The 72,089-nt window shown below is 47.7% G+C and overlaps 3 protein-coding genes and 2 long non-coding RNA genes across 5 annotated transcripts; 3 read left to right on the forward strand and 2 right to left on the reverse strand.

Annotated features, from left to right (window-relative positions):
* Positions 1-4,688: 4,688 nt before the first annotated feature.
* LOC136523663 (zinc finger BED domain-containing protein RICESLEEPER 2-like) lies at positions 4,689-6,221 on the reverse strand. The gene has a single exon (XM_066517271.1). The coding sequence runs from the start codon at positions 5,958-5,960 to the stop codon at positions 4,689-4,691; it is 1,272 nt and encodes a 423-aa protein (XP_066373368.1). The 5' UTR covers positions 5,961-6,221.
* Positions 6,222-18,427: 12,206 nt separating this feature from the next.
* Positions 18,428-26,298, forward strand: LOC136519998 (uncharacterized). The gene is made up of 3 exons (XR_010775098.1): positions 18,428-18,539; positions 19,169-19,273; positions 26,159-26,298. It is a non-coding gene; the product is annotated as an uncharacterized lncRNA (long non-coding RNA).
* Positions 26,299-34,837: 8,539 nt separating this feature from the next.
* LOC136519838 (uncharacterized) lies at positions 34,838-35,778 on the forward strand. Its single transcript, XR_010775058.1, has 3 exons — positions 34,838-35,020; positions 35,223-35,306; positions 35,383-35,778. It is a non-coding gene; the product is annotated as an uncharacterized lncRNA (long non-coding RNA).
* Positions 35,779-41,660: 5,882 nt separating this feature from the next.
* On the forward strand, positions 41,661-42,917 carry LOC136523664 (uncharacterized). Its single transcript, XM_066517272.1, has one exon. It carries the CDS (start codon positions 41,661-41,663, stop codon positions 42,915-42,917), a length of 1,257 nt encoding a protein of 418 aa, XP_066373369.1.
* A 20,789-nt stretch (positions 42,918-63,706) lies between these two features.
* LOC136520532 (probable auxin efflux carrier component 1c) lies at positions 63,707-66,896 on the reverse strand. Its single transcript, XM_066514084.1, has 6 exons — positions 65,611-66,896; positions 65,251-65,527; positions 65,055-65,140; positions 64,761-64,918; positions 64,345-64,421; positions 63,707-64,181 (listed from the first exon to the last, which is right to left on the reverse strand). Exons 1-6 carry the CDS (start codon positions 66,755-66,757, stop codon positions 64,115-64,117), a joined length of 1,812 nt encoding a protein of 603 aa, XP_066370181.1. The 5' UTR covers positions 66,758-66,896; the 3' UTR covers positions 63,707-64,114.
* Between the last annotated feature and the right edge of the window lie 5,193 nt (positions 66,897-72,089).

The following is a 72,089-nucleotide window of genomic DNA, read 5'->3' on the forward strand; positions in this document are numbered from 1 at the left end:
CAAAGGTTCAAGAAATGGGTTTTATTGATAAATCCAACAAGTGGTTCCATACTAGAAAATTCTTTCAAGTGGTATCACATCTACACGTGGTATCAATCATGCAAAACGATGGTTCCACAAGTGATTTTGAACTTTAAGTGATCATCAAATGAAGAGTGCATCCCTCACCTACAAGAGCTCAAGATTATCAAATGGATGACCCATGATATCACATAAGGGAAGGTGTCCCACAAATTGGTATCAAGGTCAAAGATCCTATGTGTGGTATCTCAAGAAGCTATACAAGTGGTGTCATTCCAACAATCAAGTGATGTCCATAAAAATGCAAGATTCAAGCCTCAACCATCTACCCCAAATACAAATCTTTGCATCAATAAGAAGCACACCTTTTATGGAAATTGATGACAAAGGGGGAGAGATTCTACAAAGATATGAAAGCTTTGCTTTGGGAGAGATTGTGAAAGTTTTAGGGGATAGATTGAGAAGATATGAAAGCTTTGGGAGAAATTGAGACAAAGAAGTAGAGGTTGGACATGGACATGGACAAAGAGGGAGCAACATTGAAGGATATGAAAGGATCAAAATTCTTGGACAAGAGAAGCACACAAGTAGGGGGAGCAAGCTCATAAACTTTGATTGATTGCATTTGATATGTGCATATTCATGTGCTTGCTTGCATTGCATAAGCTTTTAAATTCAATATGCATGCTTGTGTGGTGTATGCTAGTTGTAGAATTTGAATGGTGATTTGATAACTAGCATACATAGGATGGTAGCTAGACTCATATTTTTACACGTGGTACTAGAACCTTGCTTATAATGTTGATCTCATGGGATTTCTAGTGTTTTTGTTGTCTAGCTACTTATGATGCTAAGGATGGTGTTAAAAGTGCAACTCCGATTGGTATCACACTTCAAAGGTTATTCTATACACCTTAGCATCACTTGGTAGTGATAGCAGTCCCACAAACTTCATATTTATGCATGTGTGCAAACTTGAAACCAAATCATTTGAGCACGCATGTAGGGGGAGCTATCACTACCCAGTCAGGTTTTATGATGCTTATCCAAATCTTAACATAGAGCTTAAATGTTGGATAAGTAGCATAAAATCCAAATCAAGTTGGCAATTTACACTTGTGTGAAGTGCTAGCTTGAAATGAGCTTAATTTCCATATCTTTGTAGAGTTGTCATCAATTACCAAAAAGGGGGAGATTGAAAGGTCCTTGTTTAGTTTTGGTAATTGAGTGATAACCCTAGGTGGACTAATTGTGTTTATGTGAGATACACAAGTGATTAGTCCACTGGTACATGTGTGTGAGCAACATATACCATGACGGTGATGATGGCTCAAAGATGATGCAAAGCTCACACATGTGATGATGAAGGAGCTTATTGCACATGAGACATGATATGGAGTCATGTGATCAAGGTGGAGAAGATCAAGGCATGACTTGGCTTGATAGATCAGTTGTAAGCGTGAAGGGCAAGTCGGAGGCTTTGGAGTGACGGACCACGTGGTGGTGAAGCTTGAGCAAGACTTGGCACCGATGGACGAAGGCAACGATAAAAAGCAAGTGAAGTCAAGATCGATGAACCAATATAGTCACGTGATGATATGAAGTGGATCATATCATTTGGTGATTGGTTGGTGCATGTGTTGCATCAACAATGGAGAAGATGGAATGGAATGCGCAAGGCAAAGGTATAACCTAGGGCATTTCATTTCACGAGTCATAGGTGTGTAGAGAAGTTTATGACCAGGTTTACGATAGATGGTCGTACTATCAAGAGGGGCAAACTTGTTTGCATATCGGTCATCTAGTGCCACTCGAGTGATCCAACTTTGCATCGTTGCTAGGATAGAGTGGCACAGCAAGTTGAGTGGTTAACTCCTTGAAAAATATTTGTGAAAAGCTAACACACATGCACAAGATGTTGTACACTTGGGGGGTGTTGGCGCATTTGCAAAGGAGAAGATGTTGGTGAAGAAAAGGAGTTGAATGTGCTGGTCACGGGGTGACCAGACGCCTCTGATATGAGTATTGGACGCATCCGATATTCTGGCCAGATGGGAGCAAAGTTATCGAGGTGACCGAACTCTGGCTCAATGGAGTGACCGAATGCTGATGAGTTACTATTCAGCATTAGGTCAAAGTTATATAGCCCAAAACAGGATTACAGATAACGACTGGATGCATCCAGTGTGAACTAGCAAGTCTCGGGTTTTCAGCGCTATAATTGATTGGATGCTCAGAGCATCTGGTCTAGTGTGTGACCGGACACGTCCGATCAGCCCATAGCGGCTCTAGGAGCTCTCTAGCCTCGATCGGACACTATGTCTCCCATGTCTGGTCGTTTTCTAATGGCGCGTCTGATCACGTGGTATTACTATGTGCAGTGATAGCCGTTGGGTGCGAATGGCTAAACAATTTGAAAAGGACACGTGGCGGTTAGGTTGCGACCAGATGCAGCGACCGGACATGTCCGGTGCACACGACCTACGTGTCTGGTCGTCCCAAAAAACGCCCAGTGAACGGGTAACAGCTATTTTAGCCCATGGGGCTATAAATAGAAGTGTTGGTCGACCTTTGGCTATAAGCTTAGTAGAGCTAAGCACACTAGAGCCTTGGTGGCTTATGTGGTAGTGCTTGGGAGCCCTCTAACTCACTTGAGCTTGATAGTGTTCATCCGATCGAGTGAGTGAGTGATTCTAGTACGATTGCATCATGAGGTTACATCGAGTGGCACTAGGTGATCAAGTTGGAAGCCGGTGTTGCTTGTTACTCTTAGAGGTTGCCACCTCCTAGACGGCTTGGTGGTGGTCTCCGTCGAAGCCCGCAAGAAGCTTGTGCGGTGCTCTAGAGAAGAGCTTTGTGAGGGGCATTGTGCTCACCCCACGGGAGCCGCAAAGAGCAACTCTAGTAGAGCGAGACGCGAAGGGCAACAAGTGGTCTGACCGGGTCAAGTGCTAGAGGTTGTGGTAAGCACTCCATGTGGGAGAGTGTGACTTGTGGGTCACCACTAGCAAGAGGACCGACGACAACCTTGGAGCTTGTCTCAATGGGGACGTAGCGTGTTGGCAAGCACGTGAACCTCGATAGAAAATCACTATGTCAACATTGTTCTTCCTGTTGGTTTGCAATTCCCTTACACAAGCTTGTAATTACTTTCATATACATTGTGCTTGTGTAGTTGCTCTTGCAATTAGTTAGCTTGTGTAGCTCACTACTTACCTTCTTGCTTATGTAGCATAGAAGTAGCTCCCTTGCGTGACTAATTTGGTTTGTGTAACCTTGTTAGTCACATTGCTTAGTTTGTGTAGCTAAGTATTTGCGCTCTCTAATTTGGCATTGGTTGTCTTATTATTGAGCATTGCTAGTGAGCTTAGGAGCTGTGTGCTTTTGCTTACTAGAATTGTGTAGGAGCTCCCGATGTGCAAAATACTAGTGGCATAGGTTTGTGTGACCTTGCCCCTAGAATTCGATAGGTGAGCTCTAGCTAGCTTGACACCTTAGTTGCTTAATTAGGATCTTTGCAAGGTGCTAGAGAACATAGATAGAGGGGTGTAGTCTTGGCTAGACCGATAGTTTTAATTCTATACTTATTTCGGTCAGCCGGTGCAATTAAGTTTTAGAAAGGACTATTCACCCTCCCTGTAGTCCACCATCTAGACCCTTCACCAGCGGCGGGGGAATCCCGCGCGTGCTGGCGCTTTTGCAAAATAGACCTCACACTTCTCCCGAATTACAACTAAGTCCTAACGCTATTTCTCCTTCTCACAAGACTTTTCACTTAACCACCTGGCTTTCCTAGAATTCCCCCCAAGCGCACCCCCGGCTAACCCATGCCCGACGGTGCGGCGAGCGGTGGCATGGGGTGGCCACGTCAGCCACCAGAGACCCGCACTGGCTCATCGGTCAGGTCGACACTCAACTATGGTCCAACCGCCTACACCGAGCAACAACATGGGGCGGCGGGACATAGTAGAGCGACCTGCGGCGGTGTGTGACCATTCGCGATGGTGACGCAACTGCTCCGGTGAACCAGGGCACCTAAGGACATAATCAGCTAGCGAGTGAGCATCAGTAGACTACCATGGAACTAGCCGATGTGATGGTTGGAGAAGATGGTGACAGAGAAGGGCTGGCCATGTGCGGCCAAGCCATGCGGCGGCTAGTCCTGGGCATCAGGCCGGCCCGGCCCGGCACGGCACGGTCACGGGCCGGCACGGCACGATGGCTATCGGGCCAAGGAGGCACGCCGTGCCCTGCGGGCCGTGCCTCATCGGCCTGCGGGCCTGGCCTTCGGCCCAGGCACGGGCCTATGGGCCATTTTTCGTGCCGTGTTGGCCCGTGAGGCACGGCAAAAATAACAGGCCGTGCCAGCCCACAGCCCGTTAAATCTAAAACACCTCCAAATAAACATCTCAATCCATTCAAATATCAAAAAGAGCTGTTTTGTGCAATGCTGCCTCATTAAAAACCTACCTAGGTAAAACTCACCCTTGTGAGAAACCCTAGGCAGGAAAAAAGAGTATAGCCAGCTCCAAATGTCTTAATCTTACATAGTTATTACAGACCATTGTTCAAAGGTTCAAATGAAAACTAAGCAAGTGAGTGAGGGACACATCCACTCTCAACTCACACAAAAGTACTCCAACACTCCCAGCCAACCAATGCCACTGTCAGCCACCAGATCCATCATCTTCACCTTCTAGTTCATCCAGGAACAGATTCTCGAATGCATCTTCAATTTCCTTGGTATCAGCAGCTTCATGTTGTTCCCTCTTCTCTCCTAGCTCCCAGTCCTTCAACAAGGTCAGCATCTCAACATGTTCTGGTTTCAAGCTCCGGCGCCGTTCTTCTAGGATCCTCCCTGCTAAGCTGAAACAAGACTCTGAAGAACAAGTGGAAACAGGAACTGACATGATATCTCTGGCCATAATAGCCAGGATAGGATAGGTTAGTTTGTGGTCCTTCCACCACAGAAGAATGTCAAAACCATCCTCATAAGCAGTTATGCAGTCGCTGTCCAAATAGCTTGAAAGTTCAGAAGCAGTAGAGTGAGAAGAAGAATAGACAGTGCCACTGGAAGGACCAGGCAGACCTGATCCTCCAAAAATTACCCCCCAAGCCTGTTTTCTCTTACCAGTGGGTGGGGTAGGACCAGCAACCCTTTGTGACCTGGTTGCACCAAACTTTCTCAAATATTTCTCAAACATTTTATGCAACTCAGTTTTCAAATCAGCATAGTAAGTAGTGTAATCAGTACCAGTATATTCAGTAAGTAAATGGAGGACCCTTTGCATACCTCTCAGCTTAGCTCTAGGGTCAAGAATGAATGCAAATGAGTATAAGAGAGGAATGTCCTTCCAATACTTGAGAAATTTATGCTGCATAGGGTACACAAAGGGTCTAAGATTAACATCTCTTTCACATGCATGCAAATGAGTTGCAATCTCCAGAACATGGTGCAGCACAAGAGGACTGGTAGGATAATAAACACCAGACAGTGTAACAGTAGAGTCATAAAATACTTCCAGGAACTCCAATATTTTCCCAGCCACGTGCCAATGGGCTGGAGACAACAGTGCAGAACCATAATTTGAATTTATGAACACAGAAAATACTTCACTGTAAGGAACCAAGTGTTTTAGCATGAGATAAGTAGCATTCCATCTAACATCCATGTCTAAGCCAAATTTTCTAGGTCTCATACCTTTAGCTTCACAGTAGTTTCTAAACATAGCAATTCTTTGATTAGAGGAGTTCAAGAAATTAATTGCAGTTCTAAAATCCTCTATATAAGGTTTGATTCTTTTTAGTCCAGATTTGACTATCAGATTAATAATGTGACAAGCACAGCGTTGATGCACAAGACTATAACCAGGTGCAGGATCATCAGGTGCAGGATCACAACCAAGATAACCAGCAAACATGGGTGTCAAAGTTTCCATAGCCTTAGCATTAGAAGATGCATTATCTAAAGTGATAGAAAAGATTTTATCAACCAAGCCATACTCCTCAACAACAGATGCAATGGAAGCAGAAATGTTTTCACCAGAATGCTTAACTTGAATCAACCTAAGACCAACAATCTTCTTTTGCAATTCCCAATCAGCATTCACATAGTGAGCAACAACAGATATGTAATCCTCTTTAGCATTACCAGACCATATGTCAGAAGTCAAAGCAACAGATGCAGAAGCATGCACACAGTTCCTAATCATAGCATGACGTTTAGCAAATAACTTATCCAGATCTCTAGTGGTGGTTCTTCTAGATGATCTAACAAATCTTGGGTTATGAGAATTTTTAATATATTCCTCAAATGCATCAGTGTCACCAAAACCAAGAGGAAGATCAAGCCTAGCAATCAATCTACACAGTTCAGTTCTAGCAATAGCAGGATCATAGTTCCAATTATGCAAAGACCCATCAGCATTAAAAGCTAGTCGAGACTGAACCCTAGAAGCATTATCAAGTTTCTGTTTGCAAGATTTTTGGTGCCTAAGAATGTGACCAGTACCAGCAGTAGATCTAGCACTCAACACAGTTCTACACATCTTACATATAGCTCTAACACGCACATCGACACCATTAATCTTCTCATAAACCTCCTCAAAGTCACCCCAGCACTGAGACTTGCGCTTACCAAGTCCAGAAACAGCACCAGAGGAAGGAGTATGAGTACCATTACCATCAGCATTACCATTAACACCAGTGTAGTTGAAGTGGGTGTTGGAGTCCACCATCCCTGTCCCCGTTGCCCCAGCATCGACGGCATCGACGTCGATCGCCGGCTGTGTCCCGTAGGTGGCGTCATCAAACACCACAAAGGGGTCACGGCCGTCGTCGTCGTGCTCCGGGGACAGCCCAGCCACGACCAAGTCATCGTCGCCAGTCACAGGGAACATGGCACCGTCGCCCTACGAGTCACACACCATGGGGCCCTCGGCCGCGGATGGCTGAACTCCAGCACCATTCCTCAACGGTGCGCGGCTACGGCTTGGCCGCGGTGCCATTGCCCGTCGTCCGTCTACGCCAAGGCTAGTTGACGACGAGGCATCGGCAGCAGACCTGCAAAGAAAAAGAACACGCAAAGAAGAAAAGGATGAGAAAATCATCCCAAAAACAGAATCAAAACACTGAGAAATGTATAGATCTAGGGGCTAGGGTTAGGGTTACGAATGGGGATGGACTTGCCTGTGCAACCGGAGCCGGATGAGAAAATGATCCCAAAAACAGAATCAAAACACTGAGAAACGTATAGATCTAGGGGCTAGGGTTAGGGTTACGAATGGGGATGGACTTGCCTGAGCAACCGGAGCCCGGCGCCAGAGAAGACGAGGGCCACACAAGGGCAAGACGGGATTAAGAAGGACGGTGAGCGACGGTGGAAGAGAGACGGGGAGGCGGACTCACATGTTCATCGACAAACAAAGGAGAAGGAGTAAAAAGAAAGACGGAGAGGTGATGGAGCAGCGGCGATATCACCAGATCCAAGGACGACGGTCGCACCGGCGACGAAGATGGATCGACGAGAGGAGGCGAAGATGGACTGAGCGGGTGTCGAGTGCGGCTGCGGTTGGGAGGCGAATGGGATTAGGGTTAGGGTGTCGAGTGCGGCTGCGGCTTGCGGTTGGGAGGCGAGGCGAATGGGGTTAGGGTTAGGGTGATGGAGCGGCGGCGATATCACCGGATCCAAGGACGACGGTCGCACCGGCGACGAAGATGGGTCGACGAGAGGAGGCGAAGATGGACCGAGCGGGTGTCGAGTGCGGCTGCGGTTGGGAGGCGAATGGGATTAGGGTTAGGGTGTCGAGTGCGGCTGCGGCCTGCGGTTGGGAGGCGAGGCGAATGGGGTTAGGGTTAGGGGCCGGCCAGGGGAGGGGGGGGTCTCGGTTATATGGGGAGCCGGGGAGGAGCCGAGGAGGCCAGGAGGGGAGGGGGCCGTTCTTGGGCCGCCGGCCTGCTTGCCTGCTTGCGGGCCGTGCCGTGCCGGCCTGTGGGCCTAGGGTTCGGCCCAAGCATGGCCTGCACCCCGTGCCATGCCAGCCAGGGCCCATTGACCTTCGGGCCGAGCCAGGCTAGGGCCGGGCCTAAATAGCGGGCTCCGTGCTGGGCTCACGGGCTCGGGCTTTGTGCCCAGATATAGCGGCGGCGCACCATGGCGGCACTGTCGCGTCAGCGATGATGGGGAGGCGGTAGCAGTTCAGCTAAGGCACATAGGGTGAAGAGGAAGTCAAGGCGATGCTAGTGGTGTAGGTGAATTAGTTCAGGATGGGCGGGTAGGAGGGCTACCCTCAACCATGGCCGAGCGCGGCCTTAATGGCACAGCAGCGGGAAAACTCCAAATTGGAGCTTGGCCTTGCACGGTTCAAGGCTCAGTGGGGTCGGGCAGCGAGAGGATGTGATGTTGAAACCATGGATGCACTGAATTGAATGGAGGTGATCGTTCACTGGATAATTTGATGGCACGGCTCAACAGCGGCAATAGAGGGAGAAATAGAGAAACAGAGACAAGGCACGGCAGGTGGGCTTGGCTCACCCTTGCCTTGGCCCACGCGCAGGCGCTAAGGACAAGCGCACACGTCCACAACCGGCATGGCCCGCACGATCATAGTGCCATAAATGGTAAGGCAACGGTGAGCTCTACCACGTGCATGTGGCTATGACGACCACCAAACTAGGCCAGCAGCGGGGTAGGGCTGCAGAGGAAGGCACGGACATGATGGTGAGGCAACAGCACCTGCAGCGGTAGTGTCGCAGCACCGGGCAGGTCGGTGGTGCGACAAGATAGCCCACGTGCCCACGGTGGCAGAGCGAGTGGCAGCAGCGCAGCACGGCATCACGGTGGTGTTGGTAGCGGCAACGCGAGATAGGGTAGCAGTGCGCAGACACGACAACAAGGTGATAGCCCTGATAGTGGCTTCATCACGGCGTGAGGCAAGACAGGCGGCAGCAGCAGCTCCATGCGGCGGGCCAGTGATAGTTGGGCCACAACCAGGCCAGAGGCAGCCATGGCTAGCCACACGCGGCAGCACACGCATGCACGCATGACTAGCGCGGCGATGCTAAGCGCCCGAGCTAGGTGACCACGTCCACCCAACGAGTTAGGCCGAGAACGTGTCGTGCACGTATTTTAAAGCACCTATAACAACTAAACGGTTGCTTCTGGACCTAAACCTTCTTCACCATGCTTAAGATGGCATATGAGGCTACCAACCCGAGCTAAAACATGACACCGCCTCGTAACTTGATTTCACAAAATAAATCACCAAACAATGCACTGTCTTGCTGCTTATATATACTTAAATTCTTCTAAGTCCTTGAGCTGAATTTGAATTCAAGTTCCATTTTTAGGCTATTAGAAATATTGGCTAGCAATGTTATTTTTCCACAATAAGTATTTCATTGTCATCTACAAAGTTCATATTCCAAATTCTATCTAAGCGCCACATATATGTTCTATAGTATTTTTGTTCAATAAAAAATACTTTTAAACCCCACTTGATATACATGAGTTGTGTAATAGCTTCTCATTTAACATTTTTATTGATCATTTTAGGTTGCAATACTTCATCTATTCATTCCATCACATGCATTATCATATAAACATGGTGCTCATGACATAGTTTAGTAATTTGTTTAGAGCATAACACCGAGGGTGTTATAGCTCTTCCCCTATTAAACAAAATCTTGTCCCAAGATTTCATGTGTGCCTAGTGTGGAAAAGAGATAAGAAATAAATTTCAATTTACATAATTACCTTGGTGAACTAGAAAGGAGATGGGGATAATGCTCTAGAATATAACTCTCCTGTTCCCAAGTTGCTTCGTCCTCCAAATGATTTTACCATTGGACCTTATAGAATTTTACCACTTTGGCTCCGTTCGTTGGTCTGAAACTTGACTGAAACTGGCTGAAAAACATTGTTCTGGCTGAATTGTTGTGAGAGAAAAACACTGTTTCGACTGAAAAAATAAGCCGAATATGGGGTAAGCTGAACAGGGCCTTTGTTCCTAGTGACTCTCTCTTTTTCATCCAAGATTTTAATGGGATGCTCAATATAAGAAAGATCAGGTTGTAGAGGGAGTCCTTCAATTTCCACCACTTTATCGAGAACTCGCAAACACTTTTTTAGCTAGGAGACATGGAAAACATTATGGACTGCTGATAAAATATCTGGGAGTTGGAGACGATAAGCAACAGAACCACACTGCTCCAAAATTTTATAAGGTCTAACATAACGAGGAGCTAACTTTCCATGGACTCTAAACCGATGCACACCTCTCATCGAGGATGCCTTTAGGTATACATGGTCACCAACTTCAAACTGCAAGGACCTTCTCCCCTTGTCTGCATAAGCTTTCTGATGGTTCTGAGCCGCTTTCAAATGACTCTAAATAACATTGACATGTTCTCTTGCCTCTTTAATAAAATTAGGTTCAAAGTACCCATGGTCACCCACTTCCACCCAGTTAAGGGGTGTTCAACATTTCTTACCATATAGGGCCTCGAACGGTGCCATTCGAATGCTCTCTTGATAGCTATTGTTATAGGAAAACTCAGCTAAAGTCAAGCATTCGTCCTATTTTTCTGGATAAAAAATGGCACAAGCTCTCAACATGTCTTCAAGTACTTGATTGACCCTTGCTATCTGATCGTTAGTTTGTGGATGATAAGCTAAACTTCTGAGGAGACGAGTACCATGATATTTCTGGAGCTGCTCCCAGAAACGAGAGACAAAGACTAACCCTCTATTGGAAACAGTGGTAAGAGGAACTCCATGTAGGGTCACAACCCGATCAAAATACAACTTGGCATACTTCTTGGCTGAATACCTTAAATCCACAGGAGGAAATGAGCGGACTTGGTAAGGCGATCCACAATGACCCAAATAGAGTCATACCCCTTTGTCGTGTGAGGCAAACCCACAACAAAGTCCATGGAAATATCCTCACATTTCCAAACAGGGATAGACAAGGGCTATAGAAATCCAGGCATATGCATATGGTCCACCTTAACCGTTCCACAAATGTCACATTCTGAGATGTATTTGGTAATATCATGTTTCATATTTGGCCACCAATACAAGTGATGTAAATCATGATACATCTTGTTACTTTCCGGATGAATGGATAATTTGGAGTTGTGAGCTTCATCCAAAAATTTTCTCCTAAGCTCATCATTTGAGGGAACCACCAACCGGTTCTTGAACTACACCACACCTTAATCATCAATACTGAAATGAGGACCACATCCTTCGGCAATTAACTTCTTGATATGCAAAATTTTTGAAGCATCTTGCCTTTGCTCTATAATAATTTGCTCAAGTAAATCCAAGACTAGAGCAATATAGGCTAACACCTCAGAATGGTTGAGAGACAAAGATTCTTCTTTAACTTGATGCGACTTCTGACTTAAGGCATCAGCCACCACATTAGCTTTTTTAGGGTGATAATGAACTTCTAAGTTATAATCTTTGATTAACTCAAGCCACTTCCATTGCCTCATATTCAACTCGGATTGAGTGAAAATATATTTGAGGCTCTTATGATCTATAAAAATGTGTACTTTATTTCCCAACAGGTAATGTCTCCAAATTTCTAGAGCATGCACAACGGTGGCCAGCTCTAAATCATGGGTGGGATAATTCAACTCGTGCTTTTTTAGCTGACGTGAAGCATAAGCAATCACACATCCACCTTGCATAAGCACACATCCCAGTCCTATCCTAGAGGCATCACAATACACATCAAATGACCTATCAATACCTAGTCGGGCAAGAATAGGAGCAGAGGTAAGAAACTTCTTCAGGGCTTCGAAAGCTTCTTCACAAGCTGGACTCCATACAAACTTGACATTCTTTTGGAGCAACTTGGTCATTGGTTAGGCTACTTTAGAAAACTCAAAGATGAAGCACCGATAATAACTAGCAAGACCAAGGAACTAACGAATCTGATACACCAACTTTGGAGATTTCCAATTTAACACATCCTACACCTTGCCAGGATTCACAGAGATGCCTTCAGGTGTTAGGACATGTCCCAAAAACTACACTCAATCCATCAAAACTCACACTTGCTGAATTTGGCATACAACTTGTGTTTCCGTAATCGAGTCAGGACTATACGAAGATGTTGTGCATGCTCTTCATTATTCTTAGAATATATCAATGTCATCAATGAACACTACCACAAACTTGTCTAACTCCAATATGAAGACTGAATTCATGAGATACATGAAGAATGCAGGAGCATTGATGAGACCAAAAGGCATGACTAGGTACTCAAAGAGCCCATACCTAGTAAAGAAAGTTGTCTTTGGTATATCTTGTGGTCGGATCTTAATTTGGTGATACCCAGAACAAAGATCAATCTTTGAAAACACCTTGGTACCAGCCAACTGATCGAACAAAATATCAATATGAGGTAAAGGATACTTATTCTTAATGGTTACCGCATTGAGAGGGCGATAATCAACACACATCCAAAGAGTGTCGTCCTTCTTCTTTACAAAAATAGTTTGACAACCCCATGGTGAAGAACTTGGATGGATGAATCCCTTCTCCAACAATTCCTCTAACTATTTCTTCATCTCAGCCAATTCCATTAGAGTCATGCGGTAAGGATGCCGTGAAATAGGAGCAGTACCAGGTTCTAACTCAATGGCAAACTCCACATCCTGGTCCAGTGGTAACCCAGGTAGATCTTTGGAAAAGACATCCAGAAACTCACAAACCATAGGAATAGAGGCAAGGTTAGGAGAGGCTTTAGTATGAGCAATAATTGGTAGGGTGGAAACTAAAGACATAAGGAGAGACATTCTATCCTCAGAAGAATGAAGCTTCAACTCAACAATTCTTTGCCTAAGGTTCAAGATTACCCCATAGTTTCTCAACCCGTTCATTCCCAGAATTGCATCTATGTCTTGTCCAGGCAGCACCATGAACTGGAGATGATAAGAATGAGTTGCTAGTACTAGTCTCACTATGTCCATCCGAGTTTTAACACACAACTACGCACCCAGGGTTCTGATTCTATAGGCAATAGGAATAGCCATAGTAGATATATTGTACCTTTGTGCAAACCCCATACTCATGAATGAGTGTGATGCACCAGAATCAAATAATACATATGTTGGGTGGGAATCAATGGTGAACATACCAGCCATCATAGGCTCTCCTTACGGAATCTCCTCAGCCTTAGTGAAGTTAACCTGTCCCGAGTAGCTCACGGGCACCTTCTTCCTAATGATAGTCCTCTTGACCAAACGAGAGTTGGCTGAAGGCTAAGAAGACTAAGTAAGCTGGTTCTAGGGGCACTCACAAGCATAGTGGCCTTCCTTGCCATACTTGAAACAAGCACCTGGCTTGTTCCCCTATCCCTGATGAAATAGAACTTGTTGTCCCTGAGGCTGTTGCACCTGCTGAGTAGGTGCATGGTACTGAGTGGGAGGTGCCTGGTGAGTCTGCTGAGTCTAGCAAGACGACTATCCACCCGAAGAGTGATAGGACACCCTCCTCACAACCTGTACCTTCTAAGACTGTGGGTGACTAGAAGACCCAGTGATCACCCTCTTGTGCTTCCACTCAGCCTAAGAGTCACGCTGAAGTCCCTCCATAGCAATGGCAGCATTCATCAAAGCATTAAAGGTCTGATAGCCCCCTATATACAGCTTCTCTTGCAAGATGCAAGAGAGACCATGATTGAAACAGTCCATCTTCTTCTCATCAGTATCCACATGAGTCCCAGCATACTATGCAAGATGGTTGAACTTGTTCACATACTCCATCATAGTCATGTTTCCTTGCTTTAGCTCCAGAAACTCGGATAGCTTCCTGTTCAGCAAACCAGCAGGAATATATTACTAACGGAAAGTAGTGGTAAACTCCCACCAAGTCATATGGTAGTCCATAGGCTGCATGGCGTTGAAAGTGTCCCACCAAGCACTAGCAGATCCTAGAAGCTGTTGTGCGGCAAAGCGCACCTTCTACTCGTCAATCACATTGAGCAGCTAAAACTTCTGCTCTAGAATATGAAGCCAATGCTCCACGTTCAGAGGCTTAGCAGTCGGCGTGAACGTGAGCGGGTGTGTCCCCAAGAAGTCCTGATAGGAATAGGGCCTCTCAGGACCACGAGCACCACCCCCATTTCTACCATTGCCACCGAGGCCTCCACGGGTGAAGCCACCAATAGATTATGCCAGCATCTCCAGGGCATGGGCTGACTCGCGACGAGCAGCCAACATCTCAGCCATCATCTTAGCATAGGTCATCGGATGCAGTGGTGGTGGCGGAGGAAGAGGACCAAGGAGTGGGGCCTCATGGCTCTCCCCATTGGTATTGTCGTTATCATCGCCATGGCCGTTTTTGCCTTGGTCTTCACCAAGTCCACGGCCTGTCCCAGCACTGGTGCTCCCACGACCAGACCTCAGATTCATCTGTAAATAGATAGGAACCCACTGTTAGGGACAAAGCCTCCATATTTAGAAATAAAAGGCTAGAGAGATGATAAGGCCCAATAAATGGTTACAAGCGAGAACTTTTCCTTAAGAGTTAAAACATTTCTCTTTATTTATTATTCTATCAATTTACTATCCAAAAATTATATGTGTGGGGGAGTTTAGTTTAAGCAAGATTCTCTTTTCATGATGTATGGATCGACCTATTCGTTCACTCAGGCCAGAATATAGCGGCATTCGTATATAATTTCTGGCATAGCGTACACTCACTTCCTGTACACTAAACAATTCTTACGCAGCGTAAGTTAGTGTACCTATAAAAAATTGATTAGATAAAAACCAGTGCCACTATCCTAGATAGACCATATTACTAGGGCTTATACTTATTTACGTAATTTATTGCATCCTACTATTCGCAAAGCTTTTGTTGGTCAAATTTTAGGTTTTAAAAAGAGTTTTTAAACTCATAGACACAACCTGGCTCTGATACCACCTATGGCAGAACCGTCTGAAATAACACGCTTTCGGATGCGCTCGCCTTCCACTAGACACTAAGCACCTCGAAAGTAAGCTACATCAGACAGTTCCGTCGAGCACACCCTAAGGGAGAACTCGAAACAATCCTCCAATAATGAGTACGAGCTTATAATACTTAGTCTATTTCATACAACAAGAGTTTTTAAAAATTATTTATTACAATACCAGAGTTTAGAGTGCAATAATTAAACAGCGGAATGAAAATAAACATCTAGCTGAAACGATACAAGGATCCATCTGTGCCCACCAAAAGAATCCTCCACACAAGAGCTACTCCTCAAGTTGCACCTGCAATATGGGTAAAATAAATCCTGAGTACACAATGTACTCACAAGACTTACTCGACTAGTGAAAATAGTTTTCTGACTCTCAAGGATATAATAGGCAATATGGGTTTGTTGTTTTCTTTTTATTTACGGAAAGCATTACTAACAGTTCATCCTTATAGTCAAGTTTTATTAGCAGTCATGATTACTTCATTAGCTAACCATTCTAGGTAAGCACATGTTCTACTTTCAAGCAAGGGTTAAGCAATCAGAACCATTTCACCATCTTTCATCTTCCAGTTCTTACTATGGTGCTAGACCATAGCCAAGTCGTACCGTCTCACGGAAACGGTGATTCACGAACCAATGTATCCCAGCTAGGTACCCCAAAACACACGCCCCATTTGTACCCCAGACACAAACAAGACCAACCCATTCCACTCCTATCACGGGGTCCATCTCCCCTTCCAAATTTGGACTCCAAGCCCCCACACTTGAGACCCAATCTCAGTATGGTGCTTAGACATTCACCTTTCCCCGCCTCCAATCAGTCGGCTAAGAAAGAGTCAGAACCCACGACAAGAGCATAATGAGCCTTCCCACTCCTATAAGCAAGTATGTGCTCAGGATAATAAGTCTGTGACCTGACTACCATCCATAGCAACGGACTAGTGAATTTGTTCTGCGTGCTCCCAATTCCGGATGGTGATGCAAAGAGACACAAGATTTATACTGGTTCAGGCAATCGGTGCCCTACGTCTAGTCTAAGAGATCGAACTCGTATTCCTTGCACCGAAGTGCTCGTAGTAGGGGGTTACAAGCTAAGGGAGAGAAGGAACTAGTCCCAGGTCTCGGCAGGGTGCCGTGTGGGCCGTCTGAGACGTTGCTCTCAAGCGGCTGGAATGTGTGTGTGTGTGTGTTACCAAGTGTTCTTTTTTGTTTTCCCCCTAAGTGGCCCAAGTCCTCTCCTTTTATAGTTGAAGGGAGGACAAGGACAGTACATGTATTACTATACGGCATCGTGCCAATAGGGGTGGCACGTCCGAGCCCTGTGGCCTATTCCTATGGCGGCGTGGTCGTAGGAGTGGTCCGTCCTTGGAGTACTGGGGCGGCGTGGTTGTCCCATCAGATCCTGTGCGTCGTGGGAGCCCCGAGAATGCCTCGGAGTGGACGCGGCGGCGAACGTGCAAGCCACTGTGGACGGACTGTGCGCGAGGCTGGGACTTGGTCGGTGCCGAGGCTTGCACTGCGGTGGGGGGGTCTCGGCAGGCACGAACCCCAAGATCGCCGAGGCCCTGGTGTACAGTGCCGAGGCCTTGAGCGGGCGGCTGATCGTGGGTACAGCGTTAGGACACAGTGGCCGGTAATCCCCGTCGTACCCTGTCCCAGCTGGTATGGCGCTGATCGTGGACACAGTGTTAGGACACAGTGGCCGGTAATCCCCGCCGTGCCCTGTCCCGGCCGGTATGGTGCTGATGCGACCTCGGGTCGCGTCGGCCATTCTGTGGCGTTGAGCCACCGTCCGGCTGAGATTGCAGGAGTGGTTGAAGTATTAATGAGACGTGACGCGCTGTCGGGAGGGTCGACCGAGGCGGGGGGCGACGGGCTGCGGACGAGCCAGCCTCGAGCGACACGGAGAATGAGGCCTCACGCGAGACGGAGATCAGGCTCCTTGCCGAGGCCTCGCGCGAGAGGCCTCGCGCGATACGGAGAATGCACCTCCTGCCGAGGCCTTCTGTGGAGAGCCTCGGGCGAGGCGGAGACGGCGTTCCCTGCCGAGGCCTTCCCTAGAGAGCCTCGGGCGAGGCGGAGTTTGCGTCAGGATGTCGAGACCTCCTGCTCGAGGCTCGAGGCGAGGAGGAGGAGGACCCAGTGGGCTCGGTCGTGGCGGGTGAGGGGCCCACGACTTACCTTCTAATTTTTATTTTTTAGATGGGACTTTAGCGACCCTTTCGATGTTTGCTTGGGGTACCCCGTTCTAAGGTACCCGACAACGACCATCTTATTATCTATTAGCAACCTCTAGGTGAGCGAGGCTTCTAGCGCCTGCAAGGCCCCATAGGTGTGCCTCTTCAACGATTTCTTCTTAATATAATGATATGCAGTTCTGTTGCGATGGATTTGTGGTCGCACAAGAATGGACCGAGTTAGGAACGATGATATACGTGACCGCCTAGGGGTAGCACCAATTGAAGAAAAGCTTGTCCAACATCGGTTGAGGTGGTTTGGCCATGTCAACCAGTGCATTGTGGAGTCCTAAGTCAAGCTAATAATGTGAGGAGAGGTAGAGGTAGACCGAAATTGACATGGGGGGAGGCAATAAAAAGAGATTTGAAAGCTTGGGATATACCTAGAGATCTATGTTTGAATAGGAGTGCTTGGAAAGCAGCTATTGATGTGCCTAAACCGTGACTAGGGGCTCTTGGTGGGTTTCAACTCTAGCCTACCCCAACTTGCTTGGGACTAACAGGCTTTGTTGTTGTTGTTGTTGTTGTTGTTGTATAATGATATGCAGTTCTCCTACGCGTTCGAGAAAAAAGTGCTTTTACAGTGGTTTTTACGTGATGTATATGTGAAAATGGAGAAATTAAGCTACATGACACTGCCACATGTTTGCGTCATTGCATGTCAGAATTCAGAACAAACTTACATGGTCCTGATTTACCTCTACATGGTTTAGAATAATTGGTCATCTAAAATGTAGTTTTACCCTACAATGATTCCAAAAGTTGCCTTTTGCTCATATCAAACTGCTTAGTTTTAATAAACCAAATGCCCATATGGAAAATTTAAACTTTCAAGATCCTTGGTTTGTTTAATATAACATCAGCACTTCTCAAATACAGAATATGGCGATTTATCATTTGCCTTCCATCAGCAATCAGAAATGGAAACCTTGAGTTATGTTCAAAGTTATACAAACTTGATTCAAGTTATATATCAGCTAAGATGAATTAGTTATATGATATCTTAAATCACATTCAGTCCATATGAAAGATGATGTTAACTTCACATGAACCTTTGCAGTTATATGATATCTTAAATTATATTTGGTTACTTAGTATTCGTATCTGCGTGGCTTATCTGAAATTTGCTGTGCAATTCTGGGACACTGTATGGTGCAGGGTCCATTTATTAATGGCGGAACAATTTCTGCCGCTGATCTCTCTGGGCCCTAAACTATATCACATGGAGATAGCTCTGGGCCACTATAAGAATTGGTCTGTTCCAGATTCACTTTCTCATGTAAAAACATACATGAAGGTACGTATCCATGTACTGCACAATGATTTTTGTGCTTATCTTTTTGGTAATTAGTATTCAATTTGTCTTTAGGTCTGACATGTAACTGAACCAGAGTACGATGTTATTTCTTTCGCCTAGCAGGCATCCACATCTGGCCATAAAAAAAAATGAACATGGAACTACGGTAGCTATTAATAGTGCCATGAATTTCTTTCTCACTTTCTTTCCACCTGAACAGCAGATACCAATGCTTGACCAGTTGCACAGCATATGCATGCTGTGTACTGCTCATGTTTTATGAACTACACATTTAAGCAAAATTATTATTAAAGAACATAGTGGAGCCACAAAAGAAATAGTGCTTTGGGGGAGATTAGGGAATATATCAGAAAGGATCACTCATGAACCCAAATCCATGTTGACTCAATACTTGGTTATCCCAATTCTTTACTAGCAGTGAATTGGCTATTCTTACATTGTATGCGTAATGCAAAACACGCCATTGAGAAATCACCATGCATTCTTTCCAAAGTATTAGCTAGGCATGAGAGGATTGTACCTTTTGATGCCAGCTTTTGTTTCTTTGACATCTTTCTAAGGAGTTGGTCTTGGATATCCTAGCCTTACTTGATCATGTTCTTTCACAGTCGATTTTCTCAACGGATTCTTTTGTCAAAACTCAAGCTCTGCCCGAGGATGTAATTGCTGGATGGCGCCCAAAAATCATGGGTTAAATTCATTTCTAAAGTAAGGTAAACTGCATATATATCCCTTAATAGAAGGAAGAAATATTGCATGCTTAGATTTCCTTGGTTTGCTATTTTGTGTCTATGGGAATAATGATGACAGGATGCACACGTCATAATTATCTAGAGAACTGGAAACATGGGGGCTTTCTTAAGCTTATTGTTGGCTAATAAGATGCAAAAATATATTTATGTGTGTATTTCCAATGTATGTATAACTGTATATAAATACATTTATAAAGATTAAAGAGGTCAAGAATAAATAATGTAGTGAGTCAAAGCGAGCCATTGTGAGGAATTCTGCTATTTGCTTATAATACATGGGAAGATCAATATCCATTGCTGATAGTTAAGAGGACACCAATAGTAGTTCACTTAAATGATGGGCTAATGATTGTGTAGTGGCTTCTTTGGCCTTCAGTTCTGAATTATGTGAGGCTAGAAGCTACTTGCACTTTGCAACTGTTGCAGTGATGCTGAGCAACCAACATCTCACACTTTATACCCTTCTCTCTTTGTGAACTAGTTTATGCGCTCTGCTTATTCATATATGTAAAAGCAAGTAGAACTGTAGAAGATAATAAAATTAAGTTGTAAGCTTTTATAGCACTGGATGTAATATTATGACAGCCAGACCTTCATATTTAGTTGTTAAAGTAAGGTTCGGTTGTGCGCAATCACGTTTGCATATAGCAGGGGTGGATGTAGTATAGGTGCATGGGGGTACAGGTACAAACACAACAGGCTCCACTTGATCAATTTATTAAGGATAACAAAGAAGCAAGAAACTAATATGCTTACGGAGACATTGGCATTGACTACCTTTGTATACTTGCAGATAAATGTTTGTGAATTGTATCCTTATATCCGCACACCTAACTATTTAATGTCATTCAGTCGTCATATTACATTGTTAGCGAATTGCATCGTTTAGGTCCATGCTGTTAGGATCGATGTGAGTACTTTTCTGTGCAACCCGTAGATCCGAGTAGGCTCCTAGCCCTTCAGTAGATACACCGCAGCCAGTGTCGCGGTGTAGAAGACGTCCAGCGCCGGCGAGATGAAGTCTAGTGACGCCGGCGGTGTCCTGCAGTGGGAGACGGCGGTGGTTGGGGCACATCCCGTCGCTGGCAGCAGCTCTTTAGATCGGTATTAGGGTTTCTGTAGGTGGGTGTGGCGGCTCCAGTGAACCTCATAGCCTCAGCCCCGATCCCCACCTTCTCTATTTGTATGTGCTGTGCGACAGGGGCCCACCAACCAGTTAGGGTTGGGCTCCCCCGATCAGGGAGCAGAGGCAAGAGCCCAATAGACCGTTGGGCCTATTGGTGGAGATCAACTAACATTCTCCCCCTTGATCTCATTCTATCTTTCACTTTCATATCATTTACTTTTGTTCATTCCATTACAGATTAGTTCATAGAGCATGTCTCATCGTCACGGTCCATTGCCGATAGACTTAACAGCTACAACTCACTACTCTGTTCTGAAATAGATACTTATCTTTGGGCCTTTTTTGTCCAGGAATATTTTAGGCTTTCCCTTAAACCCAAGCTAGCTACATGTTCTCTGAACACCATGTCCTCTGAACATGTTGGGTGGTAAGCCTTTTGTAAGCGGATCCGCGAGCATCCTTTCTGTTCTTATATGCTCAAGACTTATGACTTGATCCCAGACTTTATCTTTCACAACATAATACTCTATGTCAATGTGTTTGGCAGCACCACTTGACTTATGTTGTGAGCATCATGTACTGCCAGATCATAATCGCAGTATTACTTTAGTGGTCTATAGATATCGTCAACCACCTTCAAACCGGGTATGAACTTCTTTAGTTAGTTCACCTGCCCGTTGCCTCATATCATGCTACAAACTGTCATACATTGTGGACGATGTAGTGACGGTTTGCTTTGAGCTTTTCCATGAAATAACTCCACTTTGCGAGATGATAGAAAATCCACGTCTGGATATGTATTCACTCTCGCATAATCAGAATCTGAATATCCCACCATGTGGAGTGAATCAGATCTTCTATATGTCATCATGAGGCCTTTCGTTCCTTGCAATTAATGCAAGACTTTCTTTACTAATTTCAGTGTTCTATTCCAGAATTGCTCTGGAATCTGCCAAGTAAAACCCGGTAACAAATGCCAAGTCAGGGCGCGTACATACTTGAGCATGTTGCAAGCTTCCGACAGCTGAAGCATATGGAACCACTTTTACTTTATCGATTGAGCTCATATTGGTTCCTGGGGCATTGAAAATCCCCATATCTGTCGCCCTTGACTATAGGAGCAGGTGAGGGACTATATTTGTGCATACTGAATTTCTTTAAGATCTTTTCCATGTATGCCTTTTGTGACAGCCCTTATACCCTTTTTCTTCTATCTCGGTGAATCTCACTTCCTAGAACGAACGAGGCTTCATCAAGATCTTTCATATCAAGTTTTGAGGACAAAACTTCTTTGTCTCCTATAGTAGACTGACATCACTACTAGCAAGTAAGATATCATCCACGTACAGGACAAGGAAGATAAACTTCCCATTCTTAAACTTTGTATAGACACAATTGTCCTCTACATTCTCTTTTAAAACCCAAAATTCTTTATTGACTGATCAAACTTCAAGTACCACTGTCTTGAAGCTTGCTTTAATCCATAAATGGATTTCTTTAGGCGGCATCCCATTCGTTCTTTTCCTTCCATGACAAAACCTTTCGATTGTGCCATGTAAACATTTTTCTCTAAGTCGCTGTTGAGAAATGCCGTCTTTACATCCATATGATGTAATTCTTAATCGTAATGTGCCACTAATGCCATTATGATTCTGAAGAAAACTTTACATGGGACTAGAGAAAAAGTCTCATTGTAATCAATCCCTTCTATTTGCACAAAGCCTTTTGCCATAAGTCGGGCTTTATATCTCTCTATATTCCCTTGAGAGTCAAGTTTTGTCTTGTAGACCCATTCATAGCCTACTGTTTTGACTCCTTTAGGAATTATTTTTAAGTCCCAAACTTTATTGGCATTCAATGATTTCATTTCATCTTCCATGGCCTCAAGCCACATTGATGACTGATCACTACTCATGGCTTCTTCAAACGAGGCTTTGATAATCCTCTATTTGAAATTCTTTAGTGTTGTACACTTCATAATCAGCAGGAATAGCTGATTTTCTAACTCTTTGAGACCTTCTAGGGGCCTCCACATTTGGCACATCTTCTGTTTGAGGCTGTTGTTGCTCCCCCTCATGTGTGGCAATTGGTTCTATTTGATCCTGAAGAACAGGTTCATCATTTTCATTCATTGTTGCCACAGGTGGGATAACAACTGGTGCTGGCACCACAGTATCTAGCACTGTCAGTGCAGCTACAGCAGGTAGTGAGAAAATTGGCTCATGAATCATTGGAGTGGGCGCTTACACCCACTTCACTTCAAGGTCAATTTCTTGAGCTACCATGCTCCCCTTCATCAATTCGTCCTCTAGGAAGACAGCATGTCTCGTTTCCACAAACTTTGTATATCTCTCTGGACAGTAGAAACGAAAACATTTTGACTTTTCTGTGTAGCCAAATAAATGACAACTTACTGTTTTGGGATATAACTTCCCAATATTTGGGTTAAACACTTTAGCCTCAGCAGGGCTCCCCACACACACGCAAGTGGTTAAGTGAGGGTGTTCTTTCTGTCCACAACTCATACGGTGTTTTGAGCACCGACTTTCTTGATACTCTATTGAGAATATGAATGGAGGTTTTAACGCCTCCATCCACAGGCTCAACTATAAGGTGGAGTAACTTATCATACTGCCCACCATATCCATCAGGATACGATTGATTCTTTTAGCTACTTTATTCTGCTGAGGTTCGCCCGGTATAGAATACTGGGCTACTATGCCATTCTTTTAGGGTATGCCGACCGTAGTACTCCACCACGGTCAGACCTGACTGTCTTTAATCTTTAATATGGCTAAATTTATCCAATACATCTTTTCTTTCTTTGATTGAATAAATATAGCCATAATGGGAGTAATCATCTGTGAATGTCATGAACAAATCATAACCATCCACACTCTTTACAGGAAAGCTGACCACAGATGTCTGTGTGAATAATCTATAAAATTCCTGCGCTTCATTTAGCATCTTTCTTAGTCTCTGCATTGTTCTTAATCTGAGAGCTCTAATGGAGGAAGAATATCATTCTTAACTTGTCTTTCTATTCTCCCCCTCGAAATATGGCCTAAACGACAGTGCCATAATTTCGACAACGCATCGTGAGCTCTCTTATGCCACCATTTCTAGAGTAACACTCTGTCACCAGCTGCTTTATCAGCTGAGTAGCATGTCTTTGAAGTGCCAGTGAACTGACTCTTTATTCTATCGTGGTACTCAGTGACCGTGTCACATTCTAATATTGAGCCCACAATTACAGGTTCAATCATGTTCTTTATCACAGCCAAACATTTCTTGTTGGCAGTGACCCACTTCCTATGCTCAAAAGTCATAGGAGATCTTTTGAGATTCAAAATCCCTTTCTTTAGTTGCCCAAGTGGCATCTTTTGTCTCCCTCACCGGTGCCACAAACTCAGTGGAATACGGTGAGGTGACTACCCAGTCCACCTTAAACAAGATGAGAAAACCAGGTTAAAACTTTTCTTAACATAAAATAACACATCATTTGCATGCCTTGATTCCAACGTTGGTCAAAATCAAAACATACAATTATTCTTATACACTAATTCTACATCACCGTTGGGCAGAAATAGAATTAATGCATAAATCTTTAACTTTGACAACTGTTCTTACACACTAATTCTACATCACCGTTGGGCAGAAGTAGAATCAATGCATAAATCATTAAAATTATCAACTTTTCTTATACACTAATTCTACATCACCGTTGGGCAGAAGCAGAATTAATGCATAAATCATTAACATTACGATATTGTTATTAACAACGTTGGTCAGAAAATAACAACATCGTAATTATATCAGAACTCTTTTTCTCCAATTAAATAACACATTGGTTCAAAATAACTGGAGAATCAACAGTTTCTTTAGCAGCGGAAAAACTTTTCTTTTTCTCCAAGTAAATAGCATGTTGGTTCAATATAACTGGAGAATATACTTTTTCTTTAGCTGTGGGAAAACTCTCTTTTCCTTTAATTTTACCCACAGGGAAAATTTCTTTTTCTATTTTCTTTAATCCATTAATCAATTTCCAGGGAATAAACATTTTCTGGAAAATCTTTTCTTTTCTCCAGTTAAATATCATGTCGGTTCAAAATCACTGGAGGATGTACTTTTCTTTCGCAGCGGAAAACATATGCTCAATTTCTTGAATTTTACCCACAGGTAAAATCACTTTTCATATTTTCTTTGATATATTTTTCATTTTCCAGAAATTAGCAATTACTGGAAAAGAAAAAACTGATCTTGATTCTTTCCCTTTTTTCGGCCCAACCGGTAAAACCAGCTCGGCCCGCCTCTCTCCGCGCGCGCAGGCCGCACCCAGGCCGCAACCTGGGCCTGGGCCGGCAAACTGCCGTGGCGCGCTCCCCCCGCCTGGGCCGCTCGCGGGCCCGTGCATCCGGCGCCGTTGGATCTGATCCGACGGCCGTCCGATTGTTTCGGCCGAATAAAAAATGACTCCGGCCGCGGGCCCCGAAACCCTAGTCTCATTCGGCACTTGCCCTTCTCTCTCTTTGCTCGCCGCTCTCTCTTCTCTCTACCTCAGTGCAGCCGCGAGCGACCGACGACGAGCGAGCGGGCGGTGGAGCGAGCCTTGGCGCCGTCGCCGGCCCCCTCGCCGGCGCGCGTGCTCCCCAACGGCGAAAGGCTGTCCCGGCTCTTCTTTTCCCGCGCCGGTGAGGGTGGATCCGTCCCCTTCCCTTTCTCCTTTCCCACCCCCTTCTTTTCGATTTGGATCTCGCTTTCCTCTTATCCGAACCGAACCGAAGGAGGGGATTAGGGTTAGGGTTTCTTTGATTCCTTTCTTTTCTTTTCCCTTGTTTACCCGAACAGATTATCCCCGTTCTAGGGTTAGGGTTTCGGCTCTGTGAGCCTAGGGCCCTATTTCTTCTCTGATCCGAAAGGATCTGTTCTTTTCTTTACTTTTGCCGTGCGCCGTCGAACGGTGTGGCTCCTTTCCCCCACGCGCGGTGGCGGTGATGACCGGTAGACCGTGAGCCGGTCTCTCTTTCTTTTGCTTTTACCCGGTTAGGGATACACAGGAATACACAGAGGTAACCTTCTCTGATACCATTGTTAGGATCGATGTGAGTACCTTTCTGTGCAACCCGTAGATCCGAGTAGGCTCCTAGCCCTTCAGTAGATACACCGCAGCCAGTGTCGCGGTGTAGAAGACGTCCAGCGCCGGCGAGATGAAGTCTAGTGACGCCGGCGGTGTCCTGCAGTGGGAGACGGCGGTGGTTGGGGCACATCCCGTCGCTGGCAGCAGCTCTTTAGATCGGTATTAGGGTTTCTGTAGGTGGGTGTGGCGGCTCCAGTGAACCTCATAGCCTCAGCCCCGATCCCCACCTTCTCTATTTATATGTGCTGTGCGACAGGGGCCCACCAACCAGTTAGGGTTGGGCTCCCCCGATCAGGGAGCAGAGGCAAGGGTCCAATAGACCGTTGGGCCTATTGGTGGAGATCAACTAACACATGCCAGCATGCCCCCATGATTGAAATCATGTATCTACCATCACTTTCAGCTTGTTTCAGCTTGTTTCAACTTATTCTCTCTCACAGAACACTATTGAATCAGCCAAAATCAGCTCAAAATGGATCAGCCGAACAGGTATGTTCTGTCAATCTTTGCTTAAATCAGTTTCACAAGATGTGCAACGATTTGGGTTATCATGTGATGTTATGTTTCCTTTTCTTATTATTAGGAGAGGGGGAGAGGTGACGATTGGTGAATGGAAGATCTAGATGCAAAGGTTTGTCGCATGTCTGTAATATGTACATGAAAGGTGGTGGGTTTTGATTGGAATTTTCTAGGGCATAGCATATCAGGTATTCCTATCCAATCTTTGTGTGTCAAATGGAAAACATCAATAAAATTGTAAAAAAAAAAGCAGATTTTTTTGTGTGTAAATGAGCATTCTCGTTGAGCTTGAACCTCTTTGTTGTTAAGGGGGAGGGGTGGGTCTATTGCGTACTCCTACCTGTTTTCTGCATCATAGAAGCATTAATTTCACAAATAACATACCAATACCGTTGATCTATGGTTCTGAGCTACCTTTTGGTGAATTGACGAAAGATATCCATTTCATTGTATAGTTATTTTTGTTCCTTGTGATTTAAGGATGCATGCATTTGCAGACACGGAATGTTAGAGGCAAGGTTATAATTATTTGGCCCATCCTAATCCTAGGTCCCACAAAATTGAGATACCTTTATGCTGATTTGAAGCTACTAACCTCCAAACATATTTATCCAAGCGTTTGCATTTGATGAAATGTCACCGTGCATGATGCTGACCTGACTCATCATAAGCTGCTGCTTCTCTTGGTCATGTTCCTGTAACACTTTCACATTGAACCTGCAATGAGTGATAAGATTTTTGCATTCGCTCGCCTAAATGATTGAGTCGTGGAATTCCAATTATCTCGTTTATGCCAGTGGTAGGTGATGTGCGTTTTGTCGCAAGATTCTGAAAGCACAATAGTTGCAGAGGTTTGCTATGTGGATTGTCGTCATATCTCTGTGATCTGACTAATACTTTTCTTATAGCTGACATTTACACACACTGAGTTGACGTCAAAGGAACTCACTGCGTTCCATGTAAGCAGTTCTGTCTTCTTTCAGCTCTGGCCTTCCAATCGCTCGACCAAGAGTACCCGCATAAGATAAAGATAATATATCGGAAGGATGTTGCTGACTTGCTGTGTTCTTTTTCTTTGTTATTAGATAGACATGCATCAATCGTCACTGGTCAGTTGTCACAATTATGTTTTGCAATGATACTAGCGAAACTGCGATAGTGGCTCCTCTGGGATGATAGTGCGTCTCCACTAGCCGCTTCGCGTTTCTGAAGAGTGATACGAAGCACAGTTTCCGTCCGTTCAGCTGCATACCCTCTTCAGTTGCACAGTTTTTTTTTTAAGTTTCTTTAGTTGCACAATTGGGTCCGTTAGCTTCTGCTAACCGTTTACAGCGGCTGCAGCTGCACTTGTTGCCGCTACAGTGACGCGCAGTTTTTAATTTGCAGCTGCTGCAGCACGCTGTACCTTCCCACCCTTTCGTGGATACACAACGCAAACTCGTTTTTGATCTGCTGGTTCAGCCTATGCATCCAGGCAATTTATCGAAGGGAGTGAAAATCAGTCGACACGCTCCCGTCGTATACAAAACTGACAACCACCAGAGCACCGGATTTCGAGTTGCCGAACTATTCGGACACGCTTGCTTGTGTTGATGAGAGTCACTCATCAATCGCTGCACATACAAGAACAATTGAACGCACTGTGTCCCTTCGGGTGGAAAAAAAGTGTCCCTGGAACTCCTGGTCTCCTACGCTAGGCAGCGGTGGTTTCTGGGATTCGCCGGGCATCTCGGCTTTCTTCTGGCAGTAGTTATCGAGTGCAGGTGGAGAAATTGCGTCACCATACGTTTCACGTTATGCGACTGATTGTTTTTTTTTTATCTCGATTGTGCGACTGATTGTTGACGCTGTCGATTGACTGGACAGTGGACACACTTCCTGTGCTCCCGATATCAGTATCCGCCGCGGATATCACGGCCTGATCGCGGTTAGAAATCAGTATTTGACACTGTAGCACTTTCATTTGTATTTGACAATTATTGTCCAATTATGGCCTAACTAGGCTTAAAAGATTCGTCTCGTAATTTACAATCAAACTGTGTAATTAGTTATTTTTTTTATCTATATTTAATACTCCATGCATATGTCCAAAGATTTAATGTGATGGAGAGAGAGTGAAAAAACTTAGAATCTAAACAAGGCCCACATCGAATTCTGTGGGTTGTCACGTCATATTTTTGCGGGTTCTCATGAAATTCCCAGTGCCGGAAAGACCAGTAATGTGATATCGTGACTATCCGGCGTGCAAGTACGTACGCATCTCACCTGATCTTTCATCTGGAAGTGGACTGGCTGAGCCGGGCATCTGTGTCGCCGTCCGTCCCCCGTTCTTGCTCACTCCATGGCCCCCACACCTCGCCTCTCTGAGCTCTCTCTCGTCTCATGCGGTGACGACGCCGCGAATCGAGGTGAGGTGCCGCAGTAGTGTAGCACCTTGCGTGACGGTACCGTACGCCTGGACATTGAACAAGGAGCTCGGGACTCGCTTTCATGGTGACCGAGCTGCATGGAAGCTTGCCTTGTCGACGGCGACGCGCGCGCCACGGACGTCGGATGCATGCGTCCATTTCCAGAAAAAAGCTCTGGTGGTCCTGCCGATACGCTTTTCCCGCTGCTGTCACGCTTGTTGAACGTTGCTTGCTGGCGACCAGGACATCGGTTCATACTTCATCGGCATGGGCATACCGCATACGCACACACATCACATGGCTAAACGCATGCATCCATCGCTGTCGCGAAATTCTCCGTTGTCAGTGTCAGTGGGATGGCGTTCTCGGGCACTGTACGCAGGTCGCACAACTCCCTCGCTGGCGATGAGACCGTGCCGTCCCCCCCTACCGAAATTTCACGGTTTGCTTGGACACAACCGAGCAGTTGGGCACAGATCGCGGCGACCTCGCGCACGAGCATATCTCGCGCTCGCCATACCGCATTAAAACTCGGGGAGCAGAGCAGAGAAGCTCATCGAAATGCGGCGGCCGCCAAAGTATCTTGACAAGGCAGGTTCGTTCGCATGCGCTGCCCCATGTCCGAATTTTTACTATTTGGCTCTTTTTCGAAAGTTTCTCTCAAGTAGACCCCTGGCGGAAACAATTTTAGAAATGGACCCTTGGCTCGGCGCCAGAGTGAGTGGCGCCGGCGCCACGGTGACTGGCGCCGAGGTCCTGGGCACGGGCAAACGGCCTGTCAGGGGCTCGGCGCCATCCACTCTGGCGCCGAGCTCGGCGCCGTAGATCTTGGCGCCGAGCTCGGCACCAGAGTGAATGGCGCCGAGCTCGGCCTAAATATCTACCCTCGGTCTTCTTCCCCATCTCCGCGCCCTAGCCAGCCGTCGCTGCTCCACCGCCACGCCGCGCCACCCGCCCGCCCGCGCTCGCCTGCCCGCGCCGCGCCCGTCCGCGCCGCGCGCCGCGCCCGCCGCGCCACGCGCCGCGCCCGCCGCGCCGCGCGCCGCGCCCGCCGCGCCGCGCGCCCGCCCGCGCCGAGCCCGCGCCGCGCCGCGCCCGTCCGAGCCGCTGCTGCTCCGGCGGCCGAGCCCGCGCCGCGCCGCTGCCTCCGCTCCCTCGCCCGAGCCCGCACCGCACCGCCATGCCCTCGCGCTGTTGCCCGTTGGTTGGCTGCAGCGCCGAGCCGCCACGCCGTCCTAGCCTTTGTCTCCACCGGTGGCCTCGACCTCGCCCCGCCTTGCCCCCTCCACCGCCGGCCTCGCCCCGCCTTGCCGACGTCCACCGCCGCCCTCGCCTCGCCCCGCCTCCCGCGGCCGTCGAGCCGGTTCTCGCAGCGCGGAGCGCCGGCCACCACGCGACCGCCGCGCGCCACCTCTGTCGTTGGCCGCGCCACCGCAGTCCCGGATATTCGCCTAGACCTACGCCCATCGTCCGTCGACCCAGAAAGGTAAAAAATATGAATATGCAATGTACCTATTTAGTTGGTGTATGTTATTTACTAGTTATACTGTGATGACTTTGTTAGTTGATTTAGTTAGATATATATGTAGATAGATAGAAACATAGATACATTGGTAAATAGATATAGTTAGATAGCTACTTAGATATGTAGTTATATTTGTAGTTAACTACATATGATCTTGCTAATTAGTGAGTACACTATAAATATATACGTAGTTATTATCATGATTACTTAGTTTGTAGTTAGAAAGTACTTGTTAGGTACTATCTATCGTCTAATTTGGACTAAAGGACATGTGTTTCGTTACGTTTTTTAAATAGATGGACAACCTAGTGACCATATATCATGGAGGCACGGTTGAAAGCGATCATTATGGATATGTTGAGTTTCTTGACATGCAAAGCGTGTCTGTGCTATTCAATGATAGGCCTTCATTTAGTGATATGGTTGCAAGGGCTCGGGAGGAGCTGCATTGCTTTGGAGATGATGACATTGCAGTTGATGGTGTACTGCACCTAGGTTGTCCTCCGAACATCTTCAGGCGAATGATCTCAATTGGTTGTGCGAATCAGTGGGACAACTATGTGAGATCGGCTATGAAGAGCCAGCTGCAATGTTTGGACGTGGTTGTTCGTCAGGGTGTTAGTTGATCCAATCCCTCATGGGTTTACCCTAGCAATGGATCATTCGGCACACATCGACCCTCCCGTTCCGGAACCTTACCTGCATGTGCAGATTGCGCCTACGGTTCCTGATGCTCAATCTGCCCCCAATGCGTTATTTGGAGATGGTTGTCATACTCATGTTTTCGTGGCAGATCCTCCTTATGAGATCCCTTTGACACAGAATCATCCTGAGTAAGTGTCTTAACCGCATGGTTTTTGGGAGCTTATCCCGTTCCTTACATCTATTTCTTTCATTCTTTCCTCATTTCTGTAATGACGTTGCAGGAGACATTCCTGAGAATATCGATGTGCCCCATGTTGCTGCGCAAGTGCACTTTTCAGATGGATTTCGTGGCTCCAATAATGTTGAAATTATGAATGATTCGGAGCCATATGAGATGGCTAGGGCTCTTGATTCTGATGATGATCGTCCTGTTGGAGAGCTGACGGAGAGTGATGTTGAGATGATGAGACGTATCTTTCCCGACCGTCGTGATCCTAGAGTTCATGAGTTTAGTGATCTTGCTCATTCTGATCTGGCGTTTGCAGAAGGACGTGATGATGAGCTCCTAGAAGCTCCTAAGGCCGGTCCTAACATGGTAATTGAGGAGGGGAGGGTGTTCAATGACCTCCCTGCTTTGAAGAGGTGGTTGCAGGCTTTTCCAGTGATACGAAAGAGGCCTTACAAGATATTGCATTCATATGTGGAGCGCCGTTACACAGTTGTGTGTGACAAGGAACGCTGCCCATGGAGGGTTTGTGCAAGGAAGCAACAGGTGATCGGAAAATGGAAGATCACAAAAGTAGTTGGGCCACACAATTGTGCTAACCATGAGCTGACACTGAGGCATCGGCAGTTGACATCTACCCTCATTGCCAAGCGGTTGATGGGAATTTTGCAGGGAGAACCCAACATGAAGGTGAGAACAATTATCAGGACCGTTGAGGCGTTGTATGGAGGATATGTGATAACTTATGGTAAAGCATGGAGGGCTAAGCAGCGAGCGTGGAAGATGATATATGGGGACTGGGAGGATGGGTATGAGCAGCTGCCAGTTCTTTTCAATGCAATCAAAGCGGTGAATCCAGGCATGCATTATGAGTACATCCCAAAACCTAATGCATGGAAGGATGGGAGGCATATATTTTTCTGTGCCTTCTGGTGTTTTCCTCAGTGTGTCGAGGCCTTTAGGCACTGTCGTCCCGTCTTCTCCATTGATGGTACATTCTTGATTGGCAAATACCAGGGCACACTTCTTATAGCCATATCCTGTGACGCGAACAACAAGTTGGTTCCTTTGGCATTTGCTTTGGTTGAGAAGGAGAACAATGACAGTTGGGGATGGTTCTTGAGGCTAGTTCGGATACATGTGGTTGGCCCTGGCAGGGAGGTTGGCGTCATATCTGATAGGTATCAGGGCATACTTAATGCTGTGTGAGAGCAGTTAGAGGGGTATGCACCTTTGCACCATCGTTGGTGTACTCGACACCTTGCCGAGAATCTACTACGGAAGGACAGTGTCAAGAAAAACTTTGATCTGTTGCAGGAGGCTGCTCGACAGCTTGAGGACAAGTACTTTAGGGAAAAGTTGGAGCAGGTCAGAACCGCATCAAATGCAGAAGGTAGACAATGGCTCACAGGTTTGATGAGGGATTTGAAGAAATGGACGAGAGCTCATGACGACGGTGGCTGGAGGTACGAGTTTCAGTGCAGCAACATGGCAAAGTCATTCAATAAGTTGCTATTGGGGATACGTGGTATGCCCGTGAATGCAATTGTTCAATTCACCTTCTATAAGCTTGTTGCCTGGTTCAACGATAGACACGCCCATACATTGCAGTTGAGGAGTGATGGAGAGATATGGGCTCCGAAACCAAAGGCACACCTAGAGAAGGCAAGAGAAAGGGCTGGCACACATGAGGTTGCATGCTTTGACCACGCCACAGGAACTTCTCAGGTCGAGCATAGGGGCGGTACAACATCCGACGGCGAGGTCCGAGAGTCGAGGATACATGTGGTTGTCCTCCAAGATTTCAAGTGCACTTGTGGTAAACCAAGGCAATACCACTTTGTATGTTCGCATTTGGTGGCAGCAGCTAGGCATCACAACTATAATATCGAGAGGAGGATACCTCACGAGTTCAGTGTCAACACGCTTGTGAACACATGGAGCCCTCGCTTCGTGCCTTTCCGGGACCCTGGAGAGTGGCCTCCTTATGATGGGCCGAAGTACATTGCGGATCCAGCTTACCGTTGGAACAAGCGTGGATCAAGGCAGAGGACGAGGCATAGGATGGTTATGGATCAGATACCCAGAAGAACTAGGCATAGGAGAGGAACTCCATTTGTTACTGATCCTGAGCAGCACGAGTGCGGCAAGTGCGGTAGACTTGGCCACAACTCACGAAGTTGCCATTGGCAGATTAGTGAGGTAGGACTATTGGTTTATAGTATTATTTTATATTTTGTCATATCATATATTTAATTATGCATGTCTCAATTTATGCTTGTATTTGTGTCAATTACCTATACATTTATAAGTTCATGTTTCATTGTACATTGCAATTCTAATTCATTCACTTTTTTTGTAGGATGGAGCAATTCCACCTGCTCGACCCGACGTACGAGGAGACCCACAGAGGACGTCTCGTTGCGCTGGGCCAGGTAATAATCTATAAGTTTTATTCGTACATGTGTTCGTGAAGTAACATGTGACTATGTTATATTCGATGCAGGACCTTCCGCACCTTCGTTCTAGGACCCACAGTGGGTTCTTGGACATTCGGTACGACGATAGGTACACTCCTTTCCTGCAAAGAGCTGGCCTGGATGTCATCTCCTTTTAGGTTCGTCGTGGGTTGCCCAAGTTCAACTCAGCGGCGATAACTGCGTTGGTAGACATGTATTAAAGTGAATCATTGCCTCCATTCATGGCCATTTGTTCATGCAATTGACTTTTTGACAAGTAATCTTGCTTGGTCTTAAATATAGGTGGCGGCCGGAGACTCACAGCTTCCACCTACCTTTCGGGGAGATGACAGTCTCGCTTCAGGACTGTCAGAAGATGCTAGGCCTAAGGATTCATGGGAACCCAGTCACCGGGCAGTGCAGGTCAGAGGGATGGAGAGCACGAGTGGAGGCCTTCCTTAGGCGTGAGCTTGGCGAGCAAGGGGCTCGCACTTCTGGAGTTCCCATCTCATGGCTACGTACAGAGTTCGCACAGTGCCCCGAGGAGGCAGATGAGGAGACGGTTGGGTACTACTGCCGGGCGTGGATCCTACACCTTTTTGCTTGCGTTCTCTTTCCCGACGCGACGGGTGACAATGCGTCCTGGATGTGGATCCACTGCCTCAGTAACTGGGACTAGGCGGGTCAGTACAGGTGGGGCTCTACAGTTTTGTGTTTTCTATACCGGCAGCTGTGCGAGGGGTGTCGTCGGTCTACGGCAAACCCGTCACTTGGTGGATGCGTGTACCTGTTATAGCTGTGGATGTGGGCTTGTTTTCCAGTTGGTCATCCAGAGGTACTGGCTCGTCATGAGTGGTTCTAAGGTCAGCCTCCAAGTCGCCAACCGACGTGGGCGTACCTTTGGGACCAGGTCAGGGTTTCGCACACGAGGATAGACCGGGCGTACATTCAGTACACGAACGAGCTAGATTCGCTGACGGCGTCTAGTGTAAGTAAATTTTATTTTCCATGCAGCTATTAAAAGGATTAGTATACCATCTAACATCTTATTTGAACATGATGCAGGTAGAGTGGGAGCCGTATGGTGGAGAGGACACACTACTTTTTCAGCTGAGCACCGTATGTGGGGCCGACGACTACTTCTATAGGATGAGGTGCCCTCTAATCTGCTTCTATGCTATCGAGTACCACCTGCCAGATAGGGTTGCACGCCAATTTGGAGTGAGACAGCTTTGGCCTATGCCTCTGTTCTCGACTGGCGTTGACTTACACAAGTGTTTTTATATTTCAAATGAGTCATGATGATGGTCCATTTCTTATAATATGGTGCCACGTACGTGGATTAATGTAACGATGACATACGTGCAGGTTGGATCGTCAGAGGAACAAGAAGATTTTTGACTGAGAGAGGCACCACCAGTCCTACATTGAGGAATGGGAGGAGATGCACGACAACCTGGACGACAACAACGAGCCGCACACGAACCGTGAGTTCAGGTGGTACCAAGCTTGGTACCAGCGTTCGACAAGGTGCAGGCTCAGACTACAGTGGACCGAAGCTGACTACGCCGACATCGAGTCCTCCGATGATGAGGACACGACGTACGACCGGTCCACTCGTGCAGGAAGGCAGGTGGAGGCAGGACCGATCTTGGACAGAGTGGTAAGCCAATCGACTTATTTTGTTACGTTTAGTTACATAACAATACATTAGGTGTTCTTGGACCGACGTTAGGAGTTATCTATTGTAGTTATTGCAACCTTCGAGCTATATAACCCTTGTAATAAGTTATATTCTTGTACAAAAGAAAATAAAACTAAATGATATCTGTTCAGAAGTCTTATTATTGAAAATATTGTTGCAGGGCAATACACTGAGAAGCTCAGTTGAAGAGATCGAGCGCGTTCGGCCTAGAGTCAATGATGACTACATACTTGGCTTCCTAGATGTAAGATTAAAAATATTCTTTCAAACAAATCATTAATACGTTATATTCTTTCAGTTAACATAGTTTTGTACAACAGAGGCTGTCACGTCGTCTACGTCGTGCGGCTGGTCGTTGTGGTTGCAGGACAAACACGACGCATGACGTGTACGATCCTTCCACAGGAAGAGGAGCCTTGGGTTCCTCTAGTCAAGCAACTATAGGGGACGAGGAGGCCGACGACGACGATGACATGGACAAGAGGCACGATGAGCTTGGGCCCTCTCAGCTCCATGATGCTCCATCGACTCATCCTACACCGCCTCTAGGCACTAGGCGACGCCGTCCGCGTGACCCTTACACTCCAGGCACCAGCGCTCTGGGTCACAAGGGTAGGGGCAAGAGTAGGAGACAGTGAGGGACGTGGTAGATGTTACTATGAACTATTGTGAATTTTGTATTTACTTTTCTTTAACTATTCGGGACTGTATGGACATTGTGGACTATTTAGACTTTGCATGACATATTATGTTGGTTGTGATATTCGTTGTGGTTGCATTATGCTTGTTGGATGATTAAATGTTTAGAATATATATTGATGTCTCTGTTTGTAACTGTGGATGCTTCTAATACAAGACCGTATCTTGCGAATATTTTACGTGAACCTTTAATCATACTATACTTGTACAAAGGCACAAATGTAGTACACAGATTTACTATAAATTTATTATGTTTATAATCCAGGAATATTTGTACATACGCTGTGTACAAGAATCTAGGATTACCAAGCAACAGTGAACGAATCTATGCTTTTCAGACAATAAACATAGACTTTTCAGATACACGGACAGCATCGAATTATCACATCAATGATATAGACCTTTCAGATGCAAGGACAACATGCAAGGAAGCACAACTAAACTCTATCTCCACCATCCATCTTATGACTGTTTGATCCAAGGGCTGAGGTGAAGAGGCACACGGATCGCTGACATGGCACATTGACAGGCCTCCATTCCTCCTCTCAACCTATAAATAACCACTCACTCCCTCTCATTCACACAAACAATAAGGAAGAAGAACACTCCTCAGCATTTGCTTTTGTTGTAGTACCAATGTCTGGAGGGTCGTCCAGAGGGAGAGAAAAGGGGGAGAAAACTACCTGGGGGTGGGAGGGTCCTCTTGGTCCTGATTTCTTTGAGGAAGCTCTTTATGAGAGGTTCCCAGTTGAGAGCAAAAGTGATTTCACCAAAGAGGCACCACTGATAGGATACGATGAAAGGAAAGAAGAGTGGCCAAAATGCATGCATGGTGAGGACTGCCTAGTGCAGATGTTCACCGAGGGAATAGACGGAGGTCGTCGTTTCTTCAAATGCCGCGATCATGGGTAATTGCTATTACTATTTGTTTCTTCAATATGTTTGTCTTGTATATCACTTACACGACATACTTTTTGTAGTCTTCCTTGGCCGAAGAAAACTGTGGGTTCAGTAGGTGGGTCGATCCTCGACCTATTTATCCGCATGCGGAGTACATCTACTACCTACAAGACCGTATCTTCGATCTAGAAAGGGAAGTTAGCAGCGGTTACAAGGACGACGAACAGGATGACAACAATAATGGTGCCGATTCACAGGAGGCACTCTGCAATGATCCATATTGCACCTGCCCTAACCACAAGAAAAAGGGGTCTCCCCCATCACCCCCGCCACCACCACCACCAACAACGGGAGGCTACTATGGAGAAGGTGCAACACAATTTGCTATGTGGCCACACTACTAGGATGACTTTATGTTTTTCTTGTGGAGAACCCTAGGTTGAATTACCTAAGGCATGTTAGGTTTAATTACCGAAGACATGGTTTAATTACCTAAGGCATGTTAGGTTTAGTCAAAGAAAACTATGTACCCAGGTTCGGTACCTGTAGTCACATGCCATTTAATGTGTTTCGTGTGTTGATTTCTATAATGTCGTATGTCGTTAACTATTTTTTGCAGCACGTGTTCAAATGGAAATAAGTCTGTATCATTAAGCGGAATATTAAGACCATTGATAATGAAAACAACCACATAACGAATAAGTTCGATACTATGTCACATTACACAATATATTAATAGTATAACTAAGTGCCGACAGTAGACAAAGGGGCAAATGCACTTCCAAATCCTCAATCTGAAACGTACTGAGTAAGCAACTCATCATCCGAGTACCAGTCATCTACTACAACCCTGTTGCTGTGGCTAGGCTCAACTGCGTTGATCTGACCTGCCTGTCGCTTGTAGTAAGCGGCCTCCGCTTCGTCTGCGGCCGCTGTGGCCTGAGTGAAGAACGCGTCGTCATCCTCCTCTGCCTGTAAGCCCGCCTCTGCTAGAGCGATGAGCTCGCTCAGTCTACCAGTGTCGTCGTCAGCCTCCTGCGCCTGAATGCCCGCCTCTGCTAGAGAGATGAGCTTGCTCAGTCTGCCTGTGTCGTCCTCAGCCTCCTACGCCTGTATGCCCGCCTCTGCTAGAGCAATGAGCTCACTCAGTCTGCCAGTGTTGTCCTCATCCTCGTCTCCATCATCACACAGCACAATCGGTGATTGAACGGTGCGACCAGCTCGTGATCTATGGGCATCTAACTTCTTCTCCTCATACCTTGCACGAGCCACCTCTACAGCATGTTCCCCGCTGCAACCAATCCCTTGATGTATAAAATACAATCAGTTAGCAACTCAATAATATTACATTTAAAACCAGGCAACGAAAAAAGGTTTTCAAGCACTCACTAGCACATAATGTAGCAACATGCTCGTTCAAGACCTGCATCTGTACTCTTGTCTCCTCCTTTGCCTCATTCCTTGCCCTCTCCTCCTCTAATGTCGTCCGCCTCTCCAATCCCCATTTGTTAAGCCCAACATCGATCGGGTTACAAATACCGCGCTGTCTAGCAAACTCACGCATCTTTTCTTTGTGATGTTTAACGAATAGGTTGACGTAGTCAGGTCCATATCCCCACTTCCGTGCAATTATTTGCCTCTTCTTCAGTTCATCCAAGAACTTAGCTTGACCATCATAACATTCCCAACTGCATTTCCTAGTGCTCTGTTCAAAACAAATATTATATCATAAAGAAAAAGGATAGTACAAATAATTTCTTACATTAAACCGACTACATGTGTAGAAGCAATGCGCGGCTGTGTCCGGATGTTTCGATTGAAAAACATGGGCCGGGAAACCACAATCACAGTTAGGGACAGGAAGGTCAGGGGGAACGGGGGTATCTTTGCTAGACGCGTCGGGGTATAATTCTCGAGGACGACCCCGTTTTCGCCAAAACTCCTCCCGAAACATTTCTTGCATCTAACAAATAGGATGTAATTTAACAAACATAAATAAAAACATCACAACAAAATATCAATGAGAACCATAACTACAATCCAATCAATTTCGTTATAAGAACCAAAGGCAGTTAACATTATACCCTAAACCTAGGGTTTCTCATTTCATCCACAACAATAAACTCATAACATAACTACATACGGCTTGGTTTGCTAGCATTTTCCACGCCTTGAAATGAACCTACGGTTGTATAATACATATATTGAGGGATACAATGAAACCCTAAGTGATGACGATTCTTAGGTTCAAAAATCCGACTAATATGTACCGAATCTATGCGAGAAAAACAAGGAGGTGAGCGAGTATACCTTGCTCTCGAAGATCTACGGATCAAATCAAGGTTTTTAAGGTCTAATATGTCGATTCGTGAGGTAGGATGAAGTGGCGAGAAAAAAAACCCGAGGAGAAAGAAGAGGAAGAACGCTCGGGGAAGAAGGCTGGGCTGGGGTTAAATGCAGGTAGCTCGGCGCCATTCACTCTGGCGCCGAGCTCGGCGCTAGAGTGGATGGCGCCGAGCCCCTGACAGGCCGTTTGTCCGTGCTCAGGACCTCGGCGCCAGTCACCGTGGCGCCGAGCTCGGCGTCACTCACTCTGGCGCCGAGCCAATGATCCATTTATGAAATTGTTTCCACCAGGAATCTATTTGAGAGAAACTTTCAAAAAAAAAAAATCAAATAGTAAAAAATTCAGCCCCAGGTCAGGACACGAGTAGGAGTAGGTGAGAGACCGCGACGTGGTGGCGTCTCCGTGTAGAGGCCCGAATCCGAGTGGGCAACCCGCTGATTGAAGAGGTACGCCGCTTCCGTGCCTGACTCTGACTGCGACGTCTAGTTGTCACGGTGTCGATCACACCGCCACTCGGTCTCAGTTGGTCGTACACTCTGAAATAAAGTAGTACCTTGTCCGTCCATTAGAGCATGGCTAATAATACAGCCGGCTTGCTGGCTGTAAGATTCTTTGCAGCTTTTTCTTAGCCCATTCATATAGTAGTTAGCTCTTTACAGTTAATACATGGCCCACTTGTCTCTCTCACAGACTTTCTTGGTTCTTGTGTCCAAATCGGCTGTAAGCTTACAGCCCACTTCTCCTCTCTCTCCTCCCCTCTCTCCTCCACTCAGCATTTAGTCGGCTTACCGCATGTTACACTCTGAAATAAAGTAGTACCTTGTCCGTCCATTACGTAGGGTAGTATACAACGTTCGTTCTGGATCCAGGATCCCTCGCTCGAAAATCGAAATGCACTAGATCGGGTCCCCACGAGGCCATGACGCCGAGCCAGCCACGTCTCGCGTGTTTTTGAGGCTCCAAGATACATGAGGACACTGCAGCATACCAGCTGTATTCTCCGAGTATCATGCTTCCTGGCATGGCAACTGGACCTGCAACCCCGCGGCCGAGGCAGCACATCTATCTATCCGAGCCAATAGGGAGACAAGAGTGGAACGGAAAGTGTAGACAGCCGGAATACCAGTACCACTGCGCAGAGCCCCAGGCGGATGCGTCGCAGCCGGCCGTCGCTCTGCATCTGCTGGTTGGCCGGGCGCCGGGCGGGCCAGTGCGACGTCCCTTCGCGCGTAGCACGGCTCGGGGGATGGGTGTGTTGATCGGCATGCTTGCCTTGGACCTTGCTTCTCTCGCCGGCGCGGCGATCTGACAGGTACGGTGCCAAGTCTGCAGGAGCCACGCCGGGCGGTTCTCTTTCTCTCCCATGCCTTGGCAGCTCACGCACGGGTGAGAAGCTGCCATACGCGCTCGGCTGCTTAAATGTTTGTCCACTGGCCGCCAACAGTTTGGTTATGCTGGCGGAGTGGAAGCTGACAAGAGAGAACGGGCAGCAGCGCAGATCGATCGACATGGAAAGGTGCATGCATCCGTATGCCCCGGACATTATCAGATCATCAGACGATCAGGCAATCATGCATGGATGATGCATCAGTCGGTGTGTAGTGGATGTCATAATTTTAATCGAGAATACATCGGCGGTCTTTAAACTTGTAGTGTCGTGCTATTTAGATCACGAACTCTTAAACTCGAAATTTAACCCTCTAAACTTGTCAAGTGGTATACCATAGATCCATATCCCTTTGGCAGACGCTGACTAGGATAATTTTTTACAAAAAGCACCCTGCATATCCACCACGCGCCCTCGCTCGATCAGCGTCTCCAGCAGCCGGACCAGCCCGCCGTGCACGGTGCACCAGCCGCTCGATGGTGCCCGCCGAGAACCGGAGGAACCAAACCGAGTGCACCTGCGCGCGGCACGAGTCACCGTCAGAGCTGAAGATGTCGTCCCCGAGCAGCTCCGCGAACAGCTTCCCTTGTTCTGTGCTTTGTCCGCGACCCCATGTCCGGTGAGCGCACGTGCGCAGGCCGCAAGCCTGCCTAGGCTGGCGCCTGCAGGGGCGGACGAGCGCGACCGTTTCCGGAGCCGGTCCGTGCACTGCGGGTACCGCTTGTTGAATATAATCCCGTGCACGATCATGAGCATGATGTAACTAAGTTTAGATGCATTGGCATGTTTGTTTTTCATCCTCCAGTTGAACTCCTAAGTTTAGTAGCTGCATGAACTTCGGTGTAAACACAAGAGCCGTGCTGCGTTCACGGTGCGGTGGAGTAGCTGACCGCCACGCACGTATGTAAAAAACGTCCCCGCGCTTTAGGCGGGCACGACGCAGCGTGCGCGGGCGTGGTGGGGAGATCGTGGACCGTAGAGTCCTGTAACCACCGAATGAATAAGAAGCAAGAACAATCCGAAAAGCGCTGCGACGTTGTGCGGCAGAAACACTCTCTCTTTTGCGTTTTGTGTGTGCGTGCGCGTTCCGTGAGAACGGAGAGCTCGCCGGCGTTGCCGATCGCCGTCGTGACAGCCATTCCGGCACACGGCGCCAACATTTGGTACCAGAGCGTTGCATGTTCTATAGTGGCTCGGTGAGCCCACCGCGCGAGCCAGCTCGGAAGAAATTCGTCATCCCTCGGAGGAGCCCGGCGGCGGAGGAGATGGGCGACACGGGAACGTCCGGCGGCGCGGGAGAGCGGGTTCGCGAGAGCTCGCTCATGTGGCCGATGCTCACCCGCTCGAATTATGCGGAGTGGGCGATGTTGCTTCAATGCAACTTCGAGACCCTTGAGATCTGGGACACCATTGATCCTGGCGGCGAAGGCGTGAAGAGATCGCGGGACCGGCAGGCCATGGCCGGCATCCCGCGTTCCGTGCCGCAGGAGATGTGGCAGCTGCTCGGCGCAAAGAAAACCATCAAGGAGGCGTGGGAGGCGGTGAAGAGCATGAGGGTCGGCGCTGATCGCGTGAAGGAGACCAATGCTCAACGCCCGTTGAAGGAATTTGAGAACATAAAGTTCAAGGATTCCGAGACGGTGGACGAGTTCGCCCTCCGCATCGGCGCACTGGCGGCAGACCTACGCACATCCGGTGAGAGCATCGACAACGCCCGAGTTGTGAAGAAGATGCTGCGCGTTCTACCCCAACGTTACGCGCAGATCGCAATTTCGATCAAGACTCTGCTCGATCTCAAGACCCTGACCATTGAGGAACTGGTCGGGCGGCTCAAGATGGCAGAAGATCGCCTCGGGATTAGGGACGTCACCGAGAAGGTTGGCAATCTGCTGCTCTCGGAGGAGGAGTGGGTGGACAAGTACCGGCACCGCCTCATGCCGGAGTCGGCTTCTTCATCTGGGGGAGCTGGGAAGAAGTCCTGGAAGCCAAAGACCGGAGGTGGCGGCGGGCGTGGAGAACGCGGTGATCGCGGCGACAAGAAGGAGCCTGTCGTCAAGTTGACGTCCATGGGCACGCCGAGGCGCAAAGGGCGCTGCAGAAACTGCGGCCTCTACGGTCATTGGGCCGAGGACTGTAAGAAGCCGAAGAAGGAGCGCAAGGAAGAGGCGCATCACGCCCAAGCAGATGTCGATCACCCATCGATCCTTCTAGCCACGGTGAACGTCGTGCGCGTCCACGCGCGCGACGTCGGGCCGGAACCGAGGGGCGCGACGTGCCATGTCGTGCATCTCAATGAAAAGAAGGTGCATCCAGGTGACGGGGAGCAAGACCATGATGCAGAGAAGGATGTGTGGGTCCTCGACATGGGAGCCAGCAACCACATGACGGGGCGGCGCGAGACGCTCACGTCGCTGGACACATCGGTGGGCGGAACGGTGCAGTTTGGCGATGGATCGCTCGTCAACATCGAAGGCATCGGTTACTGTGATGTGTTTGACACTGAACGCTCACTGTTAGCTTGAGCACCTCGTGTCAAGAATCGTCTATACTTGCTAAAGATGAAGCTTGCAGCTCCAGTGTGCCTCATGGCAAAGGCTGATGACAGTGCTTGGCTCTGGCATGGGCGTTACGGCCACCTGAATTTCAGAGCGCTACGAGAGCTAGGAACAAAAGGTATGGTGGAAGGCCTACCTCAGCTGGATCGAGTGGAACAATTCTGTGATGGCTGTGCACTTGGCAAGCAGCATAGATTTCTATTTCCACAGGTTGCAAGTTATAGGGCAGAGAAACCTTTGGACTTTGTTCATGCAGATCTTTGTGGGAAAATCAAGCCAAGTACAGCTGGTGGTAAGAATTATTTTCTCTTGATAGTTGATGATCACTCTCGATACATGTGGGTTGAGCTCCTAACAACCAAAGATGAAGCATTCAAATGTTTCAAGAAGGTGCAGGCCTTAGCTGAAACTGAACGAGGCTGCAAACTCCGGGCTTTCAGAAGTGACCGAGGGGGGAGTTCAACTCAATTGAGTTCAAGCAGTATTGTGATGAGCGAGGAGTGAAGCACTTCACAACAGTACCCTATACACCGCAACAAAACGGCGTTGTTGAGCGTCGGAATCGCACGGTGGTGGAAATGGCCAGGTGTCTGCTCAAGAGCAAGGGAGTTCCGGGTGAGTTTTGGGGAGAAGCTATATCAACAGCAGTTTATCTGCTGAATCGAGCCCCGACCAAGAGCCTGAAGGGTAGAACCCCATTTGAAGCATGGCACAATCGCAAGCCCAAGGTCCATCATCTTCGCACATTTGGGTGTAATGCAAATGTGAAGGTTGCAGGTCCTGGTGTGTCCAAAATGTCTAACAGATCGATCAAGATGGTATTTGTCGGATATGAAACAGGGACAAAGGGATATAGGGTCTATGATCCAATCTCAAGGAAGCTGCACATTTCTCGCGATGTTATATTCGAGGAGAGCAAGGGCTGGGATTGGAAGCCACATGCTCAAGCAGATCCGGTGACATTAGTGTTTGATGTGGAGTTCTACACTGTTGCCGGACAAGGAACAGTAAATGACCAACAGAATGCAGCAGCAGCTGAAGATTTATGGGAACATGAAAATGAACATCAAGGCTCACCTGCCCAGAGTCAGTGGTCAATCAACACTGAGTCTAGTGCTGGTGCAGATCAGTCCACACCACCAGGGAGTCCTCTTGGACAGGGAGTAGAGTTTGCAACACCACCTACTGGAGATTCAGTGGATTCAGATGGAGTGCCAATGAGGTTCAGAACTGTTGATAATTTGAATGACACTACAGAGGATATCCATGGCTTTGAGTATAGTGGGCTGTGTTACTTTGCTGCAGAAGAACCTAGGAGTGTGGAGCAGGCACTAGCAGATGAGTGTTGGAGGGATGCTATGATGACTGAGATGAATTCCATCCAGGCCAACAAGACTTGGGAGTTGTCAACCTTGCCATCAGACCACAAGGCCATTGGGCTAAAGTGGGTGTATAAAGTGAAGAAAGATCCTGAGGGAAATATCACAAAATACAAAGCTAGACTGGTGGCTAAGGGATATGCTCAGCGTGAGGGGGTAGACTTTGATGAGGTATTTGCCCCAGTGGTAAGGATTGAGACTGTTAGACTGCTAATTGCATTGGCTGCTCAGAATGGTTGGCAGGTGCATCACATGGATGTCAAATCGGCATTCCTAAATGGTGATCTGAAAGAGGAGGTGTATGTTCAACAACCTCCAGGATTTGTTGTCAAGGGAAGCAGTGGAAAGGTACTAAAGCTGAAAAAGGCACTGTATGGACTTCGACAAGCTCCAAGAGCCTGGAATGCAAAGTTGGACAGTGAGTTACTGAAACTTGGTTTTGTGAGAAATCCTTTGGAACATGCTGTCTACAAAAGAGCAGATAAACATGGCTATTTGCTGGTAGGTGTGTATGTAGATGATCTGATAATCACAGGATCAAGTGAAGTGATAATTGGAGAATTCAAGAAGGAAATAAAGAAGAGCTTTAGTATGAGTGACTTGGGACTGCTTACCTATTATCTAGGTATTCAGGTTGATCAGAAAACAGGAGTGACAACATTGTGTCAGAGCTCATATGCCCTGAAGATTCTTGAAAATGCAGGCATGAAAGGATGCAACCCTTCTCATGTGCCAATGGAGAATAGACTGAGGTTGAGCAAGAATGACAAATCACTGCCTGTTGACAAGACAAAGTATAGAAGTGTCATAGGCAGCCTGAGATACCTAGTGAACACAAGGCCAGATATAGCTTATGCTGTGGGGATTGTTAGCAGGTTCATGGAGGACCCAAGAGGGAGTCACTAGTCAGCAGTTAAACATATTCTAAGGTACATTGCTAGTACTGTGAATTATGGCTGCACTTACAGAAAGCAGGGAACCACTGAATCAAATCTGACAGGGTTCAGTGACAGTGATCTAGCTAGAGATGTCGATGACAGAAAAAGCACCAGTGGATCAGTGTTCATGCTTGGATCAAGCCTAGTGACTTGGGCATCCCAGAAGCAAAGAGTGGTGGCTTTATCATCTTGTGAGGCCGAATACATAGCAAGTGCAAATGCAGCATGTCAGGGCATATGGCTTAGCAGGCTGTTGGGAGAACTGCTTGGTATTCAGGCACCCAAAGTGAAGTTGTTAGTTGACAACAAATCTGCAATTGCTTTGAGCAAGAATCCAGTTCACCATGAGAGGAGCAAACACATAGATGATATCATTTTATTCGTGACTGTGTGGACAGAGGTGAGGTTGATATTGATCATGTTAGCACAAGTGAGCAGCTTGCTGATATCCTGACAAAGGCGCTCGGGCGTGTCAGATTCGTGGAGCTTCGTCAGCAGCTGGGAGTAGTTCCAGTGCAGCGGGATTAGGGGGTGAAATGTTGAATATAATCCCGTGCACGATCATGAGCATGATGTAACTAAGTTTAGATGCATTGGCATGTTTGTTTTTCATCCTCCAGTTGAACTCCTAAGTTTAGTAGCTGCATGAACTTCGGTGTAAACACCAGAGCCGTGCTGCGTTCACGGTGCGGTGGAGTAGCTGACCGCCACGCACGTATGTAAAAAACGTCCCCGCGCTTTAGGTGGGCACGACGCAGCGTGCGCGCGCGTGGCGGGGAGATCGTGGACCGCATAGTCCTGTAACCACTGAATGAATAAGAAGCAAGAACGATCCGAAAAGCGCTGCGACGTTGTGCGGCGGAAACACTCTCTCTTTTGCGTTCTGTGTGTGCGTGCGCGTTCCGTGAGAACGGAGAGCTCGCCGGCGTTGCCGATCGCCGTCGTGACAGCCATTCCGGCACACGGAGCCAACACCGCTCCCTCTCCCCAATCTACGGCCGCCGTGTGCGCATCCTCGCGCGACATGACCAGGATGTTGAGGCCGCCGTCGGCGTCCCGGAGCTCGTGCATGGCCTAGCCAGGCGACCATGTCTCGCCGCATCTCCGCGCGGGCCTCCTCGGCGCGGGCGCCGCGCTTATCGTCCTCGTCACGGCGCTAGCCTTCTTCGTCGATCGTCGTCCGTGACATCAAGAGGTGGAAGTGGCGGCTCACGCGGATCGAGGAGCCCAGGAAGCTCACCTCTTTCCGGCCCTGAACTTCGGCGAGGCCTCCGTGCTGCGCGTGCTCGCCGACGATGGGCCTCAGTGCTGCGCGGGATCTGGACAAGAAGCTGGAGTGCGAGTTCACGTCGGAGATGGACATCGTCGGCCACATCGGGCACAGCAACATCGTGCACGACGACGTCAAGTCCAGTATCATCTTGCTCGACTCGGTGCTCAATGCCAAGGTCACTGACGTCCAGTCCAAGGTTGACGAGGATGATCTCTTTAAGGCCCGCTTGCCTGCCGGAGAGCAACGCCGGCATTTGGTCCAGCGCTGTCGTGGTCGTGCACGGCTTCACCAGCGTCGCGCTCCTCGACATCGGTGTCATGCAAGCGCCTCTGTAGCGCATTACGTCGCCGTGCATCGCCGTGCCCACCACGTCGCTGTACTCCGCCCACGCCACTCCACTCCCAGCGCGCGCCCAGTCCCGTCTTGCCCTCGGCGCGGTTCAAGAACGTGCCCACGGCGTCCGTCACGTAGTCCCGCTGCTTCGCTAAGTCGTACAACGTCACGAGCCCAGTCATGTTCTGCAGCTACGACAGCACCCGCCCCCCGCGCGTTCGATGCCTCGCGCCACCACTCGGCTAGTGCCGGCGCCGCCGCCTCCGCCTATAGAGCCTCCAGCTCCTGCGGACGCCGTCGCGAGGTAGACGGACGGCCGCAGACGCCGCGCGCGAGGGAGACAGACGGCCGCGGACATCGCCGCGCGAGAGAAACGGCTAGCCGCGGACGCCGCCGAGCGCGAGGGAGACGGGCAGCTGTGGATGCCACGGCTGGCTGGAGGTAGAACATGTCTACAACAAGGGGCTTTTTGTAAAAAAAAAGATCATCGTAATCAGCGCCTCCAAATGGGTATGAACATATGGTGCACCACTTAATAAGTTCGGAGGATCAAAATTCGATGAGAGTTCGTGGACCTAAGTGGCACAATGCTACAAGTTTAAGGATCGCTAGTGTATTTAACTCATTTTAATTTGTATAGGCGAATCACTTAAAAATCTGTTAGACTCTAGTTGGATGCTATGAAGCCGTTGGAGGGTCCAAAGAGATCTAAATTTTTATAGTTGACAACTTTTAAATTTGAGATGGTTTATATGTCTAAATATTCAATATAAGTTATCGGACATGTTAAACAATCTCGATTTGAGACAAAATCACATCAAAGTCGTAGTACTCCATGAGATTAACAATTTGGTAGTTAAACAACTTTTCATTGAACAACATTATCCCGCGTCCCATCGCGACCTCTAGGACCTCATCTTCCTCCTCGCGATGGCTTCTTCTCCCTCCCCGCGCTCGTCCTCGACCCCGCCGTCCTGCTCATCCTGACCCCGGCCGCCAACCACGGCCCTACCGACCCTAGCTCATCGGAGCTCTGACGAACTCTAGCGGCCGCCTTCTTCCCCTCCCCCTCCGACCACGGTGAGCTCTGGCAGCGGCAGCCTCCCTCCGGCCATGGCGCCCCACCCCTCCCTGGCCCAGACGCCATCGCCACCGCAAGGGCCCCTAAGCCGCCCAACCTCCTTCCCCATCGTCTAGACGGCCTACCTCTCCCCGACAGGGAAAGAAGGGTGGGGCGTGGTCGACGGAACCCTAGCCGCACCATCGTCTTCTTCTTCGTCTCCGACCTAGCGCCAACGAGCCCCCCTCCCCCTCTCTGTCGGGCGCATGCACGGGGCGCGTGAGTGCGCATCGTCACGTAATAAAGTTTGTGCTTTTCATTTGAGATCATGTCAAATATACAATCCAAGATTGATAGAGGTGAAGTTATATAGTTATAAGTGTTACTCGGCTGAGATAGCATGTACTCTTGAGGGAACATTGATGTCATGGCTTCGAATCCTTGAAATCGACGGTCATGATATACTTAAACCAATAGTGATAAGGGGTTTTTTTACTAGTGAAGCTTCATCTCAGCTTGTTCTCTATAAATTCAGATACATGAACCATTTACACTTTCCTCGTAGAAAAAATAGGACTTGCTAAAATTCAGACGACGATTATTGTATATATTTCATATATTAAAATTATAGTTTTTATTCATTGCAATTTTTGTAGACACAATCTGCAATTTTCAGTTCCGACAATAAAGAACCTGTTAGACAAAATCACAAACTCAACAAAATCTTATTTGTGTTGGTACAAAGACAATTAACAAAACATAAAAGTAAAATGATCTACTTTTACTAGTTGGTGTTACAGGAGTATTGCTAAAAATCTCGTTAAAATTCAGGCACCTAAAATATAGGAGTAGCGAGAAAAATTTGCATACTATTTTACATGTAACAGAAAAATGAAGTAACCTCACAAATAGGCATCTAGTAGAGATCTCGAAATTTTGAACGGAAATTTTGGTGTAAGCAAACAAGTATTGTCCACCCCCACAACTGCACCGCTCTAGCACCAGCAGAATCCCAACATTTCAAATTCGCGCCCCACGAAAACTGTTGCTTAATGATTTCTTTACAAAGGGTATGGTTTGTCTTAGGGATATATATATATATATATATATATAGAACTACTATCATGTAGCTTGCTACAGAATAACTTATTCTGTAGCCACTTTGAGTTACGATAATTACTATGTTAATTTACGAGATTATAGTAACTCCTTACTAAGTGGTTTAATATAACGTTACGGTAAATATCCCAATGTGTTATAGTAACCCAACTATTGTAAAATATGTATTGGCATTATGGTAAATTAGTATATAAAATTATAGTAAATGGAAGTGGCTACAGAATAACTTATTTTGTAGCCGGCTACTGAATAGCATCTCCCTATATATATATATATATATATATATATATATATATATATATATATATATATATATATATATATATATATATATATATATAATAACTAGAAATTCATTGTATGTCATGAGCGAGAGAATCGATTCTCGATCCTTTTCACTCCACTTCCATTGGGGTATGGTATGGGTATCAACCATCAACTCAAGAGGGAGAGAAAGCCACTCCCAGCTCCAACCCAAACCAACCTTTCATGTGCAGCAACCAACGGCCACGGCACCTCCTTGCTCCTCATGGTCATGAACCCAACAGCAGACACAAAAGCATCTGGCAAAGTGCTCCGTCCTGGGACTCCGGGGTAACGTCCGTCAAATCTCAGATCGATGGCGACGGATCCGAGACTTTCACTTTGAGAACGACATGGATGGAATATCTATCGGCACCTGGTATCCCGCCCGTATCCACAAGAGAAAGCCATGCCGTGTGCTAGCTTTTTCTCGTAGGCCAGCATAGCAAATAGCATAGCCGGAGAGAATAAAGGCAGTAGGGGAGATGCAGCCGGTAGGTGTCGCACGCACCGGTCCAGTCGTGATTCGATTCGCATATAGGAGTACTGAAAGATACTACTGAAAGAAAGATTCAGTCAGGTGCTCCGTGCTCGATTGCTGGACGACGGTCAGGTCAGCACGGCCAGCCATGTGAAAGATGGATGCAGTGATGGTAAAGCGGGCTCACTTTTGCCATTTGCCAAGCGGGCAAGCGATACAAAAGGGTGGCGCCGTGCACGTACCGCCCTTCCCATTGGCTCCTCAGCTCGTTGCATTGCAATTGCATCGATCCATCCAACACCTCTCGATCGGGACAAAGTGACGACGGACGATCTTGTGCGTTTGTACTACTAGCTAGTAGCATCTTTATCAGACGCACGCCGACTCCATTCATCCGCCGAAAATCTCTCAGGCAGCCTTCCCATTGGGTGATTATTGGTCACTGCACCTCCGGCTTTTGCCATGCGCGTCACTGTGTTAAATTTAATTTGTCTCCCGGCCTTTGGACCAGTGACTGGTCTGAAACAAGGTTCAGGCTAGCTAGGAGAAGGAGACGCCTGATCTGATCTGGTATCTTTGCAAACTCTTCCTGCCTGCCTAGCCTATGTCGAAGCTTTCCAGCTGGACGACCACTACCACCCGTGCCGTGCTGCCTCGATCAGCTTGCATTAACCCTCCGGCCGGGGCAACGGCACGTTCGTACTCTACGTGCCCATCCATCCTTGTCAACTGGCGATTACTCCTAGGTAGGGTACGTATGATAAGCGGTCACGCTCTACACCGCCCAGGCTCGATTCCTCCCAGTTCGATTTGAGTTGTCTGCAGAAGCATGTTCGCTTGCTTGTTTTAGACAGGTCTTATTAGTCAGTTGTTTTTCTCTCGCAACACACCAGCACCGCTTATACCAACCAGCAACAGGCCGAAAGATCGATCGATCGGCACGAGCACGACAACAAGCCGTTGATGCGTCAGTCTGTGCCAGAGCGAGGCATCAGGTCCAGAGATCCTCTTCGTTTTCAAAGTCGATCTCATGGTGTCGAGAGAACAACACGATAAAAGCACCGATAGTGGAGCTAGCACGGCCTATCTTCGAGTAGCCATGACGGAGAGACGATGCCAAAGGAAACACGAGAGAAGGAACCGTAGCGAAAAAAATGATGTTCAGTTCAGCCATGAGTACTACTAGTCCAGTACTCCAGCCAGCACAGCTCTGGGTGGCACAGATCTGCGACGTGCCGTGGCAGCGCCCGGCCGGGCGCGAGCGCGACACCCCACACGTGCCGGCCCGGCGTGTAGGCGCCTTTGGGCGCCGGGCCTGCTGGACCACGCGCGGGGGGCGCGACGCGACCCCCCTCCCAGTCCCAGCACCGCGAAGGCAAAGGCTGGTGCCAACCGAAAGCCGCTGCCGGCCGGCCCCCACGTCCGGTCCGCGCGCGCTAGCTGGGCGAACTGGGCAATTGCCGAGTGCCGCGGCTAGTGCTCGACCGCCCGGCGCCCCGCCCGGATGGTGGCAACTGGGGGCGGGCGGGCAGGTGCCACGCGCGCGCGAGAGGACTCCGGGAGTCGCACGGGAAGGAAGAAGGGTGCCGCCTTTTTGGATTGTTTATTGGTAGCGTGGCTTTGGCTCCCGTGGTTCCTGCGGGTGGGGGGTGGGCGTGATGAGTGGACACGCCGCCGTGCTCCTCCGCGCGGGCGCACCATGATGCGCGCCCGCTGCCTTTCCATGCCGCCCGCTGCGACCTCCAAAGCGGCCAAGCCATCATCGCTGGCGGGCGCCCCGACCCATCAGTCGGTCCGGTTGACTAGACTTGTCATGCTCCTGGCCTGGAGCCGGCCCGGGATCCATCGCATCGGAGGCCGGCCACACAACGCTGGGACGGACTACTACGCGTGCCCTACCTTTTAACACTGCACAACGTGTACCGTACGTGCGTCGTCGCAGCAAAACTGCCCCAAACTCTTGTAACACTCGCCCCGTTCTGAAACAATACTTTAATCGTACTTTTAAACGAACATACAGTGTTTCGCTCTCACGACAAATCAGCCTAAACTAAATTTCATCGAAACGTACAGGGCCACTGCAAAACGAAAATTTGCATGGTCGTCGATCATGTCTTCATTCATCATCTGGTGACCGTGGAACTCGACTGCTGATAGTATAGTACAGAAGATGTGACACGGTGCACTCCCAACAACAAAAAAGGTGGCAAGCAGAGAATTATTTGGAGGCTTGAGCTAGCATAGCAGGTCTCCTGTACTTTCAACAATTATTAGTCAAAAATAGACATGTGACCTACATCAATGCCACTTGCCAGAACAGAGTTAGCACGGCTGAGGCGTCCATGATTGCTAAAATGCAAACCTACTCACATTTTTTTTCTTGAATTTGCTCCGTAAATCAATCACTACTGTACTAGCCTTTTTTGAAAACCTTGCTCCATGCACACACCACACGTAAGCAGAAACATCAACCATTTCGGCGCTAAACTGGTAGAAAGTACTACCCCATGCCATCATCATTCCTGTGATCGAAGTCTAATCTAAAATGAAAATTTATAAGCCAACGATCAAATGACGCAAGAACCTCATCATCAGACACCCTCCGCGCAAGTGCAAACCAAACCCTGATGAACTAGTAATTTGCGCGCGCCCATGTGCGCTGTGATAACACCTTTACGATCACATGAGATCGCATACAGAGAGATGTCTGGGATTAGAACCATTAGACATTAGTAGCATAACTTCTAACATAGCCAAAGTAAATGTTCAAAGGCATAAGCTTAGTACACACTGATACATTGATCCCAAGGTAGTACATTGGACGTACGGGATCACAATAGGCATCACATGCGGGAGAGAAATAGCAGTTCCTAGGGGATGCTATCGAGCCATGGCGGCGTGGTGCTTTCCAGTTCCGGTCGGATATGTCATCACCGTCAGACTCACAGGTTGGAGTAGACGAGAAGGCTGCTTAAATCAACACAACAGATGTTACTTTTTTAGCTACACAAGAATATGATATGTACTACTATAAATGAAAATGCATTAGGAGCTATATACCTTGGTTCGGAACTGTACCTTTGGTTTCAAAGTAAGGAATGTAGCTTGTAATTTCGTTGTCAGTGTTTGAACGGTGGTGGATCAAAACGACGCCATAAGACTGTCTCCAACAGTCCGAACCCATACGCGAGACGCATTAGACGGTTTGGGTAGCGTACGGCAAAAAGGTGCGTGACCCAAAACTCCTCTTTTCCAACAGCCGACGCATACTCCATCGCGAGCCCCGACTTCATCGCCCCCATCCCAATCTCCGATGAGTCCGCCGCCCTGGGCACCCCGGCCACGGTCGCTCCTATCCTCGACCCTGCACCAGCCTCCTCCCTCGCTCCCACCTCTGCCCTTGCGTCGGCGACCCCGTGTCCTCGGCAAAGCGCCCCCGGCCTGTCACCTCCAGCTCCGGCGGATCGATGGCCCCGCGGTCCCCCGGGTCCTTCCCGTCGAAGAGGCGGCCCGTACACCTTCCTGGTAGCGACGGCGGTCGCCCCTCCACCTTCCCTCGTGGATCCACCGCAAGGCCCGTCCCCTTCATCACCGATGGCGGCGGCGACGTGGCCACCAGCGGGGACTGGGGACGGTGGCTCGTGGCTTCTAGGGGGCAGATCTGGTGGCGGCGTCCGTCCTCCTTCAACCACGATGGCGCCACCACCATGGCTGCGCCTCCTCTCCCAGCGACGATGAGGGCCTCCAAATTTGGGTCACGACGGAGAGAGGACGCTAATTTGGGTTTCCTCTCTCCTTCTATACAAAATAGGTGCCTCTTTTGCCTACTCTGTTGGAGGCCATTTTTTCCTATGCATGATGCATTTTGGGTATGGGTAGTGGTATACCTAGGCTATTGGAGACAGTCTAATAGCTTGGGCACTGGCATGCCTGGTAGAGAGAATAGTGTCTAGGCATGTGATGAGGGCGCAGCCGATAGTATATGCGGGCTAAGTGGCTAACTAAAAGAATAGAGCAACACTCTAAGGTATGGTGTATTGGGTCTGAGTGACATCACCTTCGTGCTGTTGTCTGTAGGATTCGTTAAGAGCCTCTCTATCTACATTGAATTCATCCGTTGTTAGAAATTCAAGGAAAAGCATGCATTAGATCAACGTAAAAAAAGCATGCATTGGAGCTAAGTATTAGGAATTATGGTATGCATTATCTACATGAATACTGTGATGTTACATGTGTCGAAAAACACACATACAACCAGAATTATCAGATGTTTCGTCGTCATCCTTGAAGTCTAGTGGTGCTTCGGAAAGGTGCGTGGAGCGTGATAATTGGCATCATCACAAGATGTCTAATTAAACCACTAAAAGAATAGTATACCGTAAAGACAAGCAGAAATCAAAACATCATAAAATTGTCATCCTAGGCATCATATAATGAAATATATTACAAATGGCTCACATAGGCTGCAAACATAATAAATTTGACTTTAAAACATTTTTTAAAGGGAAGACATAGTTTCAATCTACACAGTAGAGAGGTATATAAAAATTTGGAAATCAGACTACAAAATGTATGCAAGGACATTGAACAGAAGATAAAGCAATAATTTATACAATAAACTGAGAACATAACACTAAAGACTTTACAACCAAGAAGATAAATAAGAGATAGAATAGTTGATATTAACCCAAGAGGCAGCTATAATTATCCAATGGTAGAATAGTTAGGTAACACATCTTATATTACGATCAGTCTATGTCTGTTGCCATTTGAAATCTCTGAATCACCGAGTAGAAGCACTGAATCACCGACACTAATTAGATATCTAGAAAGGCATGAGATGATGCATTAACATTACTGTATTCTGTAAGTGCATAGTTAATTGTCAACTCTAGAATAAGGCAAGTCAGAATACTATTGAGCAACACTATTTTAGTTTGCTGCCATACAAGTATAGATACATGAAACTTTTTTCCATAATTATTAGGAGACATGTATCTTACCAGGAACTATCAAAGCAACAAATATACATGTATCTCCATTGTAGTGGCCAAATATAATTGGAAATATAGAGCAGAGAATAGAAGACGAAAGAACACTGCTCTATCTGGTCGGCTTACTGAAGAGGCAGCCAGCATAATTTCCCCTCTTAGCCTTAGAAAAAAACACTTGCTATCACAACCCTAAATCAGGGAAGAACAACATTCCATTTCATGCAGACTTACCAAGGGTTCTTGTTTTTGGAGACGCAAACCATCTTATTCTCGAGCGTGCGAATCTCTAAACTCTAGACCTAAATCATTACATACAATAAAGGATGAGTCTCATATTTTATTATCATAATTCTACCTTACTGGGATTTAACAAAGGGACTCATTATAAATTTGTGGTTACACAATTCATTACAAATATGTATCCCTACAAAGAGTAGTAAAACAATCCATTGCTGGCTGGATTTTAAAATAATATCATAGCACAAATATTTGAGCCATCTTAGATAGGGAAGCTCTAACAATCTTTCATTTAAATAAGATTATTTACTAACCCTGAAGAAACTTCCACATGTCATGAAACATTAAATGACAATATTTGTAACACCCTGGGTGTTACATTGTACTGTTTTGCTAAAACATTGCATGAGCATCTTACTTATGTGCAAATGTGTATGACATGAATTACAAATCAATGTTCGGCACTGGAAACATTTATATGAAACAAGAAACGAATGTTACGTTTCGTGTCGCATAATATTGTTTAGTATTCTAATCAAAATTTTGTCAAAAAAATGCTATAGAATGTTTTGCGAATGGCGATAAAACATATGTGGTCGAGGACAAGGATAGCTAGCTAGTACATCCAGTAGGTCGGATTTGGGATTCGACGCGAAATCGTTTGAATCGACGTCATTCCGAGTAAGTTTTAAAAGGGGTCGACGAAGCCGCTTTTGGCAAATTTTGTAGGGCGATCGGCTTAGGAGGTTGCGCGATGTCATGATTTCGGTGGATAGCTTGATGTACCCTCTTGTGCATCGAACAATTAGTTTGGCGTTTGGAGCATTGTGTATAAGTATTCTAACTGCTTTAAAAAGTGTGCACGGCACATGGCCGAGCCCTAGGCGTGGTCACCACCTGTTGTTGGCCTGGCACCGCTGCTGGCTGGCCAGCGCACGCTGCCACACCGGCTGCGTCCCGCTGCCGCGCCTGTGCACGCGCACGGCCCTTGCGCTGCGTGCCAAGGCCGCCTGCCACCGCGCGCTGACCGCGACCACCGCTGCTGCTCGCCTGCCGCTGCTGCTGGCCCGCCCAGCGCGCTGAGGCGCAGTCCACGTCTTCGTGCCGCCGTGATTACGACACGCGTAGGCCCGAGCGCTACAGCCTTGGCTACCTGCTGCCAGACGCTGGCGCGCGGGTCGCCTCGCCGTGCCTGACGCACTGCGTTCGGGACGCCGACCGTGTCCTATCGTGCCGGTCGCATCCCATTGCCATGCCATGTCCTGCCCTGCTTTGGCCGAAGGCACACCGAGTCCTGCGCTACACGCCGCCAGCGGCCACGCCCGGCACTGCTCCGTTGACTCACCTTGGCTGCTCGCGCGAAGGACGACAGCCTGCTCTACCATCACCTCCGCGTCACATTGCACTGTGTTTCCCTTGTCTGGCGCTGCCCGCTGCAATGCCATGCTGAGCCTCGTCGGTTTACAGCCGCGGTCGTGCGGACGACCGCGTGGAGCACGTCCCGCTGTCCCCCATTGCTATGCGTGCTTGTTTGTTGCGTTGACATCCACAGTCGGACCGAGCCAAGCCGCACCAGGACCCTCCCCTGCCTCCGCTGTCGCCATGGCCACTGGGACTGTTCTTTCAAATTCGCCGTAGTGGTAGTGCCGTGATTCAAATTGACTACGTCCTTGACTCCGCTAGGTAGCCAGGAGCCCTACCGACCCCACATCGCTGCCTGTAGCTCCGTCCTATGCTTCAATTTTGAATCGCCGCCCTGCCGGGTCCATAAGACCGGACGGACGCGCGCCGTCGGCTAACCACGCAACCAAGGCATCCCGTTCCAATTCCTTGCTCTACTAGCCTCCCCTCTAGCTGGTCATCACCATGCTCACCTCAGTCTAAGCCCTACCGCCGTATAGCAGTCCCTGGCACCGCCGTGTCATCGCCGTGCGCCGTCGCCTCGTTGGTGCGCACACGGCCAACTCAGCTCTGGCCTTCTCCGGCCAGACCGTCACCTCCAGGTTCTCCGTGGGTAGTGCCTCGAGCTCGCCAACTATTTGGTTTGTTCCGTGTTCACTGAGGCTCACGGGAACGCACCCGCCATCGCAGGTCAAGGACCACCACCGGGGAGGGAGCCCGGGACGACGCCCCTGTTCACCGTATTGCTTCCAGACGCTGCGCATTGTCGTGGAGGTAACCATCGGCCCCGTAGCTAGGCCTTGGAGGCTCGGGTGACGCCGGAGTGGCTGCTCGGTGCCCGCGCCGTCGCTCCAGTGCGCGCACGGGTGTCGGGGGACAACGCCGCGGTAAAGAAGGGAAAGGGAAGGGTGCAGCTGTAAAACCATAGACTAGAGAAATAGTGCCTTGGAGCTCGCTGTAAATACCGAGTAGTTCGGGGATGTTTTTGCATGTTGCCGACGCGCGTGGGTCTCTCTTCCGTCACGGGCCGTTGGCCGGCTGGGCCGCGCATGCGCGTGGGCCGCGCTGCGCTGGCATGCGCGTCGCGCCGTGGCGGGCCAGGCCGTGCGTGTTGTGCCACGAGCCAGGATTCGGTTTCTCAATTTCCAGAAGAATAGAAATGCTTATTCAAATTAGTTTTCAAGTTGAACTTTAAGAATTTGTAGTAAATTGGGTAGTGATCCTAAAATAGTGAGACTAATTTTGTTAGGTTCGTAAAAATACCATCTACTTGATAGTACAGTTGGATTATAGTTAGCTGTGACGAGTATTGGGTCATAAATTCAAAACTAGAGAACTAATATTAGGTAGGTTAATACTTGTAGGAATATTTGTGGATAATTGGTGATAGATATAGCCCCAAAAATTTTACAGTAGGTCCACTAGGTTGTTATGTATTTGGTGTAAATTTTGTAGCCTTAGAATGGGTTGTTAAATAAAATAGTCATTACTCTTGTTTTATCGTATCTAGATGAAATCGGTATTAGGAGTAAGAATACATGTAGTTGCTATAAGAATGTATGTCAGGTTTCATACTTGTTAGTGGTGACGGTACGTAGCTTAGCCTTTAGTGGGTAGACCTCGCTTAGTAGTTTAATAGATGTACTTTCAGGATAAGAGCTGTTGTTGTCATATTATTAAATATTGCATCATCATTTCATGTAGATCACGAACTGGTAGACTTTGTACCCGTCGACGAGCCAGAGTACGATAAGGTGGTCGAGGAGGAGATCCTCGTGCAAGAGGGAGCCTAGGAGCCTACTGGTGCTGACCCTGCTGACCCGGCGCCTGCCCAAGGCAAGCCCCGGAGCATAACCCATATTTTTATGATCACTAAATATATATGTGATGTGCATTTAAGTTACAGGTATTTTATGGAAACTACCTGCATAAACATACCCACCCATAAGTCCTACTAGTACAGGCCGAGTAGCTGCTATGCTCAGAATACCGGTAGCGTGAGTAACCTGTCGTTACTCGCAAATAGGTAATAAAATATGAACACTCATGATAAAATGGTGGAAAGGAAAATGGTGACCGGACAGGGATATGGATTGGGTACTGATGGGTGTAAGGGGTCGTGTCCTGCGGCCAACAGGGCATGACTTGGTTACACTTTTTCCCTGTCCGTGTCGATTAAAGACCGGTCGTTGCATATGGCTCTAGACAAGTCACAGATTTATTGTCCCGAGCGTATACTTGGGTATGGGCGCAGGGAAGACTTGTTGCTCTCTTGTCACGGATCCGACTCTTTCCGGACCGACTGATGGGAAGAGGAGGCGGTGGAGGTCCTTGCACCACACTAAGTCCGGGACTCAGGATGTGGGATGCTTGGAGTCCAAGTTTGGACAGGGACCTGGACACCCGGGACAGGAGAGTGATGGGTTAGTCCTGCTTGTGCCTGGAGTACAAGCAGGGCGTGTGTTTTCAGGGCACCCAGCTGGGCATATTGATTCGCGAATCGCCGGGAAATCCGGTACGGCTTGTCTACGATTTAGCATCGTAGTAAGAACTGAAAGTTGAAAAGAGAAGAAATGAAACTGATTGCTCAACTCTTGCTTAAAAGTAGAATATGTGCTTATATAGACTGGCTAGATGATAACTTAATACGGCTAATAATAAGACGTGAATAAGAACTCACTATTAGTGTTGCTTTCTGCTAAAGAAAACCAGCAAATCATAAAGCCTATCATATTTCTTGGAGTCGGAAAATTATTCCCACTAGTCAGTTAAGTATTGCGAGTACATTGTGTACTCAGGGTTTATTTATCCATGTTGCTGGTGATGCATGAGAAGTATCTTGTGTGGAGGATTCTTCTGGTGGGCTCAGACGGATCCTCGTCCCTATCGCTAGATGTATATTTTTAAATTCCGCTGTTTATCATTCCGCACTCTGGTATTTGGTATTGTAATAATGTACTTTTTAAGAAACTCTGATGTATGAAATAGACATGTATTGTAACTCGTTCCTATTATTGGATCATTGGGAAAAATATGGATCTTTCGGGTTCTCCTTTGGGGTGTGCCCGATGGATACCGCCCGATGTAGCTGGCTTTCGGGGTGCTTAGTGTCTGGTGAAAGACAAACGGCTCCGTAAGTGTGCTATTTCGAACGGTTCTGCCACAATATCGAAGGGTAGTATTACATTAAAATTCCTACGACATACACAAAAACATATTGGATTGAACCATTTCATTTCATACTTGAAATAGGAAAAGAGATATTAGCCCAGGCATTATATTTGCTAAACCATTGATAATCATATGTGCATGACACAACGATGCATATATAGGTAGCAACAAAAAATATACACTTATCGAGCAGTTAGTATAACACCAGCCAAGTAGAAAATTATCAACCACAACTAACAATTCAGGCTTAGACTTATAAAGGAATTCGCTCAGATAAGTGAACATATAATTTTTAATCAGATATAGCACAATATGCTCGCTTGTTGTCTTGACTGTTATAATCTGAACCAGATAATACCTTAAGGGTATATCATCAATTAACATTAAAAAAGATACCATTAGAATAACCTCACCTTTTCGTCTACCCAAACCTTTCTAGAAAAAGGAAGACTTTCTTAAGGCTATAAAACGAAGATGTTATAGGTCCAGGCATCCGGTAACTACATATGTGGTCAAATGTATGATCCTGATCCATCAACACCGGCATGCATACAGAATTTTTAACTTGTTATTTGGATCATAAATGAATGACAAATATTGGTTGAATTAAAGGAATCAAAGGGACAACTGAAATAATTTAAAATACAAGCTAATTGTTCTAAACTGATTTATGAAAAGTTAGAAACACTCACACTAAATATTTTTTTTCAAGTTAGAAAACAAATTGCAGGGAATGATTGAAGTTTTCAAGGTAACTAATTTTTTAGGTTATCTAGAAACCACACAATAGAAACCTGAGTCAACTTAGACAATTCAGATTGGAAAACACCACAACCAAGTGGTAATGTATTCTGAAGGTTTTCTATGCAACCGAATATACATCAGTTCCCATCTAGCACTAAGAACTTAAAATTGAAATATACATCAGGCATAAAAAAAGGAGAGTATTTTTGTTGCAGCTGGTAATTTACGGAAGCAAACAGTAAGAGCAAAAAAAACATCATCATTTTATGAAGGAAAATAACTTAGTACTATAGTTGTTGTAAACTAACGGTAAAAAGTAATAAGAATAAGTGCCAAGCTTAGGTGAGGAATACAAAGATTGTAGCACAAAAAGCATGATGTGTACAGGGTATTCCCAAGGGTGACATAAGGGAAATTCACAGAAACATTATAGGGGTACGGCATGAATCTTATCAGGACAAACAAAACCTGCATAGATTGGCGCGGTAGGAGCTCCTTGCCGCAGCAGTGCTAATCATGCTAATCTTGCACACCTGCATAATGGTAAGTCTAAATTGATAATCTAGCAATGGCCATTGTGGCCATGAAAAAAATCAATCTTGAGACCTACAAAGTACCCAAAAGAAATTCCAGAATACACATGCCATCATTTTCACTCCATATGAACTATGCACTTCGAAGCTGTTTAACACATTACCTCTTTTTTGTTTCAATAATTGCACGTAATGTCACACACCTCACTACAATAAAAAATCATGTTTCAAATCACATGGACCTGGAGACCATTCCTTGGTTCATTAAATTTACTACTTCTAAAGTAAACAACCATGCCAAACGTATGCAAGATAAAGACAACTTACATTGGCAACATGCTACTACTGCATATGCACAGAAGAGAGGGCAGCAATAGCTACAAAATCCAGCAAGCAGCACCTAATAACCCCTTCCGCACAGTGACCTGAAAATCAGTAACAGTGGCTCCTAAGGACACACGTAAATTCGGTAAACGCAACTGCAGTCTATAAACACCATGCACCAAGCACACATCAGCAGGACGCCCCCATGCCGCATCCCTCGACGTTGGACGCTGCGAGAGGACGCCTTCAGGCCAGATCCGATAGGGGAACAAACGGATCCGTCCATGGAGGTCCTGGATCCGGTCGTGGAGGCCCCTGATCGACCCCAGCAAAGGCCGACACCCGTTTACCCCGAGGAGCACCCTCGCACCGTGCCCGGAGCAACGAGAGAGGAGGGAGGTGGGAGAGGCAGGCGCGGTCGCCTTGCGCCGCCGGCCGTCGCTGGAGCGTGCCCGCGTCGTGGCCCGCCCATGCCATGGCTGCCGCACCGGGGGGGCGTGCCGAGCCACCACGCCGCCGCCGGGACGCGCGCGACGGGGCCCGCCCTAGCCAAGAGAGAGGGAGAGGGACGAGAGAGAGGAGTGTGTGCTGTGAATCGGAAGCCGGATATATTTTTGGTGTTGAGTAGAAGCGGAAGCGACAGAAGCTACAAGAAGATGCTATGGACATAAGCATATTCAAGCAACATGTGCCGTAGGATCAAAGATCGGACGGCCGGAGTGACGGTTACGCTCTCATTTTGTTTTTAAATCTGCGGCCAGGGCACGCACTTTTGCTCAAACGTGCTGCTAGTGCCAAACTTTTCCCCCATTCTTATGAGGAATCATTGCGCGCGCGCTTCCCACTGTTTTCATTATCTTTTCGGAGAACACATCATTCGCCCTGCGGTTAGTTGATAAACAAAGTGTGTCACGTACATACATGTCTCCTCTCCTCATCAGTCAACAGTCATCGTACATGCATACCGGCAGACAGCGTTCCATGAATTGCTGCGCTGCGTACGTACTGTAGTACCTAAACTACGTACGAAACCCCAGCGAGAGAGAGTTGTTAATGCGTAGCAGGAAGATGATGATTGATTACCTGAAAAACGCTTCTAATTAACTTCAGGGGAGACAAAAAGTATTTGTTAGTACTGATACTTATCCAACATCGATTAATTTGTTGTACCAACCGCCGTCTCCAGGTCCGTCCGACGACAAGGGTACTCGATTCGATTCCCCAGCGAGGGCCCTGCGTGTCGTTGGATACGCCTCACCGGTCCACGTCGAATCCCATATTCCCGTCCCGTGTAGTGCTGGGCACCTGTTCCACGGTACCTGGGCTGGGCTGTTCCTAAACTGCTGCATACGGGGTACTTCTAGTGGAGTACCGGCTCCTCTTAAGGGTTCAAGAAAAAAAAAAAGGTTTCCGGCAAACCCCCCCCCCCCCCCCCCCCCCCCCCACACACACACACACACACACACACACACCTGCTTCATTTCAATATTAGTTTGCCCAGGAGGGCTGAATGGGTTCGAAATACATAAGTCTTTCGCGCCACCGCACTTAGAATTTACATTGCGCTTGTAAGCAGATTAGTGGCTCCGGATTCTCTCACGGTGGAGTTGGATCCGTTTGAAAACCGTTTGATAAAAATAGCTTCAGTGACAGTTTTGCAATAACTTGTGTCCACTTATCCTATGAAAAGATATAAGACGAACAAGAACGATTGATTAGTTCATTGACCGAGAAATCGGTCGGCGACTGATTAGTACATATCCTCGCAACAATTCTCAGCAACGCAGTCCACCGCGCACGTTCACACTGAATCATTCAGAGATCAATTGGCTCCACTCTGCTGCTGCAGTAGCGCTCTCTCAGTAGACAATTAAGCTCGCTGCGCCGCAATTTAGATATATATTCTTTTGTCAATGACAAAAAGAACAATCTATTTGTGGTCATATTCCAATTGCGTTGAACATTAACATGGAACTCGGCATATTGTGGTCAGTGACTCGGTGTGCTTTGTTCCAAAGGAACAATGGTAAGTCGGAGCTGCTAGCTAGGCCCGAGACAAGGCGAACAAGACTCAAGTTGTGGTACAATAACACGAATATACTAAATGTTTTACTAGTTCAGAAAAATAAAACACATATACCACCCCCCCCCCCCCCCCCCCCCCCCCCCCCCCCCCCCAAAAAAAAAAAAAAAACTTGTACAAATGATCATGAACTTTGGTTATATGATGTGCATTTTATTCAGTTTATTTTTCTTCCCGTCGGCTGGCTTTATTTTCAAATTCTAAGCACAATAGGCCTAGTACAATTGCAGAACTCAAAGGTTTGTTCTCCAATGATTAGAGACCAAATTACCCCTACTCCACCGTTTTGATGTCAGATAATGTTAAAGAAGTACTGAAGTAGAAACACGTTGCCAATCCAAAGTAGTATACCCTAGATGATGAACGAGAGCCCTAGCATTCCATTCCATCAAAGTGACATGCATCCATTTCATAAGGCATGGCTTAGCCCAACTATCCATGGAAAGCCCTCCACATGATTAACAACTCCCTAACACACCCAAACCAACCTCGTAACCTTAGCAACCGGATGCTTGGCAAACTGTCGTCATCCCAAGGCTTTTGCATATGATGGCCTTGGAGCTCTTGTCCTAAACATTTTGTTTGCTCTAACCACCTTCCATGCATGATCTCTACACCTAAGAACTAATACTCCTACGAATTAACCTCCTCCCTGCCCCCTCCCCTGCACGTACGCGCAGTCGCTGCAGTTCTCTTGTCCCCTCGTCTGTCTCCTTCCTGCTCCATCCATCCGGCATCGCTGAGCTGTGGCTGGCCTGCGACTGCGAGAACGAACAGCTTGTCTGGCTTTTTCACAGCCCAATCAGGATGTAGTACACCAGCGTGATGGGCAGCGCGATGAGCATGCCGAAGATGACTCTGCAACCACAAATAAAGCAAAGCCAACAGCAGGTGAGACAAAACCCTGAGGCAGGCAGAGGCAAAGCGGGGAGACCCGAGAATCTCGGCGCCTCTGCTGCTAGTGCTAGCTCAGCTGGATCGATTCATGGATGGAACACAAAGCTGAGGTGCGTGTGCTTACGCCGTGCTGAGGATGTCAGGGTGCACGCCGTACTCCTTGGCGAAGACGAAGGGGACAATGCCCTGCGGCAGCGCGGCCTGCGATGCAGATGCGTGCGTCGTCGGTAAACAAAACGAACGTCAGTCAGATCTCAGAGGCGGGGGGGAAAAAAAAAGGCGATCGACGGCGTTTCAGCCGGCGTTTGTGTTGTGCGTGCGTGCAAAGTCCAAAAGCGAAAGGGCGGCTGTGCCGCGCTTTACCGGCACAGGGGGCATATCGATCGGCATGCCCGGCCGGCCACTTTGCCGCTGTTTGGAATTTTTTTGTTTTTTGTTTTCAAAAGGCAGTCCTTGTCAGTGGCATGCCTGCTGCCTGCCTGTGGTTTGGTTTGTTTGTGCGGTTGGTTGGTCTTGGTCGGTCGTGAAGGTTTTGTTTACCTGGACGATGGCGACATGGAGGAGCGTGCCGCGGAGGCCGACGGCCAGGGAGGCGGCGGCCATGACGGCCGGGCCGGTCAGGAACCGCACGGCCATGGCGAACGTGGCCACCTTGTTCCCGCACGCGATGATCCGTGGCTGCAGCGCCATGAACAGCCCTGCATGCACGGAGGAAGCGACGTCACACGGTGTCAGTTATGCACTCGGTACAAGCAAGATTCAGTGTTCCATAGGTGGCGTCCAGGTGCAGAGAGGACGAGGCAGGGCAGAGAGAGGGTTTTCAGATCCACGGACCGAGACTGAACATGGCCATGCCGAGCCCGGCGTCGGAGAGGATCGAGATGGACTTGAGGATGATCGCCGGCATCTCGAAGTTCCACCTGTCCGCCCGCCGAGCAAAGACGACATCGAGAAACGAAACAGATTAGTTAGTGAGGGAAAGATCGAACGCACATTGAAATCACTCACGCCGCCGGTGATGCCGAATTACCTGAAGCAGACGAGCGACCAGATGAGGCCGATGAGGCTGGAGTAGGTGTTGGGGTTGCGGATCAGCTTGCGCCACACCATGATGAGGATGAGCCGCGTCATTACGCTCGTCGGTGGCATCGCCGCGGGCGCCGCCACGCCGCCGGCATTTCCCTGCACCGCCGCCGCCTTCTCGTCGCCGGCTTCCGCGTCCCTCTCCACCGCGCCCCTGTTCCCGAAGCTGAAGTCGTCCCGCTCTGTGAAGTCCTCGCCCCGCTCCTTCCTCCCGTCCGCCGCAACTAATTAAAACATCCAACAAGAACAGAACAAGTTTATTTATCTGAGCATGCAGCGCAGCCAACAAGTAGGAGGTCGTCGCTACCTTTGCGCGGGGAGGCGACGGCCATGCGGACCTCCTTGACGGCGGCGGCGTCGTTGTACTCCGCGGCGCCATTGCCGAACACGTCGGACACGGGCGACGCGCTGGAGCTCCAGACGAACATGTGCAGGTCCTTGCCGTCCTCGCCCTTGGCCTGCCCATTGGCCGCCGCCTTCTTGAGACCCTTGGTGGGCATGGGCTGCGCCGCCATGGCCGGGTTGGGCGCCGGGTACTGGCCGCCGTACTTGTTCGCAGCCTTGCCGCCCTGCGCGTCCTCCTCGTAGTTGGACGGCCTGGGCGTGGCGCCGGTGCGCAGCCCGAACGCGTCCCCGGCGGCGAAGTTGGAGCTGCGGCCGACCATGGAGTAGAAGTCGGTGTGGTTGAAGCTGGAGCCCCGCGGCGTGGGGTTCCGCGACGACTGCAGCGAGTAGATCTCGGCGTTGGTCAGGTTGCTGGGCCGCGGCGTGGTGCTGGAGAACCCAATGGACCGCCGGGAGTAGATGTCGGAGCGCGATGCGTTGGAGCGGCGCACCGTCACGTGTATCTTGCCGTCCTCCTTCACCTCGGCCTCCGTCTCGATGGCGTCGTTGCGCCCGTCCAGCGACACCACGTCGGGGTCCACCACGATGGACGCGATGGCGCCCGCCGTGTCCGGGAACTGCTCCGTGATGAGGATCCTGGCGCCGCGGTACTCGAACATGAAGAGCATCAGCGTGTACCAGATGATGCACTGGAGCACCACGATCTGCACCATCAGGCTGCCGGAGAAGTCGCCGTACATGCCCTTGAGCAGCGGGATGCCCATCACCAGCGTGTTGGGCAGCGTGGACAGGGAGAAGAGCGTGATGGTCCACTCCAGGCAGCCCCGCCGGGAGAGGTAGCTCCAGGCGGTGAGCAGCGCCAGCACGATCAGCTTCTGCAGCGTGTCGGCGGCGATGAACCGGAGGTTCATGGTGTAGGGATTGTTGGTGGAGATGAAGTGGAACGAGAGAAGCGGCACCGCGAAGAGCGCCACGAAGCGGTTGATCCCCGAGCACTGGTCCGGCGTGAAGATGCGCCACCACCTCACGGAGCCGTACGCCAGGATCATGGCGACGTACAGCGGCACCATGGCCGTCATCACGTGGTAGAAGTCCGTGCCCGTGATCATCTTGCCGACGCGTCGCCGCCGCCGCGACAAGAAACACTTGCGAGCTGCTAGCTCCTCGACGTGCGTGCAGCCGGGAACGCACTTTATGGCGCCGGTGGTGTGGTGGGAGAGTGTGATGAGTGGGGTGGAGCCGTGGAGTGGTGGAGGCACGCTGGAGGGGGGAGGGGGCATAGGTGCGTGTGATTATTTATACACATCAGATGTGCACTGCACACTCCCCGACACGAGGGGGGAGGTGAGGAACTCAGGAGTCAGGACGCGAGGGGCAACGGTAGGAGAAAATCTGCACGCACTCCCCTTTCCGGAAACACAGGTCCTCCTAATAAATCGGTATTTTTTTAACTTTAACTAATTATATATAAAAAATATTAGTATTTATAATACATAATTAGTATCATCAGATAGATTGTTGAATATGCTTTCATAATAAATTTATTTAAAGATATAAATGTTACACATATTTTCTACAAACCTAGTCAAAGTTGAAAAAGTTTGACCTGCACGCATCCCATAATGACTTCTATTATGAGAGGGAGGGAGTATTTGCCGGCCATTGAGATCAGTCACCATAAACCATTGGATAAAAGACAGCCGGAGCTAGTGAAATCTGGAAGTCAAAAGTCGAATTGAAAAATCAAATGCAAATGAAAGGGGTTCAATTTGGGTCAAAATTACAAAGTTTGTAGAAAACGGACCTGTTTAGAAACCGGTCCAGGATGGTGTTTGCTGGTGATTGTGTGGGGAACAGAAGAAACCAGCCCAGGCTATCCGAGGAGGTTTCGAGTTTTCTTCAATGAAAACTCATCTGGTCTCACGGAAAACTTGCAGATTACGTGTGTGATACATGTCCTACTGGGATAATACCATCCACTTTATATATATGAGAGGATCATGACCAATTAAGTTATCCAATCGATCAAAATCAATCTACTACACTTTATGCTCTTTCTTTAACCTCAAACTTTTCTAACCCCTACTGTCCAATAGGTCTCTCAATGATATTTGTTGATGTTTTAGGTGGCCAATCCTATGACATTTCTAATGTCCTCCCTCCCCGACGGGTCTTCTAGAGAGGTCTTTGTTTGGTTTTGATACAACGTTGGATAAACGCTTTAACGAGTGAGTTGTAAGCTAGCTTGGTCCACAAGCTAGTTGAGCTACATGAAGCCGTGGAGTGGAGATGGCACATCTGTATGTGATGAAAGGTTCAACTAGTGAGGAATTAATGAGATCAAGATGATAATCCAAGTGAAGATCATTGAGTATATGAAGTACAAAGTAGTCTTGTATGCCAAGATGTTGAAAGTCAAGCAAGACCCGACTGCGATGGACCATGCAAGGTGAAGGAAAAGCTATGGGCTTGAGTACGATGGATTGTTGTAGCGGTGAAGCGTGAGTAGGGAGCTTGATGCTGATGGACCAAGGGGTGAAGAGTGAGTAAGGCTTGGGCCGATGGATTATAAAGGCCATACGAAGTTATGAAGTGATTTGTGTCATTTTTTAAGTACAAGCCAAAGAGTTGATATCAAGTGGCTTGTTGATATCAACGAATGATATCAAGTGGCTTGTTGAAGTGGAAGAGAAGGATCATCAAGTGTTAGAATGCAGGAATTTTTCATATTTCTTGTGTTTTCCCTATAAAAATGAGTTGATTCCTATGAAATTTCTACGTCCTAAAGAGTCATAAGTGTTTTATTGTTTCTTTTCTTTATATATCGTATAGCACGTTTGAGAACTTAATATGAAACATACATCATGGTAATGTGGTGCTGTTCAGCTGATGATTTTTGCGGCTGTTGCTAATGTAGTGCCGATTCTGGCTGATAAACTCAAGTGAACAGGGCGGCAATCGCTAGGTAATATGCACTAACAGTAAGACTAGTTATCATGCTTCATTCATGGAACATTCTTTTTTGCTTCAACTGGTGGAGCAGCTCTATGGTAGAGATGAAGCTATTTTAGAAAAAAAAAATTTGTTAAAACAACTTTTCGTGGTTATTGAAAAATAAAATGATTATAATACTTTTTTTTCTTGGCTTGCTGACCTAAGGGATCTTTCTATTCCTTTCTCTTTTTTTTGTCCGGTAAACCTAAGGGTTTTTTTTTATCATATTTACTTTACTTTCTTTCGTTTTTTCTCTTGGCTGGCCGTTTTGCGCTGGGTGTTCCTAGACAAATCAGACCACGGCCGCATGTTGGCCTAGAGCAATACTGAGCCGAACGAAGGAAACCGTTATTTTCAGTTTCCATTCTTTTTCCACGCTTCTCTGAATGCATTTCCTAAAGCTTTTCAAATGGAGCGGGACAACGAGGGAGCCTCGGGTTATCACGCACGCGGGACTGTTCATGGTCTCATGGAGCGGTACCAAACGTACCCATGAGCGCTAGCTACCAAACTGCTCCACGCAGTAAGCCAGCAATCGATCCGTTGAAAAGAATTTGGCAGTGGAGGAGCACACGACTCCTGTACGGCTCCCACGCCATGGCACGCCGGAACGCCGACAGCGCAACCAAAAAGCTGCGGGGCGACTCCAAAAAACCCCCGAATAATCAAAGGCTCCCAGCTGCAGGAGCAGGTTGCAGCAGGCCGCCCGCCGTGCCGCCGAGCCCCGCGTCGGGCGCTGCGCTCCCTGCGCCCTCCGCTGTCCGCTCAGAGCTGCCTGCCGTCGCGTCGCGCTACTCCCGTTTCCAGGCGCGCGAACGCAAGAAAAGCGGGCCAGACATGGGTGGCAATGGCAAATGGGGGCGCGTTTTTTACGTCCGCGCTCCGGCGCAGCTGCGCTCGGGCGGTCTGGCGTGGCGTGGCGTGGCGCGCGGTGACACACTCTGATGCCCGTTCGCGCGCGCGCGCATAGGTACGCGATACCCGAGGGGTATTTGATCCATTAGGGGTGAGAATAGGATTATGGCCCCGTTCGCTTGTCTTAAAAATGGCTTGTTCGGCTTCTTTTTTCAGCCAGAACAGTGTTTTTCTCTCACAACAATTCAGCCGGAACAGTGTTTTTCAGCCAGTTTCAGCCAAGTTTCAGACCAGCGAACGGGGCCTATATCTTTACCCGTGGACATCTAAATGGGTAAAAATCCATCCCCGACGGATATAGCGGGTACGAGAACGTTCCCTGTTTATCCGTCTCCGTTACCCGTTAGGGAACCCGACTATTTGAGCTGTCATGCGAGTATTAGGCCCAAAAAACCTCAACATAGGTATTTTGGTCCAAATGTGAACAATCATATATATAGTTTGTGTGTTCTAGGAACCATAGTTCAATTTTTCCTCACCATCTCCGCCAGCAGCACAAGCACGTCTGCCTCACGAGCGCTCGTGCCCCTTGTTTTCTCAGTTCGGTCTCTCTGCCACCTTTGCTCGTCCTCCTTGCAACATCGCTCCTTCTCCTCGGTATCTCCGAGACTTCAACACTTATACCGGGTGAAGAAGAAACGTCTCCGATTGCAAAGCTACGACTCCAAGTGTCCTTGTTTATCGGGTATGTAGTACCCGTCGGATATCTGTTACCCGATCGATGCCCGACAGATACGGGATGGGTAAGAATCTATATCCGAGACAGTTAACCGGGACGAAGACAAGATAAATTCTCCGTAGTGAAAAAAAGAACGTTCCAACGATACCCGACGGGTACATTCCGCTACCATCCTTAATCATAGGCTGCCCGCGGCGCGAAGCATGGAAAGAGCGGGGAAATGGGGCAGTCGGCCGTGGCCTGTTGTGGTATCTGGTGGGTCTGGTGTGGTGGCGTGGTGCACCGTTAGAAAACCTTTTGGCACCTCGGCTCAAAAAGCTTGCTCAGTCGGCGCACACACACACACACACGGGCAGATGGGCACCGAAGTTTTCTATGTTTGTGGTCCCGCTGGAGTGCAGTAGTATTCTGCAGTTGTTTATCGTGGGTTTGAGGGAGGAGCTTCGTTTTAGCTGCACTTTTAGCACGGATGAAAGAAAAGGTAGGGGAAGGAAGGAGGTCCAGGAATATACCCACACCAAAAAGTTTAGGGTTGCGTTGTGTGGCAGGCTTTTGCGCATGTTTGTCTCCGTAAATCTCACATGAGAATGGGGCTGAACGAATAATATAATTTAGAGTAGGATTATTGCAAATGTTCAGCATCGTCTAGCAATGCTTCTGCTTTTTACCACTCAGAAATGCTATACAACACACATGTATTTTGACATAAAAAAAAACATATGAATTTTTTTTTGTCCCTCTCTCTCTTTTGTCACGCCCCGTCCCCCACTGAACCGTGTCGACAGGCGGCAGCCCAGGTGAAAATCCAGCAAGAGGCGTGTGTGATCGGTCACCCTCGACCGGGCTGGCGGCGACGGCAGAGCGCCGGGGCCCGTACGTACGCGGCCCAGCAGGAGCAAATGCGCTACGTAACACATGTGTTTTACCGATTTGTCCTTTTGTCCTTGCATAGAAAAAAATTTGTTTCTTGTGATCTGTGGATCTATGATCTTGTGATTTATAATTGTCTGGATGTAGAAGAAGGCTGGAGGTAGAAGAATGATGGAGGCTGTTGGATCTTAATTCTATGGTGCAAAAAAATTCATGTGTTGAAACTGCATAAAACACATGGTTGTTGGGTAGACAAACTCTTTACGAATAGTAGGAGTACTACAATTACACGGCAAAAACTATAGAAAAAATATCTTTGTTTGGTTGTTTTCATGTGAAATGAAGCTATGACATTAGCACGGACACTGTACTAGTTAGTACGAGTAGTAGATCTAGCCGAGGTAAAGCAATGCATATCCAATCAACCGCGTCTCACAATGACAAACCTTTGCAGTTTCGTCGTCCTCGTTGCTGCTTCTACAACATCCTTGGTGAGAAACCCTACGAAACCTCACATTGGCCCCGTTCGGCTTACCCCATATTCGGCTTGTTTTTTCAGCCGGAACAATATTTTTCTCTCACAACAATTCAGCCAGAACAGTGTTTTTCAGCCAGTTTCAGCCAAGATTCAGACCAGTGAACGGGACAAAGGAAAAAAAAGCAGTCTTGTATATTGAGGGTTTGGTTTGCCGCCGTCATCAGCAAAGGAAAAAAAAGCAGCTTAAGAGGCCCGTCGATAATCGCGAAGTGCAAAATTTAAATGACTTTCTAATACAAGAAACTATGCTTCAGTCTTGTATAACAACTAATACGCGTCTATATACTCCCTTCATCCCTAAATAACTATCGTCATTGTTGTGCATGTCGTAAGTTTGACTCGATTTATAAAAAATATGTGCAACATTTGTATATCCAAATAAATTTATTAAAAACTAGATTCAAAGATCTTTCCAATGGTACTAATTATGTACCATAAATATTAA

This window comes from Miscanthus floridulus, chromosome 18 (genome assembly GCF_019320115.1).
Source record: "Miscanthus floridulus cultivar M001 chromosome 18, ASM1932011v1, whole genome shotgun sequence".
Lineage (NCBI taxonomy): Eukaryota > Viridiplantae > Streptophyta > Magnoliopsida > Poales > Poaceae > Miscanthus > Miscanthus floridulus.

Coding starts and splice junctions, on each gene's coding strand:
- LOC136520532 (XM_066514084.1), bottom strand. CDS start 66,757: ATGATCACGGGCACGGACTTCTACCACGTGATGACGGCCATGGTGCCG. Junction 65,141..65,250: donor TGGTCGCTCGTCTGCTTCAG/GTAATTCGGCAT, acceptor GCGGGCGGACAG/GTGGAACTTCGAGATGCCGG. Junction 64,919..65,054: donor CATGGCCATGTTCAGTCTCG/GTCCGTGGATCT, acceptor CCGTGCATGCAG/GGCTGTTCATGGCGCTGCAG.
- LOC136523664 (XM_066517272.1), top strand. CDS start 41,661: ATGGGCGACACGGGAACGTCCGGCGGCGCGGGAGAGCGGGTTCGCGAG.
- LOC136523663 (XM_066517271.1), bottom strand. CDS start 5,960: ATGGAAACTTTGACACCCATGTTTGCTGGTTATCTTGGTTGTGATCCT.